The sequence below is a fragment of the Squalius cephalus genome (assembly GCF_949319135.1).
Source record: "Squalius cephalus genome assembly, chromosome: 7".
Lineage (NCBI taxonomy): Eukaryota > Metazoa > Chordata > Actinopteri > Cypriniformes > Leuciscidae > Squalius > Squalius cephalus.
Window position 1 is genome coordinate 42,170,085 of NC_137128.1, and position 60,948 is coordinate 42,231,032.

At 39.4% G+C, this 60,948-nt stretch overlaps 4 protein-coding genes across 5 annotated transcripts; 3 read left to right on the forward strand and 1 right to left on the reverse strand.

Moving 5' to 3' along the window:
• The first annotated feature begins 4,287 nt into the window (after positions 1 to 4,287).
• Positions 4,288 to 36,095, forward strand: LOC307162408 (interferon-induced very large GTPase 1-like). The gene is made up of 9 exons (XM_079877667.1): positions 4,288 to 4,369; positions 14,734 to 15,070; positions 15,679 to 15,724; positions 15,897 to 16,038; positions 16,504 to 16,840; positions 17,881 to 17,926; positions 18,093 to 18,704; positions 19,142 to 19,224; positions 31,243 to 36,095. Exons 2-9 carry the CDS (start codon positions 14,744 to 14,746, stop codon positions 36,046 to 36,048), a joined length of 6,399 nt encoding a protein of 2,132 aa, XP_079733793.1. The 5' UTR covers positions 4,288 to 4,369; positions 14,734 to 14,743; the 3' UTR covers positions 36,049 to 36,095.
• Positions 36,096 to 40,131: 4,036 nt separating this feature from the next.
• Positions 40,132 to 49,369, forward strand: wdr48b (WD repeat domain 48b). The gene is made up of 19 exons (XM_079877677.1): positions 40,132 to 40,238; positions 40,740 to 40,880; positions 41,060 to 41,138; positions 41,238 to 41,320; positions 42,931 to 43,060; positions 43,196 to 43,284; positions 43,413 to 43,514; positions 43,733 to 43,957; positions 44,042 to 44,116; positions 45,200 to 45,302; positions 45,547 to 45,644; positions 45,719 to 45,826; positions 45,933 to 46,029; positions 47,033 to 47,128; positions 47,536 to 47,641; positions 47,723 to 47,810; positions 47,901 to 47,977; positions 48,150 to 48,342; positions 49,210 to 49,369. The coding sequence occupies exons 1-19, from the start codon at positions 40,191 to 40,193 to the stop codon at positions 49,303 to 49,305; spliced, it is 2,034 nt and encodes a 677-aa protein (XP_079733803.1). The 5' UTR covers positions 40,132 to 40,190; the 3' UTR covers positions 49,306 to 49,369.
• A 1,440-nt stretch (positions 49,370 to 50,809) lies between these two features.
• On the reverse strand, positions 50,810 to 57,460 carry blvra (biliverdin reductase A). The gene is made up of 7 exons (XM_079877690.1): positions 57,333 to 57,460; positions 55,620 to 55,743; positions 54,492 to 54,611; positions 54,306 to 54,403; positions 53,464 to 53,571; positions 53,219 to 53,387; positions 50,810 to 52,352 (listed from the first exon to the last, which is right to left on the reverse strand). Exons 2-7 carry the CDS (start codon positions 55,736 to 55,738, stop codon positions 52,088 to 52,090), a joined length of 879 nt encoding a protein of 292 aa, XP_079733816.1. The 5' UTR covers positions 55,739 to 55,743; positions 57,333 to 57,460; the 3' UTR covers positions 50,810 to 52,087.
• Positions 57,461 to 57,489: 29 nt separating this feature from the next.
• On the forward strand, positions 57,490 to 60,696 carry coa1 (cytochrome C oxidase assembly factor 1). 2 transcript variants are annotated; one of them, XM_079877693.1, is made up of 6 exons: positions 57,490 to 57,724; positions 57,962 to 58,015; positions 59,067 to 59,184; positions 59,259 to 59,410; positions 60,153 to 60,229; positions 60,371 to 60,696. In XM_079877693.1, the coding sequence occupies exons 3-6, from the start codon at positions 59,091 to 59,093 to the stop codon at positions 60,450 to 60,452; spliced, it is 405 nt and encodes a 134-aa protein (XP_079733819.1). In that variant the 5' UTR covers positions 57,490 to 57,724; positions 57,962 to 58,015; positions 59,067 to 59,090; the 3' UTR covers positions 60,453 to 60,696. The 2 variants fall into 2 exon arrangements, with proteins under 2 accessions (XP_079733819.1, XP_079733818.1); XM_079877692.1 differs by having other exon boundaries at positions 57,490 to 57,720; positions 57,960 to 58,015.
• The last annotated feature ends 252 nt before the right edge of the window (positions 60,697 to 60,948 follow it).

Sequence of the window (60,948 nt, forward strand, 5' to 3'; positions counted from 1 at the left end):
CCCTTTCCGCGGATGAAAAACACTGATTGATCGATATCATGTATGAGGATGGAATATACATTTCGGTAAGTTGTAGGCTACTGTATCGTTCAGTGTTCGTGTTTATTTACTATTAGCTAGTAGAACGGGTCGGTTCACGTGCCGTTAGGGATCTGTCACGTCACATTTACAAGCGCCAAAACGGTATGTATTGTTTGAATTTCGTAATAGAATTGACAGAATTTGAGAGCTGAGTAATGAAGCAAGTAACAACCTGAGTAAGTAGGCTAACCTACTCTGTCTAGTCTGTCGGTCTCCGTGTCCTCTTTGCTTCGCGATTTTTCTGTGCGTGAGAAAATGGATGTGGTGTGAGAACGTGTGAAAAGTGTCAATCGCGTTTTATTAGTCTCACGGTGAATGCGTGACAGTTGGCAGCTCTGTTGAAGTTTTTAAACCCAAAGCTTACGATGAATGGCACAGCAGCGGCCGGTGCAGTCGACATGTTTGTTGTCCTCTCATGTGTGGCCGCGCAGCAGATACATACTTCACGTGTTACGTAGGCAGGTTAGGTAACGGAGGGAGGGGAATTACAGTGAGCTCATCAGACGTTTCCTAAAAATAAACATTGTTCACGAGTCCCGCAGCTCGAGTCCGAGTCGAGTCTGAAGTCTTTCGAGGACAAGTCTCAAGTCAAGTCTGAAGTCACAATGTGTGCGACTTAAGTCGCACGTAGTCCGAGTCTCAAACTCGAGTCCCCATCTCTGCTCCGCAGTGATGCACACTTACGCACCATTTAAAAAAAATATAGCAATACCAAAACACAAACAATGTAGAACTCCGTCACTGCGGAGTCGTGAACGCGGATTGACAACAGACCCTGAAGAGAATAGGCTACAATGTTGAATAAAGTCGTAGTTTTTGTTATTTTTGGACCAAAATGTATTTTCGATGCTTCAAAAAAACTCTAACTAACCCACTGATGTCACATGGACAACTTTGATGATGTAATACCTTTCTGGACATGGACAGTATACCGATACATTTTCATTGGAGGGACAGAAAGCTCTCGGAGTCGGACTGTCGGACTAAATCTAAAATATCTTAAACTGTGTTCCGAAGATGAACGGAGGTCTTACGGGCTTGGAACGACATGAGGGTGAGTCATGACATAACTTTCATTTTTGGGTGAACTAACCCTTTAACTATAATACATGGGCTGCTAAGACATAAAAATTCAATCAGATAAATTATAAAATTCAAAATATGTTTATTGGACATGGTACATGAAACGACTCATGCAGATAGGCCTACAGTTTGAAGTGGGGGAAGACATTTAATTATGTTACATACACTCATAGCATTTTGTAATTTATTAATATAACTGAACTTTTCATTGCATATTCATCATAAGCTTCAACACTATGTTTTTAACATAATATTCAGATATGATATTAATTGAAAATGAACATGGCAGAACAGTATGGTGATTATTGGTTCTTCCAAGTTGAAGTCTGTTTGCACTTTTTTGGTATTTGGCTCCATGTTAAACAGCAAATCCCCCCTTACTTCCTGAGTGTACATGTACTTTAAGGCTGATGAGACACATAAGTATATAAGTTAGTGTCCTGTTACTAAACTGGATGAACCCATACAAGACCAAAAAACAGCTCAATGTCTCCCTCTGCCATTTTCTTGGTGGGATTTTCCCTACACAAGTTCAAATCTACAGTCTATGGTTCAAATGTTGTTGTTATTTCTATCATGCACCAGTGTATCACCATAATAATGTTATTGTTTTCTGGCTTTGATACATTTATAACCATTTACATATTGTTGACAAAATGTACGCACAATTTCAAAATTATATGATACATACTTTATCATTGTCACAGCAAGTACCCTAATGATTTCAACCCTATAGTTTACTGGTGTAAGGTTGTAATTTGAACAAATGACTACGTTTAATTATTTAAATATGACAAATTTAAGTATTTAGGATTATGCACAAGGTCACTAATTAAATAAGCATATTTGTGACTGATCATGTGAAATCCTTTGTACAAAAAATTAAATCGTCTTGATTCCATCCTTTTTCAAATTATGCTGCAAAACACGATCATCAGGTCTTGAGCAAACTTCTTACTTCTGTCAGGCTCAAGTGTATCACAATAATGTATTTATTGATTTGATAGTAGTACCATTATTGCATATTTCAATAACTGCATAAAACTTCATTGGAAAAAAAGATCTTTTTACAAAAACACAAATTTCACTGTTTGTGGCCCTGATCCAAAAATGACCTGCTAACATCATTTCACTAATCATGGAAAAGTGTGAACAAGTAGTTAGGAGAAATCACTGCATTATTCTGATTGGATTATAAGAGCAGACTGATTGCTATAAAAGAGGAAAGAGGTGCTTCCAATCATTCATTGTGCTCCTGTGTTAGCTAGCAATGGTTACTTCAGAAAGACGTGCAGCCATGGCTTTGCATCAAAATGGCCAAGAATTATCATTATTTGATCGCTAGATTCGCTACATAGACATCAGTGTTTATATCCGAACTATAAACTTTTATCCCAGTACTTCTGTGATAATTTGAATGATTGCAAGACAGAAATAATGATACTTAATGTTTGTGAAGCTGTTTCATACCCTCTCTGGGTCAGCGGCGGCACCAGCACAGATCTGAATATTCCACTGTGATCATGCTAATCAAAGGTTTAATAGACAGAGCCACATCGCTGTCGTTTAGAAATACGATCAAACATTGTGAAACACAAAATTTATGTCCCTGCCAATACTTTTGGCCACGGCTATAATTTTTCTAAATTTAATATGCATATTTAATTACCATTGTTACACTAAGTGCGATCATCACTACAGTCATAGGCTATATCAAAGAATTGCTGCACAGGGTTTCAACTTAACCTGTTCTTGCATGGTTGGAGAGTATAAATCTTTTTCAAATTAGCTTTTTATTTGCTGTGTGATGAATCACCAGAAGATGGCAATCTTATCAAATTTTTGTCCTAATGCAGCTCCACTCAGCTAATAATCATGCAAAGCTTTTCGTGCAACACATTTTAATGCAGCGGATTTTAATATGCACTAGGGATACAAAATAATAAAATATATGATTAAAAAGATTTTAATCACTTACTTTGACTTTGGCAGCACCCACACAGCCGGAGAAAGTATTGGCTGTTGGAGATGCCGCAATTTCAGCTTTGTAGCCTACAGCTTATTTGATTTAATCTCAGAATTGTGCAGCACATCAGAAACTAATTTCTGTGTTAACTGAATAACCGTTTATATTCATATTTAGCCAAATAACATTTCAAATTAATATTTAATAAACAGCATTTTCTGAAACATGAAAGAGATATTGACACTTCTTGCTGGATACACATAGCCATAGGCTACTCAGAACAATTGCAGCTTTCTCTGATGTAATGGAGAATCAGAAACTCAAAACTCAAAACTTTATTAACAACTTATTGCTAACATATCGTTTATATTCATATTTAATAACATTTCAAATTAATATTTAATAAACAGCATTTTCTGAAACATGAAAGAGATATTGACACTTCTTGCTGGATACACATAGCCATAGGCTACTCAGAACAATTGCAGTTTTCTCTGATGTAATGGAGAATCAGAAACTCAAAACTCAAAACTTTATTAACAACTTATTGCTAACATATCGTTTATATTCATATTTAATAACATTTCAAATTAATATTTAATAAACAGCATTTTATGAAACATGAAAGTGATATTGACACTTCTTGCTGGATATTTATAGGCCTACACATAGCCATAGGCTAGCCTATTCAGAACAATTGCAGCTTTCTCTGATGTAATGGAGAATCAGAAACTCGCAACTTTATTAACAACTTATTAGTAGCATCTCTGTTGTGTTAACTGTTAAAATAAAATAAAAAATAGTGATTACGGGAGACGCCGCTGGCCACTGGAGATGCCGCTGCACTGATGGCCGCTGGAGATGCCGCCGCACTGGCATCTGCCAGAGAAAGTCCTGGCCGCTGGAGATGCCAGTGCCGCATTTTGCGCTAGCCCTGACTGGGCATTTATGTAAAAGGAGACGTTTCTCAGAAATCACGTGATTTATTTGGACAAGAACCCTGTTTCCTCAGGTAGCTCGCTCACACTTTCATTTTTATTGTGGACCGTTATGTTCTAAGAGTTAGTGAGATTAAGATCATCTTTGTAGTTGAGAGGTTGGAGCTTTCTGATTATATGAAACTGTCTAAGACTTTGATCACTCTCTGTCTTCATAGGCAGTGTGTAATTGAATTGTTTCAATTTTTTTTTTATCCGATTGACTTTCAAGTTTGGATGGATTGCAGTCGCTGACCAACAGGTAATTTTCATTTATTGTTATTAATATTATTATTATTATTATTTTAATTAATAGTTGTATTATTAAGGAGAATTACATTTAAAAAGATATTTTAAAATCAATTAAAATAATTGATTATTTTTATTTGCTGCTTGCAACTTTATTCTTATTATTGTTATTTTCTTCATGCTGTTTTGTTGAAAGCCCATAAGATGATGTTTTGTGCTATACAATTTGATTAGACCTTTATTTATAGACCCTGTTAGACCTTTATTTCATTTAATGACAATTGCACCGATAATGTCCTTACTTATTTTTATTTATTTTTTTATTTTTTTTGAAGATTTACATCATGTTTATCCACATAACATTTTTTGTTCTTTGCTAAAGACACATTAATAATATTTCATCTTTGTAACATTGTATTTTTCACAAAATAACCAATAAACAAAATGTATTATGCAAAGTTAGTCTTTAATGGTCTATTCCCGAATAGAGCTGTAATATTTATATATATATAGGTGACACACGCGAACGGTGTGTGATAGTTGGATGCGAGGCATGCACAGTCGGCTCTTGAGGGTGCTGGCTGTGTTCATTTAGAAATATCTCGAAGCGTACAGCAAAAGAAAAAGACGTGCGCTTTCGGGTGTTTCAGCCTCGCGCCTGTTGACTTAATTCTCGAGGGAAGAAAGCCGGTATGTATCATGAACGGTCGTATCTCGCGTTGCAGAGGCAACGTGTAGATTATGAGATTATGAGACCAGTTAAATAAATGAATAATATCTGGCTTGAGTAGTTAGATATTTTAATTCAGCCTATCATACTTTGTTTCACTTGTCTGTTATGGTTGCATATAATTCTGATTAATTAAATTTAATGAATTAAAATAATTGAATTCTGATTAATTAAATTTAATGAATTAAAATAATTGAATTCTGATTAATTAAAATGGTTGAATAATATCTGACTTTATATTTTAATTCAGCCTAACCATTCAGAACATATTTCACTTGTCTGGTTGTGGCTGCATTTAATTCTGAGGAATTAAAAAGGTGGAATAATCAGCTGACTCAGCTGGGAGCGGAGCATGCAAGTGCAGTTCTCAAGGGGCTGCCTGCGCATATAATGCCCTCCCCCCTTCGCTCTCTTCCATTGGTGAGAAGTGAAGCCGCCAGTGTCCCGATATGGCGCTGATCTTGGGACTTGAGTCTGCGCAGTAGTGAGCAGGAAGTAAAGCCACGAAATCAAGGCCCCGCCCTCACTCTCGCCGAATCAATCGCAAGCACACACTATGAAGGTAATATCAGAGCCCGTCTACGGAGAGCCTTGGCACTCCCTATTCAGCCCCATTGTATTGATTTTGGTTGCAGTTCCATTAGAATTCCACTGGGGGTGATCGCGAGCGAGTGCAGACTGAATGGGAGTCAATGGGGCTAGACGGCTAAATGTGTCTCTTTCACCCAAATGCCGTTGAGAAATCTCAGATTTTATTGTAGGTTTTGCAAGTTCAACATGGGTTATAGGTCGAAAGTTGAATGAACGAGTACTTATTTCTTTTCTATTTCTTACAGGTTGAGTTGTTGTTGCCCATAACACGCTAGCATTCTGCTAATGACGTCAGCATTCTGACGTCATTGACATTTTAAAAGACTTTTTAAACCAAATAAGTGACTCTAAAAAAATCTAACACCCAGCAATGTGTAATTTCTTTGCATCTTCTTTCGAATACAACATTCAAATTACTAGACAAAAAATTATATCCTGAGAAAAGTGGGTTTTGAGGGGTATTCGCGAGCGCCCCCGCATGGATAGAGACGTGTTACTGCAACCAATCCAGAACCCGGAAGTAAGCAGAGAGTGCCAATTCTCTTCCTATTAGACATTCTCTGGTAATATGATGCCATAAAGAATCGCATGTGCAGGGTAAGATTTGTGAAAGTGTACATAAGATTTAGCCTGACGTCGTCATACTCAGATTCTAGTCTTCCCGACCTAAACATTTTGTGGGCGGGGCTAAGTTCGGCTGGCATCCAGGCTACATAAGATTGCAAACGTAAATAAAATTTGCATGTGCAAGAGAAGATTTGTAAAGGTGTAAATTGCCTTTCAAGTGTAATAAAAAAATATTTGCTGCATTTTACTGTTATTCGTAAGTGTCATTCATGTATTGTGAAACTGCAGCTTCATGCTAACGCAAAATAAGGATCTGTATTCTTCTGACTTCCAATTTTCCGAGCTTACACTTTTGGCACGGTTTTTGCCCACAAATATACGACCAAAAGTATGATCGCAGGCATGTGAACAGCAATTTGCAACTGAAAGCAACAGAGTCAGGAACTGCAAAACAGATTAATTGCGTAAAATCAAACTTTGTGTAAAAAAAAAACACAAAAACTGTTGCAATTTTTAAAAAAATGCTGTTGCAAAATTTCTGTGTATTCAGTGCATGTATCCTGCTCATCAGGCCATATCAGTTTGTAATCGTGATGCTGCTGAATGTAGGCCTAGTATCTGCACTACTGCAGTCTGCATGCATAGCTGTCTACTGATCGGGAGGATTCCAGAATTATTATTATTGTACTAAAATGAACTGCAATAACATTTTTTCCCTTTAACGTGTATTTTAAGAGCATCTCTAAATTATGCACCATTTATCACCTGCAATGCCATCATGTAACCACTAGATTGCTGTATAGCCCTGTATAAGCATATCAAGATGCTGTGTATTCCCTGGTTGCTAGGTTTTTATTCAGACATAATTAGTTACTTTTTGTCAAAGTTGAGTTTATGTTGATTTAGTATCAGTTTTTCAGTTCCCTTTTGAGGGAACTCGCGATGCGTCAACGACGCTTTGGGAAGGCCTCTGCGTGATTACGTCTGAAGCACGTATGTCAACTAGTCCAATAGGAAGAATGAGCGTCACGGGCGGGTGACGTCATGACCAGGAAAGGATAAAAGCACATCCGGAGCAACCGGCACGAGCTTTTGTGCCTCAGCAAAGCGTTCTATGTCAAAACTGTCTGTATATTTATTGTTTGTTTGTCACGTATCTATTAGAAAGTCATGGCGAAACAGCTATTCAAAGCGTGTGTTCCTCCTTGCCCTCGTTTCCTTACGGGTGGGGATACACACGATCTTTGTGTAGTTTGTTTGGGAGTGGAGCATTCTATGTCAGCCTTCGAGGGGGCTGACTGTCAGCATTGTGAGCTTCTCCCACTCCGCATGCTCTGCTCCCGCCTGTCCATATTTGATGAGAGTGGTCAGGCTCGCGAACCTCAGGGTGCAGGACCCGCTGCTGCTGAGGCAGCAGGGAGAACACAGACCTGGGGTTTGCAAATGGATCTCTTGGCGGGGTTGGAGACGGGCTCTGCCGTATCTCCTCCCTTACCCGGGAGATCCAGTGCTCTCTTGCCGGTGTCGGAAGCCCGCACTGCGGCTTCTTCCGTCCGGGAAGAGAGCCCCATTCTTCAGTGCTCTAGCTCCGAGGAGGTAGATGTACTGAGCGTGGTTGGTAGTGACACAAACACAAGAGAAAAAGATTCACCATCTTCTTCTCCTGCACATGATGAGCTAGTGGAGGTGATAACTCGTGCTGTTGACAAATTAAAGATTGACTGGCCAGCAGAGAAAAAAGGCGCTTGTCCTAAAAGCAAGCTTGACGAGCGCTTTTTACAGTCTAATATATCATCTCCCTCACGAGCGCTTCCATTTTTTAGTGAGCTATGTAGATCGTGGAACAAGCCATATTCTTCACGTCTCTTCAGTCCCCAAGTGCACACATATACTGATATAAGGGGACTGAAGGAATATGGTTATGGGTCGATGCCCTCGGCGGAACCGACGCTCGCGAGCTATCTGTCTCCCGGGTCAGCATCGTCCTTAAAAGCGCCCGTGTTGCCCACTAAAGACTACATCTAGTTTGGTGGGCAAAGCTTATACAACAGCGGATCAAGCTGGAGCCTGCCTGCATACCATGGCAGTGCTTCAAGCCTATCAGGCAGACCTGTTGGGGGATATTGATAAGAGTGAGGGAGTCAGTCCCGATGATATTCAAGAGCTTCATTGGGCTACAGATCTTTCCCTCAGAGCTACAAAGGAGACCGCTCGCGCTATTGGGCGGTCTATGGCAGCCCTTGTAGCTACTGAGAGGCATTTATGGCTAAATCTAGCAGAGATAAAGGAGAAAGATCAAGCTTTTTTGTTAGATGCCCCTATTTCACCATCTGGTCTTTTTGGCGACTCAGTGAATACAGTCATTGAAAGGTTTCAAGAAAATAAGAAACAATCAGAGGCATTTAAAAAGTTTCTCCCTCGACGTGTCAAAGCCCCCGAGGATGCTGGGCGTGAGCATCCTCAGCAGAGCACTTCAAAATATCGTGCACAGCAAAAAGAGAGTGTCTCGCATCTCGGGCTCCCCCTAATAAACCATGGGGACCGAGTCGTCACTCTCAGACGAAGTCTTCTAAGTCAAAGCCGGATCTGAGAACCGTCCTTATGGTGAAGAAGGGTTGGGCTCAAAAGAGGTCCAGCATTGAGGACAGCCCCAGCTGGGGTGGAGCGGTGTTCAACTCTTTTCACGGTGCCCATTCCATTTCGGGGTCCTCAGGGGATCGTTCTGCCAACCCCGCCACCCTTGGTGCCTCGGGGCGCAGCGGTGTTCAGCGAGCTTTTGGCTAAACGTCAACTCGACGTTGCGTCAGACTCGCACCCTCTGAGGGGGGTTCAAAAACAGTCAATTCGGTTGTTTCCAGCCAGTATATTTCAGTATATTTCACGTTAGTTCATCCCGAGATGGCTCTGGTGATTTTTTATAATATTTGCAGCGTACAACATGCTAAGTCAGGAGATAGTCAGAAATCAGAAGGTCTTCCTAAGATGTGCTCCATGCTCCATTCATAGTGCCTTCTGTTGGATCTATCCTGGACAAAGATTTGCGGAAACACCAGACTACACATTAATCTACTAAAATGAATGATTTCTAAAACTTCAGAATAAATCAAGATGTAACATTTATTTGTCAGGTAAAAATGTATCATGCCAATTACAGAAGTAAATGATTAAAAACCAATTCAGAAAATATATGACATAATATATTTATGATATATCTCCATAATATAATAGGAGAAACAGGATTCTCCTAAGTTCTCAATCTTTCTCATTAAACCAGTGACTGCAATGAAATTAAGACCATTTTACCAATCGCACTGCGACACTTAAAATGATACCAAACATGAAAAGGAAAAAACAACATATTCACAAGATACACCATATGCGATATATAGACATTCTTAATGAACTTTCAGTGACTTTAGGAGGGAGAAGAGGAGGGAGAGGGGGGATGAGTTGAAGTCAAACAAGGGGACAAGGAGATACAAGGTTCTGTGCTCTGTCTTTGCTATCTGCTGTCCAGGGTGCATTTTATGGCTTTATTGCAGGGTGCGTTTTGTTTTAGCAGGAAAATCAGTTCTTACACTCAAATCAGATCCGAGGACTGGTTTGTCACGATAGAGACGCTTACTTCCATGTCTCCATCCTCCCTCAGCACAGGAAGTTCCTGAGGTTTTCTTTCAGGGGCAAAAAATACCAATATCGGGTGCTTCCATTCGGTCTAGCTCTATCACCCCGCACGTTCACGAAGTGCGTAGATGCATACGCATTCTGAACTACATCGACGACTGGCTGATTCTAGCGGAATCAGAGCAGTTAGCGGTTCGGCATCGAGAAGTCGTTCTCGCTCACATGATGAAGTTGGGGTTGAGACTCAATGCCAAGAAGAGTGTGCTTTCTCCACTACAGAGAACCATTTTCCTTGGTGTGGTATGGGATTCAGTCACGATGCGAGCCAATCTATCGCCCGTTCGTGTAGCTGCTATCCTCACAGCCACAAAAGAGTTGAAGCTAGGCCAGTCACGCACTGTGAAACAGTTCGAGAGACTGTTGGGCCTCATGGCAGCAGCGTCCAATGTGATACCCTTTGGCCTACTATACGGGAGACCCTTGCAGAGGTGGCTCAGAACCAGAGGGTTCGTACAATCAAGATCATGCGGCGGTGTCTCCGCGCCTTGGTTATATGGAGGAAACACTGGTTCCTATCCCAAGGTCCGGTGTTGGGAGCTCTTTGCCATCGAGTTGCGATCTTGACAGATGCTTCCCTCACCGGCTGGGGAGCGGTAATGGAAGGCCACACAGCTCAGGGTCTGTGGAGGAGTCATCATCTTTCTTCGCACATCAACTGCCTGGAGATGATGGCAGTCTTCAATGCGTTGAAGCATTTCCTCACAGACTTGAGGGGCCATCATGTGCTTGTCCGTACAGACAACACATCGGTGGTCTCTTACATAAATCGTCAGGGGGGTCTGCATTCGCGTCCACTCTTCAAACTGGCACACCAGATCCTCCTGTGGTCCCTAGGGAAGATACTCTCCCTGAGGGCAGTGTATATCCCAGGGTGCCAAAATATAGGAGCAGACACCCTGTCGAGGCAGGGGCTGAGGCCAGGGGATTGGAGGCTTCACTCTGAGATGGTGGAGCAGATATGGGAATTTTACGGCCAAGCGGAAGTGGATCTGTTCGCGTCTCAGTACTCGACACACTGTCCACTATGGTTCTCCCTCACTCATCTAGCCCCGCTGGGGCTAGACGCTATGGTACAGACGTGGCCGAGGCTACGCCTGTATGCTTTTCCCCCTGTTGCTCTGCTCCCAGGAGTTTTGGAGAGAGTCCGCCAGGACGGAGTAAGCATACTACTAGTAGCACCATGTTGGCCGAGTTGGATTTGGTTTGCGGACTTAATTCATCTCCTCGACGGCCCTCCCTTGGAGATCCCGATCAGGAGAGACCTTCTGTCTCAGGCAGGGGGCATAATATTTCACCCCCGACCAGAGATTTGGAAACTATGGGTTTGGCCTCTGAGGGGGCCCAACTTATAGAGAGTGGTCTCTTGACTGAGGTTGTTGAGACCATTCTTAGCTCCAGAGCTCTAGCTACGAGGAAATTGTATGCACTTAAGTAGAGAGTGTTCACTTTTTGGTGTCACCAGCGTCAGTGGGATCCAGTTAACTGCTCAGTTAGTACAGTACTTGAGTTTCTCCAAGATCGCTTTGCATCAGGTCTATGTCCTTCTACCTTAAAGGTTTACATGGCGGCCTTTGCGGCTTTCCACGCCCCGGTGGGTGGTACATCATTGGGTCGAGACCCCCTGGTCATTCGTTTTCTTCGTGGCACCTTGAGGCTGAGGCCTGCAATTCGCACTAGGGTACCAGCTTGGGACCTGGCTATAGTTCTAGAAGGCCTTTCAAGGGCTCCCTTCGAGCCCTTAGAGTCAGTTTCAGAAAAATGTCTGACATACAAGACCATATTTCTTCTAGCGATTTCATCCCTCAAAAGAGTCGGAGACCTTCAGGCCCTTTCGGTTTCTCCCACCTGCCTTGAATTTGCGCCTGGGATGGTCAAGGCATTCTTATACCCTAAACAAGATTACGTCCCTAAGGTGCCAACCAATACTCCGAGGCATATTGTGCTGCAGGCTTTCTGTCCTCCTCCTTTTACATCTTCGGACCAGGAAAAACTGAATCTCTTATGTCAAGTGTGAGCACTGGACACTTATGTCCACAGGGCTGCCCCGTGGAGAAAATCTGATCAGTTATTTGTCTGCTTTGGATCACCTAAGAAAGGTCTTCCAGCCTCTAAGCAAACAATCAGTAAGTGAATAGTTGAGGCTATCTCTCTTGCCTATGAGTCCTCTGGCCAGCCGTGCCCTTTGGTGGTCAGAGCTCATTCTACTAGGGGTATGGCGGCCTCTAAAGCCTTACTATCTGGGGTTTCCCTTCAGGAGGTTTGTGATGCGGCGGGTTGGTCCTCACCGCTTACATTCGTGAGGTTTTACAGCCTGGACCTGGTTGCTGCCCCAGGTTCTCAGGTGCTTAATACTTAGTTTGCCGACAGTTTTTACTACAGGCAATTGTAAGTCTGGCGTGTTGGGTATTCTCGTTCCCAAAGCGTCGTTGACACATCGCGAGTTCCCTTGAAAGGGAACGTCTCAGGTTACGACTGTAACCCTAGTTCCCTGAGAAGGGAACGAGACGATGCGTCACCCAGCCATACTTCCTGCATCCCTGTGATCGACTTTGCTTCGGCTTTAGAAGCTAGCGCCGGTTGCTCCGGATGTGCTTTTATCCTTTCCTGGTCATGACGTCACCCACCCGTGACGCTCATTCTTCCTATTGGACTAGTTGACATACGTGCATCAGACGTAATCACGCGGAGACGTTCCCAAAGTGTTATTGACGCATCGTCTCGTTCCCTTCTCAGGGAACTAGGGTTACAGTCGTAACCTGAGACGTTTTTCATTACAGTCAAATCTGGACACAGAGAAAGCATTTTGTTATTCATACTAGCTACATATAATAGCTTGATCAGTCACACAAAAGTTATCACTAATCAGATTCAATACTGACAGTGCGACCAAGACAATATTTCAAAATATATAATTGAGTGTTAAAAAACATGAAATCATGTTTCATGTCACATGATTTGAAAAACACTGCATCAGAATGGTATTACATAAAGAATGGGTATTAAATGTTTTGATTGTAAAGTTTAACATCAGCTAATGGTGTAACAGATTATATAATATATACAATTTCAATCCAATAACATTAACACCAGCTTGAAATACAGTATGAATGTCAGTCAGCCTTAATCAGCCTAATGGTGCTGTAATAAACAGCTTATTAAGCAATCATGATTTATGTTTATTTGTTTGTTTGTTTATTTATTTTACATGTATGTGTGCATTAAAAGTATCATTTCGGCAACGAGAGCATTTCTGAGCCAAATGAAGAATAAGATGTGTTCTGGTGACTGGCGTGTTTATTGAACCAATCAGATAAGAGTAAATTGAGAGTCATCGAGAAGCTCATTTGATTGGCTACATTTAGAAGGTGGACCCGAACTGGAAGCGCATGTAGGCCTAAAAGAAATACGCAACTGTACAAATCGGGTTATTTCGGGAACTTTTTTGCCCCATGCACACAAGTCATTTAGACTTTTGCAACAGTTTATTTTTTTACACAAAGTTTGATTTTACGCAATTAATCTGTTTTGCAGTTCCTGACTCTGTTGCTTTCAGTTGCAAATTGCTGTTCACATGCCTGCAATACTTTTGGTCGAATATTTGTGGGCAAAAACCATGCCAAAAGTGTAAGCGCGGAAAAATGGAAGTCAGAAGAATACAGATCCTTATTTTGCGTTAGCATGAAGCTGCAGTTTCACAATACATGAATTACACTTACGAATAACAGTAAAATGCTGCAAATATTTTTTTCTTACACTTGAAAGGCAATTTACACCTTTACAAATCTTCTCTAGCGCATACAAATTTAATTTACACTTGCAATCTTATGTACAGTTTCACAAATCTTACCCTGCGCATGCAATTCTTTATGACATGCTTTTACCTTCATAACACACTCCTGCACTTTTTAAAATTAATTATAAAAATTTAGATATTAAATTTAAAGGTCCAATCTCCTCAGTCCTCCGAAGATCCCGAAAAAAAGTCTGTTTGTGCCTCTGTGACTACTTTCCTCAGAGAACCTGTCAGTTTCCTCCATTAAGGCTATCTTGCATCCCAGGCCGGGCTATAAAGTGCCATCTAATGTGGCAAGGCCTACAGTTCTGCAGGCTTTTCATCCCCCACCTCACGTGATGCGGATGAAGAAAGACTTCATTTGCACTGCCCTCAGAGCTCTCAAGATTTATATCCAGAGGTCTTCTTCATGGCGGAAGCCATAAGATTTCAACAAAAGTGGAGAAGGGTGGAGTTCCCACAGCATTAGCTATGCAATGAGAGTTACCGCTCTCGAAAGGGAACCATGGTCATTCAACGTAACAGATATATTTATGTAAAAATTAAAAATTTTTTTGCATGATTAGATTATGTGGTATATAAATTATTGTTACACTGAATGAGATTTTAGTGGAGGCCTTCTGTAAATCATGGTAAAATATTATGATAGTCTCTTTTTTTGGCTAAGAAAAATATAAATTGAACACGACATTGAACACGGGGGGGCAAAATTTAAAGCTGTATAATGTATTATACTTTTATTTATTTTTTGATGATTGAAAATCCCCTTTCATCTTCAACCTGCCATGTAACTTACACGAACAGCATTTAAAAGTTATATATTTTTTTAAACCTGTTTTGAAGAGAGGCATCATTTGTTTGGATATCATTTGTTTGGATACGTTTATATATTTTTATATCCAATACAATGAAAGTCGAAATGTTCAAAAACTGTTTGTGGTGACTGTAACTTGTCTGTGGTTGATCTGATCCACCACTCCTGGTTAATGTTTATTTTTATTTTGTTTTACAGTTACATAATTATGGATCAAGAAACAGATGATGATGTCATGGACACCTCTCCAGATTCATCTAGAGATTCTGATTGTGTCAATCCTTCAGTCACACATCAATATACAGATGACATCATGGACAATCCTCGGGTAACAAATCAAGAACCAGATGATGTCTTGGAGAATCCTCCAATTAAATATGATGAAAAACACACAGAATCTCTAAACAAAGACAGTGATGACCCAGTTGTGACAGACTCAACCACTAAAGCAGAATTTCATATACAACCAACTTCAGTTCCTTTCACATCACCTGATCAAGATCCTGGAGAAAAGACCTCAAATGAAGACTACAAGGTAAAAGTGATACACTGTTAAAATATGTTCCAAAAATGGGGTTTCTCAGTAATGCCATAGAAGAACCATTTTTTGCTCCCCCTCCAAAAAAACTTTCAGTGAACAGTTCTTAAAACAGTTCTTTCTTTCTTTTTTCTTAGTGCGAAGTATATGTTAATAATAAAGCATTTTTAATAATGAATACATTTTGTGCAATGGAAAGATTCCATGGATGTTAAAGTTTCTTCATGGAACCAGATGCCAATAATGACACTTTATTTATTCTTTAAGAGTTTTATATATTTATAAAATATTTATATAATATTTTATTTTATTTTTTTAAGAGTGAAGAGTGTAATTTGAAAAGAAAAGAAATGTCTTTATTCTCAATGTTCTTGCTGTACTTTACATATAAGGCCCAATATATTTTTTTATGAATTTTTTTCTTCTGATTCACAAGTTTGCCTATTTCACCTCTACAGAAGTAGAATACACATACAAGTGTGACATTCAGATGTCATACTTTTGGCCACATGGCATTATGTATACAAATGTTTACTCATGCACAATTATACAACTTTTAAAAGCCATGGTAATAAGAAACAGATCATTTGTTGTTCTCTCTCCAGGATAATGTGAAGCCAGTAGAAGAAGGGAGTAACCTGGAACCTGATGGTAATACAAACACAAGTATAGTACATGTGTGCTCAGGCTTTAATGATTCATCTCACAGCAATAAGTGTAAGAAATATGCCTATTAGCAAAAAGCACCATTACATTATCTTATAGTGTGGTGTTATTCTTATATGATCTGTATCTGAGAACAGTTCTGTGTTGTTTGCTTTAGATCACAGTGATCCCGATTTGACGATTGCATTATCTAAAAGCTCTGAGGCCGTCCAGTTCGGATGTGACAACATTCTACTTGGAGAGAAACAACCCTGTCTTAAAAACAGGGATATTTATGAAGAGAAAGTTGAACAGAAACTGTGCGTCACTTTTCAAGTCATCATGAATGTTTGTCCAATAAATCGCAATAAGCTTTGCGCTTTGTTACTTTTGATATGAAACCAAGCCTCAGCTTTCAAATTCTGCCTATTTTATCACAAAAGTCAAACAATAATTAATGTTTTGGCACTCTTTCAAACAGGGTTTGTGTGATATGGGGGAAAAACTAAATTGAACGCTGTATTACACTTTTATTTATTTTTTGATGCTTGAAATTTTCATCTTCAACCCATGTACTGCCATGTACTTACACGAACAGCATTTTAAACGTATATTTTTATTTTAAACCTGTTTTGAAGAGAGGCATCATTTGTTTGGATATGTTTATATATTTTGCATCTAATACCATGAAAGTCAAAATGTTCAAATAGGGGCGACTGTAACTTGTCTGTGGTTGATCTGATCCACCACTCCTGGTTAATGTTTATGTTTATTTTGTTTTACAGTCATATAATTATGGATCAAGAAACAGATGATGATGTCATGGACACCTCTCTAGATCTATATAGAGATTCTGATTGTGTCAATCCTTCAGTCACACATCAATATACAGATGACATCATGGACAATACTCGGGTAACAAATCAAGAACCAGATGATGTCTTGGAGAATCCTCCAATTAAATATGATGAAAAACACACAGAATCTCTAAACAAAGACAATGATGACCCAGTTGTGACAGACTCAACCACTAAAGCAGAATTTCATAAACAACCAACTTCAGTTCCTTTCACATCACCTGATCAAGATCCTGGAGAAAAGACCTCAAATGAAGACTACAAGGTAAAAGTGATACACTGTTAAAATATGTTCCAAAAATGGGGTTTCTCAGTAATGCCATAGAAGAACCATTTTTTGCTCCCCCTCCAAAAAACCTTTCAGTGAACAGTTCTTAAAACAGTTCTTTCTTTCTTTTTCTTAGTGCGAAGTATATGTTAATAATAAAGCATTTTTAATAATGAATACATTTTGTGAAATGGAAAGGTTCCATGGATGTTAAAGTTTCTTCGTGGAACCAGATGCCAATAATGACACTTTATTTATTCTTTAAGAGTTTTATATATTTATATTTATATATATATATATATATATATATATATATATATATATATATATATATATATATATATATATGAGTGAAGAGTGTAATTTGAAAAGAAAAGAAATGTCTTTATTCTCAATGTTCTTGCTGTACTTTACATACAGTGCTATGCATAAGTTTAGACACCCATGCTAAAGTTGACTAAAAAGAGGAATACAAAATCATCTTTTGGAAACTGAACTTAATGCCTTAATTAAAAAAATTTGGAAAAATCCAACCTTTAAGGACACCAATTTGCTTTGTGAATGAATAATGTATCGTAAATTTATTTAAAATACAGGGTGCATAAGTTTGGACACCACTATGTTAAATTCCCATAGAGGCAGGCAGATTTTTATTTTTAAAGGCCAGTTACTTCATGGATCCAGGATACTATGCATCCTGATAAAGTTCCCTTGGCCTTTGGAATTAAAATAGCCCCACATCATCACATAGCCTTCACCATACCTAGAGATTGGCATGGGGTATACTTTCCATAAGATCATCGCTCAATGCAAATCAAACCAGCTATTAGGGTGAAATAAAACCATGCCAATCTCTAGGTATGGTGAAGGCTATGTGATGATATGGGGCTATTTTAATTTAAAAAGTGTGATGTTCAGATGTCCTCATACTTTTGGCCACATGGCATTATGTATACAAATGTTTACTCATGCACAATTATACAACTTTTTAAAAAAAATGGTTATAAGAAACAGATCATTTGTTGTTCTCTCTCCAGGATAATGTGAAGCCAGTAGAAGAAGGGAGTAACCTGGAACCTGATGGTAATTCAAACACAAGTATAGTACATGTGTGCTCAGGCTTTAATGATTCATCTCACAGCAATAAGTGTAAGAAATATGCCTATTAGCAAAAGGCACCATTACATTATCTTATATTGTGGTGTTATTCGATCTGTGTCTGAGAACAGTTCTGTGTTATTTGCTTTAGATCACGGTGATCCCGATTTGACTTTTGCATTATTTGGAAGCTCTGAGGCCGTCCAGTTCGGATGTGACAACATTCTTGTTGGAGAGAAACAACCCTGTCTTAAAAACACAGAATTCCCCGTGATCATTCCAATACAGAGGAAGATATCAGAACATCATGGCTCTGTGATCAACATGATTGGCTCACATGAGACTGTTGTTGAACCTCTCGATAAAGTTATTGGTCATCTAGTGAACGAAAGTGAAATCCATGCCTTCATCTTTGTTGTGCGACTTGGACAGTTGACAGATGAGGATAAGATGGGCATTGAATGGCTACAGAGAAGATTTGGTGACAGAGTTCTTTCATCTGTGATTATTCTCTTCACCTATGAGCAAGAGGAAGAGTGTGACACTATTATAGATGACTTAAAGAACAACTCTGTTCTGGAGCAGCTGCTGGAGAAATGTGGAGGAAGATATCACAGCTGCAGCAAGAACATGAACAACCAATCAGAGATCAGAGAATTGATTGACAGGATTAAACAGCTGTGCACTGACAATAATCAGCAGTTCTACACCAGAGAGATGTACAAACCTTCAGGAGACCTGCAAAACAGTGAATGTCAAAGTGGTAACACTGATGCTATGTTGATTTTTGTCTTACATTTACCACAACTCCATTTTAACATTTTCATTCAAGATTCAATATATATTTGACTATTATGATTCATGTGGAAGTTGTTGGTGGAAATATGCCTCTAATTGAAAAAAAAAATCAACTTGATTTTATTAAGTGGTTCTATAATACATTTCCATTTTAGTTCAGAACTAGTGCTAGATTCAACTTTTTCTTTGAAGCCTTGAGTTAAGCACTATAAAAATATATATAAACATTTAGAATTGCACAGTGAAAAAACACCATTTTAAAATTTCTGAAAAACTTACTTCCATTTTGCACAAATCCACTCTTAAGAGGCATTTGAATAGGAAGTAGGTCACACTCTCTGTGTCTGATTTGTATCAAAATAATCACCAATGAATCATTTGCTCTGTTTTCATGAAATGAAGGTGCAGAAGGAGAACCAAGCATTGGTAAAACTAACGCAGAGCCTTTGGGGAGCTTGATCCAAACTGATAAAGGCAAACAAAAGGTAAGAAGTTATATACATATTATTTTCAGAAAGTTATTCATAAATTAGTCTATTCCACCATGATCTCATGAGTATGCGTATGTATTTAAATTCTGTATATGTGTCTACCACACGTAGGCTGCATTTACTTACATTTGCACATTTAAATTGCAAATTGCATAAAATTGCATATAATCCAAAACATATCATTTGCATATGAAAAAATTTATACAAAAATTAATCCTTATTGAATCTATGAATATTGAATATCTATTAATTAAAGGAATTCATCAGTTGTTTCTATTATATAATCTGTGAGTATTGGTTTTCATCATATTTATTTAAAGGTAGGCTACACTAACTTTTTTTGTTCAAAATTAACAAAATTAAAATCTCAAATGAGTCAATAAAGGATGGCCCTGTCCTGAATAGACAGAATCCTAAGCCCTCGCAAACTTCTTCTGAGTAGCTACACACTTTCGTGAAATAATGTTGCTCTGACTGTTAGGTAGAAGTCTGCTGTTTAGCTCACAGGCTTGCAGGCTCCACAAAAGTGTGCATTGAGGGCTCATATCTGCCACAAATGGGGTGCTCAGCCTCTCAAATAGTCTTCTGAAAATTAAATGACAAATGGGACTCCCTACGGTCCACCGCAAGTGCACATGAAGTGCTCTGTCTCGTAAAGCTACAGTAAAGTCTTGAGCTAGTTAGCTTGAAATCCTTTCCATCTCTTAAGCCTATATTTAAAGTTTATGAGCAGTAGGATAATCTCTCTCTCTCTCCTCCAGTAGCAGTATTAACATTAAGTGACATGGCATCTGATGCACAGAAGCCAATGGCACGTCACTATGAGTATTGGCACATCCGGTGGCACATTCGGTCTTCATTGGCATGTGCCAGTGGATAGTGGCATGTGTCACTGACATTATCGCGACACCCTGACACTGACATGACACCTGACTGACACCGTATGTTGTGACACCTCTAGAATTGACTGACAGATTAACCGATCACCTATACTGACGTAATTGTGACACAAAATAAATAGCCTAATTTTGTGATATTTTTAAATATCAATTAAACGCATTAAAGTCAGTAATATTTTTTCAAGCGTGTTATTTGTGTCACGTCTGTATTTGGTTGGTATGTGCCACTGAATGTTTTGTAATACCAGTCCTGCTTTATGCTGTTTATCTCACAAAGTCACAAACTGCCCATTCTAGGAAAGACAGGAAATAAATCTATCATGGGTCACTAAACCTTTATTTTAGCGTGATGCTGCACGGACACACGGCAGTAGGTGTGAGTATAAGTGAGTGTAACACTGGCCAGCGCAAGATTCTCATCTGTGGCTTTAATATTTCAAGTCCTTCCAAAAAGTATAAAAAAATCAATTATTAACCCTTTCATGCATGAATTATGATAACCTCAGTCAGGATTTTTTCCTATGTGTTTTTATTGCTCTTAGGGCATGAAAAACAAGAATTGATTTTTATTTTTATTTTTTTACAAATTTTTCAAAGAGATCTTCAGATGTTCACTTGAGTGGACAGCATGCGGTTATGGTTTAAACTGAAGATATACTGTATTAAATATAAGACAATAATCAAACAGATAAAGTATGTGAATTTAACAAACTAATCAATACAATTGTATCAAATCATGTGAAAACTATAAAATATATACAAAAAATATGAATGCGAAATATTGCAAAGGCTTCATACAACTTCATACAAGTTGCACTTCGCGTATCTTTGATATCAGAACATGAGGACGTGATTCCATCAGAATTTTCTACAGCCTGTCAAGGTACAACTGTGGAAACCACTCAGATGTTCCCTCCAGTGCACCAGAGTATGGAGATTTACCCTTATTAGCTGATAATTCTGATTATGTTCAAGATGGACATGCACATTTCTATCATAGCCCTCCTCTGAGAAAACCTAGCGATATACGTTTTTTCAATCTCATCTGAAATGATCAGTGTTGGGGGTAACGCATTACAAGTAACATGCATAACGCATTCAGATGACTTTTTTGATGTTACGACGAGTAATGTATTGTAACATGCATTACCTAATCAGATTACTTTTTGATCTAACAAGTAATTAACTACAAGTAATGTGCATTACCAAATCAGATTACTTTTTGATGTAACAAGTAAAGAAACGCATTACAAGTAACATGCATTACGTAATAAGATTACTTTTTGATGTTGAGTAAAGAAACGCATTACAATAACGCGCATTACATAGTCAGATTACTTTTTGATGTTATGAGTAAAAAACGCATTACAAGTAACATGCATTACGAAATCAGATTACTTTTTGATCTAATAAGTAAAGTAATGCATTACAAGTGTCATACATTATGTAATCACATGACTTTTTTCGATGTCAATGAAAATTACATTCTAATAATACAAATACATTTATTTACAGTAAAAAAAGTCACTGCAGATTAAGTTTTTAAGTTTTAAGTTTCAAAAACAATATTCACATTATAATTATGAATTGTAGCTGAAATATAGCAATTGATGCATGACGTCCACTACAGTGGACATGTGATTAATCAGAGTTTTCTCTCAATCTAAAATCAAAACTTGGAAAATTTTACTGTGATATGACTCATTAGATATTATTGCTTGATGCTGCAATATTTTTTTTTACCTACAAGAGTCTCCTAGGATAGAAGGAATGGGTGGATATTCCGGAGCAACTTGGCATGTCTGACTGACCCTTGGCCATCTTGGTTTGGAGGGGGAAAAAAATCGAAACACAACGGCTTGCCACTTGGTTGCAATTTATAGGATGATGCACCAGGGTCCAATGAAGAGGTTGATGTGCAAATTTGCCATAAAAACCCGTGCAAATTCAAGAAAATGCTTTTTTAATAGCTGACCACTGTAGTGACCACTATGCGTGAAAGGGTTAAAAATCATTTGTTAGGCTATGTATCTGAAAACGATTCCATACCGAGCTACTAGCAACCAATTATTTAAAATACAAGTGCAAAAAAGTGCTCAGTGCATTTTAAAAGTTCAACAAACGTTTCGGTCACGCAGGACCTTCCTCAGTACTTTTAATATTTCAAAAATAATTTCTTGGAATTATTCAATAAATAAAATCCACTTTTGTTGTACAAATTAACTATGTGCATGTTACATAATCTACATTATACCCAGGCAGACAGCTGCAGGTGTCACTACTGGAGGTGCAAAGACTTTGAAGCTCAATGGGCCCTATCTTGCACCCAGCGCAATTGACTTTGTACACCGACGCATGTATCATTCCTATTTTGCACCCGTGCAAAGCGCGCTTTTCCCTCCACAGACACACGCCGGTAAACTAGGGAATGAACTTGCGCTCCCTGGGCGGTTCAGCGCAAAAAAGGAGGCGTGTTCCGGCGCAAACAATCCCTGGTGCTATTTTGCTGTTCCATAAAACAATTGCGCCACTGACCAGAAACAACGTCTCGGTTATGTAGGGTAACCCTCGTTCCCTGAGTCCAGGGAACAGAGACACCTCGTCGGGGGAGTTCCCCTGACGAATTGGGATCACGCTAGGGAGACCAATTGCCTACGAGTGAATTAAAACGAGCCAATGAAAATTGGCATGCAAGATTTGCATTCCGCAGCCCGCCTACCAGCGCAGGTATAAAGGCGGAAGCAACGCATTGCATAGTGCTTTTAGCTGAGGAGCCGAACGGTGTCCGGTCCTCCGCGAAGGTACAGCAACATGGCGAGGCAACGAGGCGTCGGAGTTCCCTGATGACGAAAGGGAACGTCTCGGTTACGTATGGTAACCCTCGTTCCCTGAGTCCAGGGAACGGAGACGCCTCGTCCCGTCGCCATGTTGCTGTACCTTCGCGGAGGACCGGACACCGTTCGTCGTCTACCTCCTCCAGGGGCAGCGCTTGCAGGTTCACCACCTGGTCCGTGAAGGGAGTGGTAGGAACCTTGGGCACATATCCGAGCCGGAGTCTCAATATAGCATGAGAAAGGCCAGGCCCGAACTCTAGGCACGATTCGTCGACCAAGGTACAGCAACATGGCGACGGGACGAGGCGTCTCCGTTCCCTGGACTCAGGGAACGAGGGTTACCATACGTAACCGAGACGTTCCCTTTCGTCATCAGGGAACTCCGACGCCTCGTTGGGGGAGTTCCCCTGACGAATTGGGATCCCTACCAAAACGCCATGGTGCTGGCCCCTTCCAGCGCCCAGCTAAGCTACAGCCCTGCAGCAGTTTCCAGAAATTTTGCGGGAGCTAGCTAGGGAATCACACTGCTGTTCCGCAAGACCCAATCAGTGGATATTGGATAACACTGGGAAAGCGTGCCCGACCCCAAGGAAAATAATAAGGGGGGGGGGGGCTGCGGAAGCTGAGGCAACCTAGAAGAAGGCCCTCAAATACACACATGTACTAACCACGTAGGGTAGTGAAACATATGGCAGTCCTTGAAGGTAGTCCCAGTCCGAAGGAGTGAGGAGCGTACTCAACAGGGACGACAGAATGAGTCTGTCAAGGGGAAGACACGGCTGAACTGCACGTGGCAATCATGGTTCGCCGCAGGGACCACTGGAAAAGGCACCCAGTCTACTAGCAACTCCTTACTGAAGGTAGCAGACCTGGTGCCAGGCGGTCCGCAACGCCTGGCACCGGAGGGGGTGATGGAGGAACTCACGAGGTTAGCCGTTTGTTGGGTAACCAACGGAGCAAAAGACGCACGTATCCGCTCATGGAATGGCGTCGCAAGCCAACACACCTATTCCCTCTAATTACTGGCCGTAGCAAGTACTCGGGAGGAAACAGGTTCCACACGCAGGCTATAAAACCTAGCGAACGTGTTCGGTGTCGCCCAGCCCGCAGCTCTACAAATGTCTGTTAGCGAGGCGCCTTGTGCCAGAGCCCAGGAAGCGGCAACACTCCTAGTGGAGTGAGCCCACAACCTGGGTGGGCAGGGCTCACCCTGGGACTCATAAGCCCTGGTGATAGCATCCACTAGCCAGTGGGCTAACCTCTGCTTGGAGACAGCCTTCCCCTTCTGCTGGCCTCCATAACAAACAAAGAGCTGATCTGAGGTCCTGAAGCTTTGCGTTCTGTCTATATAAACCTGGAGGGCCTGGACGGGACAGAGAAAAGCTAAGGCTGGGTCTACCTCCTCCAGGGGCAGCGCTTGCAGGTTCACCACCTGGTCCGCGAAGGGAGTGGTAGGAACCTTGGGCACATATCCGAGCCGGAGTCTCAATATAGCATGAGAAAGGCCAGGCCCGAACTCTAGGCACGATTCGTCGACCAGAATGCCTGCAGATCCGCTACCCTCTTGAAGGATGCCAATGCTAACAGGAGCGCGGTCTTAATGGACAGAAAATTAAGCTCAACTGTCGGCAAAGGCTCAAAGGGAGGACTTTGGAGTGCTTTAAGCACTAAAGTTAAGTCCCAAGAGGGTACAGGGTGCAAATTGCTAGCACCCTTGAGGAATCTGATGACCAGGTCATGCTTCCCCACGGACTTACCTTCAACTACATCGTGATGTGCGGCTATTGTGGCAACATACACTTTGAGGGTGGAGGGAGACAGCCTTCGCTCCAGCCCCTCTTGTAGGAAGGAGAGCACGACTCTGATCGGGCAAGTTCGTGGGTTCTCCCCGTGGGAAGAACACCAGTCGACGAACAGGTTCCACTTCAGCACGTAGAGGCGCCTCGTAGAGGGGGCTCTAGCTGAAGAGATGGTGACTACCACTGCCTGTGGCAGGCCATCTAGAACCTCCGCGTCCCGTCCAGGGACCAGACATGGAGTTTCCAGAGGTCTGGACGCGGGTGCCACAGAGTGCCCCGTCTCTGAGAAAGTAGGTCCTTCCTCAGAGGAATCGGCCAAGGAGGGGCTGTCGCAAGGAGCATGAGTTCTGGGAACCAAGTCCGGGTTGGCCAATACGGGGCCACCAAAAGGACCTGCTCCTCGTCCTCCCTGACCTTGCACAGGGTCTGTGCAAGAAGGCTCACTGGGGGAAACGCATATTTGCGTAAGTCCCGGGGCCAGCTGTGCGCCAGGGCATCCGTGCCGAGAGTTCCTTCGGTCAGGGAGTAATACCACTGGCAATGGGTCGTGTCTGGAGAGGCAAACAGGTCTACCTGCGCGGCTCCGAAGACTCGCCAAATCAGCTGGACCACCTGGGGATGGAGTCGCCATTCTCCTGGCAGGGGAGGCAGCCGTGAAAGCTCGTCGACCACACGATTGAACTCCCCTGGAACATGAACGGCATGAAGCGACCTCAGATGCTTCTGACTCCATAGGAGGAGGTGGGAGGCGAGTCGCGACATACGACGGGAGCGTAGACCACCTTGTCGGTTGATGTACGCAACGGTCGCAGTGCTGTCCGTACGGACCAGTACGTGCTTGTGTTTGAGAAGCCCCTTGAGGCGATTCAAGGCTAAGCGTACTGCTTGCAACTCTAGGCAGTTGATGTGCCAATGCAGCTGGGGCCCCGTCCACAGACCCGAGACTGCATGCCCTTTGTACGTGGCCCCCCAGCCCTTGGCAGAAGCATCTGTGAACACCACAGCATGCCTGGAAACCTGGACTAGGGGCACTCCGGCCCGTAGAAACGCAGGGTCCGACCAAGGGGTGAAGGTTTGGTGACAGTGCGGGGTGACTTTGACCCGGAACGTGCCGCTCTGCCACGCCCACCTCGGGACTTGATCGTGAAGCCAGTGCTGGAGCGGTCTCATATGCAACAGACCGAGCAGCGTTACTGCGGCTGTGGCTGCCATATGCCCCAGGAGCCTCTGAAATTGTTTCAGTGGGACCGCTGACTTGCCTCGAAAAGACTTGAGGCAGGTGAGCACTGACTTGGACGCGTTCCTCCGTGAGGCGCGCAGTCCGGGCGACCAAGTCCAGTTCCATACCGAGATAAGAGATCCTCTGCACGAGGCAGAGTTTGCTCTTGCCCCAGTTGACCTGAAGCCCAACTGGCTGAGGTGCCGAAGCACCATGTCCCTGTGATCGCACAACACACCTCGCGAGTGCGCCAGAATGAGCCAGTCGTCGAGATAGTTGAGAATGCGAACGCCTTGTTCTCTCATGGGTTCTCTCAAACTGAATTGCATAGCCGAGCCGGATGGTGCGGATGAGCCAGCGCAACGGCCTCAGGAGCGCTAACCAGGTTCCGAGAAACCGCCGCAACGAGCCCACCCGCACCATCGGCGTACCCGTGGAGGGCCAGCGAGGTGGAAGGCAGGGACACGGCCCCGGTGGCATTGTAGCAGCCGAGAGCGGGGTCTGGGTGTGTACTTGGACAACACCTACCTGCTTCCACCGGGGGACAGACGGCAGAGAAGACCCGAGAGTGTTCTGCTGCGGGCTGTCGCCTGGCGAGGGAAGGGGAGGAGACAAGGAACGAGGCTCAAGGGCGGCTGCTGGTCTCCGTGCCTTCCCGTCCAGCGGCAGACAGGAGTGACGTGACCGAGGTGGCGCCACTGCTATCTGAGAGCTGGGGAGAGGGAACTGAGAGTGGCGAGACCCGAGGGTGGCGCACACTGACGTCCCACTCTCGAGCGGGAGAGACTGCATGTTTGGCAGTCCCAACCGTGAATGACCCAGAGGAGGAAGAAACTGCTCTTTTAATGAGGTTTTGGGTACCTCGGCTGGTCGGCGGCGGAACAGAAACAAGAAAATTCAACAAAGGATTCTCCACCCGGCCCTCCTCCGGGGGAAGGAGTGGTGATGACACACACTCCCGAAGAGCAGACGTCACATACTCTGGGTCGCTCCTCTCAGGGTCGTTTCCCTTCCTTTTGTTGGGGGAAAATGAACTCCGAGCGGGCTGGTTTTTTAAGGCGCTTCTGGACCACCAGTGTGGACATCGTCCGACCGAAGGCCAGCGCTGTAACTAATCACGGTCAGTCATAAAGCGCAGCTCTACTCCGAGTCAGAACTACCCACGTGCACTGAATGTGCAGGGGTAGTGAGAGAGGAAAAACTTCTGCAGATTTAGGCATGTTTGGCTTGCCATATTGGCACCAAAATGCTTCCATACTGCCAAAAATTTTCACACCCATCCAGGCACTTTAGAACAGCCCAGGAAAGTGTGGCTGTCAAGTCTGAATCTTCAGCATGAGAACACACCATTATAGTAGGAACTCTGCATCATTTTCAGAGTATAACAGCCCTCCCTCCAATGTAGCGATCGACATCTGCCCTCCCCTGGGGCCCCGAATGAAATGCTTGGTCCCTCATAAGAAAGACCAGAATCCCATCCGAAAGCCTCGACGGCACACGGCACGCTGAGCGGCTCAAACCTTTACGAGAAAGGGGAGACGAACAATGTACCGACGTGGTCATGCACTCATGAGAGAACATGAACCACCCACGAACGCCGTCTCAACACACTGATTAGGCATGTGAGACAGTGATCGTGGCCGTCAACCAGGCATGCAAGACAGTGAACGTGGCCATCGTCTCGATGACACACGGCACGCTGGACGCTCAAGCCTTCAGGCAAGGCGAACAACGCGCCGACGTGGTCATGCTCTCATAAGAAAGCATAAACCACCCACGAACACAGTCTCAGCATGTTTGCGATGCGCTAGAGGAGTGGGAAGCTCGTGAGGGTCTTTCACCTGGCGAGACGTTCCGCACTGTAACCCCCAGATCACCAATGCTATTAGCCACAGTAGTCCTCTTTTTTGAAAAGGAACTAGATGGGGAATAAGCAAAGGGACTCAACTTATTAGAGGTACACGAGTCTCGATCGCGCATCTAGAGCGCCGAATGACGCGCGCTGGGTTGCCGTGTAACCCGCGCTGTCAGCTGGCGCTCGACGGCACACGGCACGCTGAGCGGCTCGAGCCTTTTAAAAAAGGGGGAGACGAACAACGTGCCGACGTGGTCATGCACTCCTGAGAGAACATGCACCACCCACGAACGTAGTCTCACACACTGATTAGGCATGTGAAACAATGAACGTGGCCGTCAAATGAGGACAGGAAACGATCACATCCAGAAACACATCCTGTCATCACGTCATCCTGAAAAGGACGCGATCTTCACTCGTGTTGCTCTTTCAGGAAGAAAGTACTCTCTTTATTGTGCTGAAGCACACAGGGACCCAACGCGGCGACACAGCGGGGAAACTGCAAGCCCGCTGTGCGCACTCAACCGTTTACCAGCTGTAAAAACAGCTTTTGAATTAACAGAGTGTAGACGCAGCCGGCAGACAGGAAAACGCGCGGTCGCTGAAACGCCGTCTCACCAACACAGAGAGATCCCTTCCCGAAACAGCAGACTCGTAGAGCGTAAGATAAATACAATCTTAAAGCTCATTCACTCAGAGAGGACACAATCGGTCGGCTCCTCAGCTAAAAGCACTATGCAATGCGTTGCTTCCGCCTTTATACCCGCGCTGGTAGGCGGGCTGCGGAATGCAAATCTTGCATGCCAATTTTCATTGGCTCGTTTTAATTCACTCGTAGGCAATTGGTCTCCCTAGTGTGATCCCAATTCGTCAGGGGAACTCCCCCGACGAGGCGTCGGAGTTCCCTGATGACGAAAGGGAACCTAGTCTAAAGTCAGTGGCGCGTTGCGCGTTGTTCATAATGCTATTTTAAGGGCGCATGCTTGGCCATAATCAATGTAGCGTGTGCACAACGCGCATATTGATTCTCTCATCTACACAGAAGCAGCAGTTTTCATTTTTGCAAATCATACATTATTACGATAGATAGATAGATAGATAGATAGATAGATAGATAGATAGTTTATTATAAAAGCATACATCTAGCTTACACATTAACCCAAATTATCATACACCTGTTTAACCAAAGTTAATTTGGGTGTGTTTCTCCATCCCCAATGTCACTTCTCTGTGTTTTACGGCCCTGACGAGAACGTCGGTCTCCTCAGCTGTGAACCGCTCCTGGCGTGCGTCTGGCAAATCCGCCGTTATAATAGCAATCCGCCATAGAACAAGCGCGTCTGCTCTTAAAGGGAATGTGAGATGACGCTCTGATTGGTTTATTTCACGTTACGGCCAAACCACACCTATGAATAATGAAGCTACTTCAGAACAACCCATTTTAGATTTGCGTCGGGCGCAAGAGTCATTTATCCCGCTGGTATAATAGCAACAGCGCCCAAGACCCGCCCACAAAGTTACTTGCGCTTTGCGCTTGACACTTGCGTTTCAGATCGTTAAAATAGGGCCCAATATCTCAAAACCACTCAGAATGCAGATAGAAGCTTATAATTCCAATATGACAATATGTACAAAAAAAAGTTCAACATAAAGCCTATAAATAACAATAAATGTAACATTCTTGTTCTGTTTGGCTTTTGTTTTTTATTCTGTTCCCAGTTCTGCTTTGCCTAAATTCTGTTTGCTAGTTAGTTTTCTGATGGGATTATATTCACCTGTTGTGCAATTAGTTACCTTGTTATCTCTGGGTATTTAAACCCTTAGTTTCCTCTGTTCATGGTTCCGTGTCGACAATGTTAAATTGTGGTTGTGTGATATTTCCTGAGATTCTCCTACGCGTTCTTTTAGATTTATTCATTAAAGTCTGTTTAACCGTTGTGCGATTACTGCAACCCATAATATTATGGTTACATACAAATATATAGTTTTACTGTTATAAAAACATGCTGAGCTGAATGTATCAGAATAAACACGAAACACACATGATCATTGTGATCTGTGAATCTGGCCAATCCTGGAACAGCTGTGTCGTCATCAGAGCTTGTGCAGCCACTCTGGTCGGTCAAAATTTGTAACCAGCGTACCCTGCTTCAAGTCAGATGCTGACCGGTCTGCGCAGTCGAACACACCTAATGCTACAATAGCAACTGACCCCTAACCCAGAGCCTCTCTCAATGGCTCTGCCCTAACCTTACCTCACACCCTAATAGACAGCTATGGTGACCAATTGTAAGACCTTTCGGCACACCCATTACATCGACAGGCAGATACCCACACTTAGGTTGCTTCGCTGCCCTATCATCAGACAATGGCAACTGATTTCAGACAGACTTATGATGAGGCAATGGTTTTATGATCTACAATAAAATAAAAAGCACATTGGTGATACCTAAGCGAATACTCAATTAATACAATAATAATTTCTCACTAGAAATTGCATCAAAAGTGGGAAAAAGCTGGTTAAAAACCAACATTTACATAGAAACTGACCACCAAACGCAACTTTCAGATGCAGTTTAAAAAAGAAAAATTGTTAGCCCAAATGTCATGGTTGAGATATCATAGCCAGCAAAGGACACATAACGCTGCCTTCAAAAATCGATCAGTTGAAGGTATCTGAGAATACAAGATGCGACACGATCATTGGATTTGTATGTGCCTTCCTACCTCCATATACTTTCATTTTTCAGCTTTCATACGCAGCCAAATGTCTATTCTCAGTAAATAAAAAGAGAAGAAGGTTACGTTTGGCTCTTGTCTTGTAACCGATCGCGCAACTACACAGAGTCAGGATACTCAGTGATTAACAATTTATTCCTTTCTGTACCTCACCCAAAACAATTTAATACCACCAATTTAATAATATTATTAAGAAATGGTTAAGGTTAAGTTTACAGATAGGAATGGGATAAGCAGCTCTAAAATATAATAATGTATTGTAACTAAAATAATTGGCACTGTACATTTATCTGACTGTTACTTTTTTATTGTTTAAAAGTGGTTAGATTTGGAGTGGGGTTAAGGGATCTACAATATATGTAAAAATAGGTAAAAATGGAGCTACACTTACAGTATATTTATGATATAATAGATTTTATGTTTCTAAATATGTAATAATGTTTAACTTTTAGATTCTGAAAAATACAATATTATATTGCAGCATCTATTAAAATGTACAAATATGCATGTTTTTGTACCTGCAAATGTTACACACAAATACACAATGAGATCAGGCTGCATATTCATGTCATATGTTTTAAATATATTAAATTACCAAAAAAAAAGTGTACAAATTAACATTCTTTTCCATGGCTTATTAACCAGTTATACTATGTATTTTTATCAGCTAGGTGCTGTGCAACTCCTTGACAGGCTTCAACTTCAAGACAAACAACAAAAACTGAGAACTGCAGATTTCCTCAAGCCAATTGGACAATCACAGTCCCAGTCTTGTGCAGAGGAGGAGCTGGCTTCAGTTTTTCTACAAAAATTGATGATGATGGACTACAGAGCAAGATGCCTCCAGATTAAAGAGAATAATGAACAACATAACACGCAACAATGGAACAATGACTCATCTGAAGATGATAGTGATGACTTTGATGATATTATTGGAGTAACTGTTAAACCCTCTGATGAAAAAAACAAATTAGATGGTGTCCACTTATTGGATGTTCAGATGGCCGTGTTTCATTGTGCTGATAGTTTCCTAAAGCAGCTCATGGTGACTAAACTTTCACAGTGTCAGTATGCTCTGCCTCTGCTTGTACCAAATCCATTCAAACAACAGATTGAGTTCCCACTCTGGACATTTCGACAAATCAACAAGAGCTGGAAGACAACTGATGATAAGGGTAAAATCTCTAGCAAATTCCAGCCAGTCTACAAGGCTGAAACTCCAATGGTGGCTTTCTTCAGGTTTGGCCCTGTGTCCTCATCCAAGTCTGACCTAATGAACAGCCTGATCAATGAAAAACACAACACGTTCTTCCACAGAAACTGCCCGGGCAGCAGCAGAACCAGAGTACTGATGGATGGACTGGTGGAGATCGCCTGGTACTGCCCCTCTGGAAAGGAAACCGATAGATTTACTCATTGTGTTGCATTCTGTAACCTCCATGGTGATGCAGGAGCCAATGAGAAGCAGCTGGATATCCTGACTGAAATGGCCTCTGTAAATGTTGCTATTTTACCACAACTCGGCAAGAATGACAAAAGCATGACCAAGATCAAAAACTTATACAAGGACTCGAAGCCACTCTTCTGCCTCCATACTGATAATGATTCCCCTCTCACAAAAATACGGAAAGGGAAATTCAAAATTGGTTTGAAAGACAAAAATAAGTCAGTTGTGTTTGAAGAAATTAGAAGAGCTATAAATAATGTGCTCTTATCTTCTGAATCATTTCCTGTTTTCAAGCTTGAAGACGTGGCCAAGTACTCCGGTATCAGAGTAGATGAGGACAATGATAAAGACCTCAGGAGAGGAAAAGAGGCAGCACAGCAGATGATGAGTTTACTGCAGGATAAAGATCTGACTGAAATCAAAGAATCATTTTTGCCATTGCAGGGAAAACTGTGGCATCAGTGGTGTGAGAAGAATAAAGAACTTCATCGACCTACATTAGGAGAATTACATAAGGGGAGCAACATTGAAAAGAACAAAAGTTCTAAGCAATCAGAAATGCTGAAAATTCGTGAACAGCAACAAACATCTGTCTTAAGTCAATTTATCCAAATCTTTATCCAAAATCTGAATTCACAAGCAGGAAATGAGGTGTCATATTTTCTGAAATGGCTGGGAATCCTGCTGGATGACTACACCGCTGATAGTCTTTCTGCCCTTCTTCATCAGTATGATGAAAAATGGTCAACAGTCCTAAATCTTAAAAAGAAACAGGATAAATCACAGCAACTGGCAGCTGCACAAGTAGAACTTGAGACAGTATCTGAGAAATTACAGGCTGCAACCTTTGGCTTGGAGCACATACTCAGAGAAATCGGTCAGATATTTGAATCATGTTCATCTGTGAAGAGGAAGAAGAAAGACATGACCTTTGACTTCTCTTCACTCCCGAGTCTTGCAGCAGAGATGATGATGTCTGGATTTCCACTGGAGCTGATGGATGGTGATGCTGCCCATGTTCCTCTGATCTGGGTTACTGCTGTTCTTGATGCACTCATCCAGAAACTGGGAGACAGGAGAGTCTATGTGTTGTCAGTTTTAGGGATTCAGAGCTCTGGGAAATCCACCATGCTGAACGCCATGTTTGGACTGCAGTTTGCCGTCAGTGCTGGCAGGTGCACCAGAGGAGCTTTCATGCAGTTGGTCAGAGTATCAGAGGAGATGAAAGCACAGTTGGAGTTTGACTATATTCTGGTTGTTGATACTGAGGGACTTCGTGCCCTAGAACTGGCTGGAAGATCAACAAGAAATCGTGACAATGAAATGGCCACGTTTGTTATTGGTCTCGGAAATATGACACTGATCAACATCTTTGGAGAAAACACAGCTGAGATGCAGGACATTCTTCAGATTGTTGTTCAGGCCTTGATGAGGATGAAGAAGATCGGACTGAAACCAAGCTGCATGTTTGTACATCAGAATGTTTCAGATATCACAGCCGGAGAGAAAAACATGGAGGGACGGAGACGTCTGCAGGAGAAACTGGATGAGATGACGAAACTGGCTGCTAAAGAAGAAGACTGTGATACAGAGTTTTTCAGTGATGTCATAACATTTGACGTACAGAACGATGTAAAATATTTTGCTCAGCTGTGGGAAGGCAGCCCACCAATGGCACCACCAAACCCAGACTACAGCAGAAATATTCAGGAGTTGAAGGACACCATTCTCTCAAAAACTTCTGCATCTAGCGGCGTTACACTGTCTCAATTCAAAAAGCGTATTAGTGATCTGTGGAATGCACTGCTAAATGAAAACTTTGTGTTCAGCTTCAAAAACACACTTGAGATTGCGGTATACAGAGAACTAGAAACTAAGTATAGCGACTGGACATGGAGCCTCAGAAGCGCCATGTTGAGCATTGAAGACAAGTTCTTAAATAGAATTGATAATGGAAACATAAAGGTTCAGGAAAATGACTTACTGACTGACATGAGAAAGACAAAAGAGCAGGTAGAAAAATCAATGCTGTCTTACTTTGAGGAGGACAAAGACAAAGAAATTCTGTGTCAGTGGCGAGGAAGATTTGAAACCAAAATCAAAGATCTTCATGATGACCTTATAAAGGGAACAAAAAGAAAGTTAGATGAAGCAATTGAACAGAAAAAAGCCAGGGAGAAGCTAGATCAAAGAAGGACAGATTATGAAAACACGCTTTTCAGTCAGAGCAAGGAATTAGCTTTGAGACTGAAAAAAGCAGTAAAAGATGAACATACGCCCAAGGAGGAGTTTGACACAATGTGGAGCAAATGGGTCACTGAAATGACCAAAGATACTCCTCCAATGGAAGACCTGAACTTATGGAACGATGTGACTCGGATCTTATCTGAAGATCAGGAATTGACTCTTGTAAATGACCGGTTAAATCAGAAAGACTATGAACTGATCGACTGCCAGAGTGATTATTATGTCTACATGAGACTGAAGAAGCATCTAGAGCATTCTGATGAAACTCAATCTTCAGAGAAAGCTGACAAGAGCTCTAAGAAAAGTGGAATACTGAAGCGAGTTGGCCGAAAAATCTGGTCTGGTTTTGGATATATTACAGGGACTCAAAAGCCAGAGAACATGGACCTAAATGCTGAATGTCATTCCTCGATAAGGCGTCTGATTCAAAAAGTTATTCAGGACACTGAGATGATAATGAAGAAGTCACCAGTCGGAACACGAGGCTACAATGTCAGTTACATCCAGGAAATAACAGACTGTGTTAAAAAATCAGTAAAGCAACATGAATCCATGAACCAAAAATACAAACTGAAAAGAGAGTTTAGCATAGATCTCAGTCTTCATGTTTGTGACATTGCAAGACAGATGTTTACTGAACTTCACAAAGAATTCAGAGATGCAAATGACCCAAGAATTTATCTTGAGAAGCAGAAATCTCAATATTGGAACATCTTCAAGAACTACTACAAAGGAGCAACAACAACAACCATACTGAGTGAATTCATCTGCAGCAAACTTGAGCCATCCATCCTACAAGCAGTTTACAACACAACTGCTATTGATTTGGCAGCAAAGATGAGGTCTGACATACCAGCATTACGTGAAAACAGACCAAATCTGGAGAAACACATTCTGAAATCCCTTGCAGAAAAGGAGGATTTTGACCAGTACATAAAATACATTCATAATCCCAGAAAACACTTCAAACAATTCATAAAAAATGAGGTGGACAGATACTTCAAACAAAACAAAATGATTCTATCAATTTTCAAAGGAAATCTGACACAAAAAGAGCTGATTGTAAGTAACGCGATTAAAGCAGCTACAGTGGAGGTCAAGAGTCGGAGTGGAGACGGCAACATGTGGTTCAGATGCTTCACCACAACCCTGACAGATGAGCTGAAACTCACAGAGAACTCATGTGGTGATCTCAGCGAAATTAAAGACTTGGATTTTCTTAAGAATGTTTTAAGTGACAGTCTAAAGGAAAGGATGACTAGTCTTCAGAACAGTTTGAAAAGCATTAATGACATAAAAATGGAAAATTGCAGAAAAAGACCAGATGAGATTTTGATTGATCACTTCTGTCAGTGCTGTTGGGTTCAGTGTCCTTTCTGTAAAGCCATCTGCACAAACACGATGGTAGACCATCCTGGAGATCACTGCGTTCCTTTCCACCGCAGTATTGGAATGAATGGGTGCTTTTACAGAGGAACAACAAACTTGGCTGTTTATTTCTGTACAACAGCAGTAGCGAGCGATCTATCTTTTTATCCAAATTCCTCAGAAGAAAAAGTCCCCTTTAAAGAATACAGAAAAGGAGGTCCTGATTATGCTAACTGGAGCATCACCCCAGATCAATCTGAGCTGCCGTACTGGAAGTGGTTTGTGTGCAGATTTCAGGAAGATCTGGAAAAGTACTACAGTAAAACATTCCAGGGACATGGCCAGATTCCAGATGAATGGAAAAAGTACACAAAAAAGGATGCTCTGGAAAGTGTGGATAAATACATGTAATGGAAAAGTAAACAAATGGCTTTCAGATCCCTGTTTACAGATGATATTTTGACTGATCCTGTTTTACTCAATTTTGTTTCTAAACTGGTAGATGCAGTAGGCTACATTGTGCTTTTGTAGGAGGGATTTTTTTTTTCTGACAAAGTTTATATACTGTTATGTTTGTTGAAGTAACACTGATGTGCTTTTTATTTAGAGACATGGATCAGTACTATCAAAGTGGAGAGACAAACATGTGACTGTTAAAGAGATAGTTCACCCAAAAACGAAAATTAGCCCATGATTTACTCACCCTGAAGCCATCCTAGGTGTATATGACTTTCTTCTTTTAGATGAATACAATCGGAGTTATATTAAAACATGCCCTGGCTCTTCCAAGCTTGATAATGGGAGTGAATGGCTGTATGACTTTGGAAGTCCATTAAAGTGCATCTATTCATGATTAAAGTGCTCGACACGGATCTGTGGGGTTAATAAAGGTCGTCAGAAGTGAAGCAAAGTGTTCGTGTAAGAAAAACATTAAAACTTTATCGACTAAAATATCTAGCTTCCGGCATCGATTTACGGCAAAAGAGTAACCCTTGAACTTGATGTACAACATAATGATGAACGCAGTTGCCCAGCCCTGTGGGTGCTTCTCAATTCTTATTGGTGCATCCTTGTTTCCTTTCCTCACTTCCTTTCTTCGGGTCTCAGCTCCATCCCCTGAAGGATGCGAGGGAAGGCTGCAAGGAAAGAAAATGAGGACTGAGGAATCGAATGAAAGCTTTTTTATACACTGGAATACTTGATCACTCAAGCGTCACCCCACAGCGTCATCAGCTGCGCTCAAACTGATCTGCCCTTATGTTGTTGAAGTTTGGTTATTTAAGAAATTCATAAGAAATAATAATAAAGCAAGATACCCTGTTGAAATATGTGAGATGTGTGGCTTATATAAACTGCAAAGGTAAAGTATAAATTAAATTGATTGTGACCGATGTGAAGGGGGAGGACAATTTATACGTGCGTCACGTTTAGTCGATAAAACACTTCCGCATAGGACACACCTGTGCATCCTTGCTCATAACTCCTCAGGAAGCCTCCTCACTCCTCGATCGTGGTGCAATTAGAGAATTGAGATGTCCTTCAAGATGGCTGAGCTCGATCGGTTTTCGGGTCATAGGATGGAGGACTGAGAAGCGAGGACACGAGGAGGGATATTGAGAAGCACCCATTGAGAAACACCCCCTGTTTGTTTGAACCGCGAGAGGCATCAATTGCCGTAATTAGGTTGTGCGTCAAGTTCAAGGGTTACTCTTTTGGCGTAAATCAGTGATCTCAAACTCAATTCCTGGAGGGCCACAGCTCTGCACAGTTTAGCTCCAACCAGCTCCAACTCACACCTGCAAGGAAGTTTCTAGTAATCCTGAAGACCTTGATTAGCTGGATCAGGTGTGTTTGATTAGGGTTGGAGCAAAACTGTGCAGAGCTGTGGCCCTCCAGGAATGAGTTTGAGATCACTGGCATAAATCAATGCATACCCGATTGTATTTGTCTGAAAGAATGTCATACACCTATATAGCTTCAGGGTGAGTAAATCAAGGGCTAATTTTAATTTTTGAGTGAACTGTCCCTTTAAAACCAGTGGGAAATGTTTAATGATTTATTCTAGGGCTGGGAATCTATTAAAAAACAAAACAATTAATTGCACAATTTGCTGTAATTAATTGCATTTCCCCCAAGCTTGTAATCATCAATATTTAAACTTAGAATAACTTAATTAATAGCCCTGTATTAAAATAATATTAAACATCAGTAGCCTATATCAATATATTATTCTTTTTCAATAATCAATCAACATAATCAATTTAACTTTTTTTTTTTTTTTTTTTTTTTTTTTTTTACTAATTATCAAAATAAAATATAGTCCTACAAAGCTATTATTACCAGAGCATGTGATAAGAGCAGGTCATTTTACCATTGTTGCCTAGCATGACTATACCAGCTCAGCAAACAGAAGTCTACTACAGAGAAATTTCAGGTTATTTGAGCGGACTTTGCTTTTCCAGTGCGTGATCGGTACATGATTGCGTTTGGGCCGTGAACGACAGAGCAGAACGCGCAGCGCAAACATGGAGCGGCGCAGCAGCGCGCCGACACACACACACGGAACGGAGAGCGCGGCGCGGAAAAGACGCGCTCATGAAAGCTGCGCGAGAATGAAAACTGATCGCCGAACACGGAGGGGTGGGCATTTTGGCCTTTTCAATAGCAGCCGCAACAGGAAATCATTAAAACGAGGCAAAAAAAAAGAAAAAAAAAAAAAGTGCTGCGTTAATTGCGTTATTATTTTTTTAACGCGTTAAGCATCTCAAATTAATCGCAAAGATTAACGCGTTAATTCCCCCAGCCCTAATTTATTCTGTCAAAAATTATCCTCAGCTTATAAAATACATTTTTTAAAAAGTTGTTTTATTTTTGTGTCTCTATATAGCTCCATGAAGGGAATTGGTGTATGTAATAATGCAACGTAATGCTGGAATTCAATAGATACATTTGTTGTGATTGATAATTTACTGTGTATTTACTGTGGTTGTTGATGATGATTTCATATTGGACATCATTTTGCAAAGTGATGTTGCTTGGATCTTAAAACTTCAACCACATTTCACTTATCAGAGATGAAAAAGCACCATGATTTCCTTATTGTTAATCACTTTAATCTTTAGAAATCTCTTACCTGCAGAGCAAAACTCTGACTGTGAGCTGAAAAACACCATACAATGTTATCCAAGAAAGTATAGGGTTAAGTTTATTTATTGCACTGTGTATTTACCCTTCCTCAATGCTCCACTGTGGTAGAGATGCATTTGTAGCTGTACTCATGTTACCACATACATGTAGTTCTGCATGTTTTATTAAATTATGTGATGATGTAATTTCTGAATAAAGCTGAGTGAATGAATTGAAGTTTGATATCCTATATTTTTTGTTTAGTGCCCATAACCTGTATATGCAGTACAAAATGGGTATATGTGAAGAAAGTAAAAACACTCTGATGTGAATGCATTTATGAGCATGCTAGCTTTAGTAGAGACCGAATACAAGTAAACAGAACAAGATAAACATGTTTATTGGAAAATAGGCTACACATTATAATAAAGTTGACATTGCAAAGACATTTAATAAAATGCATAACAACATTTAGCCTAAGTTTAAAACATACAACAAATGTCTGCATGTTCTGCATATGATGAACTCACATGTCAGCTGCTCTTAAAAGCAGTCACACATTCATTCACAGGAATCACATTGTTTTCTAATATTAATATCAAACCAGAAAAAAAAAAAAACACCATAAAATGTTATCCAAGAAAGTATAGGGTTAAGTTTATTTATTGCACTGTGCATTTAGTTACCTGTGTTGTGTTAATTAACCCCTTACATCCCGAAGGCATTTTTAAAGGTTTTACACACAACTTATCAAACTTAGAAAATAAGGGCGTATTTAAAAGAAAAAGCAAGGTAGGACCAATTTCATGGTCTCATTTGACAGAAAGCCTTTCAAAATGTGTTATTATTCATGCTTAACATCAAGTTAGGTCTTGTTCACAATGAGTTGAATCAAGTTTGTTTGATTGTGAGACTTCCAAAATGTGCGGCCCAGATTTTTTTATACTATAGTACAGGGTTCACCAATCTCGGTCCTGGAGGGCCGATGTCCTGCAGAGTTTAGCTCCAACCCCAATTAAACACACCTGAACCAGCTAATCAAGGTCTCACTAGGCATACTAGAAACTTTCAAACAGGTGTGTTGGAGCTGGTTGGAGCTGAACTCTGCAGGACAGCGGCCCTCCAGGACCGAGATTGGTGAACCCTACTATAGTAGTATTTAAATATACATTTGAACTTGTGTTATGTTTTGTGCAATTCAATTCCATTAACTATTTTACATTTAGAATCTAAAGGTCTCAAATCTATGATGTCAAATAAATTCCTGCAAATCACCAACTACCAGTGAACAATTAATTTAGGTAAATATACCCGCATATGTGCTCAACTGCGGACTCTAGTGACAGATTTCTACAGACCCAACAAACACCAGAACGTCTTCCTCTGTCCCCCGGAAGTGACGCATTCTCTGATTGTCAACATGCAAGATGGCGTCTCATCACAGACAGAACGCTGCTGGACGGAGGAAAGTCCAGGTGATCATTTACACATAATATTTCGGAACTTTAAAACTATTTATTACTGAATTCTTAATACGTTTACGTGTTTCAGGAAAGTATCGCCCGATGTAGTGTCCACAATATTTACAAACCGAAACATTTCCGCCCTTTCAAATATTACAGTGGTGTTACCATAGTACAGTGATGATATCTAACGCACTGGCATACAGTCATTTTTTGGTGTGTCCAAATACCTTTTCGGGCCACTGCACACTACAAATATGTGATATTGTAATTGGATGTATTTGTATACAGCTGTCTGCTCAATAGTTAAATTCTTTAGATAAAGAGATTTTGTATAGCCTTAAAATCTAATGTTATCTCTTAATGACTGATTTACAAGACACAGATGGTTCCTAAGGCTCTCTTTTAATAATTTTTTCTATAACTTTAGTTGATAGGCAGTTTAGTAGACTGTTGGTAATCTCTAATTTTCTAATAAACATTTTTTTTTTGTTAATAATGATGAGTTTACAGGTTTCCTATGTGATTAGAGATGAGGTGGAGAAGTACAATCGTAACGGTGTGAACGCTCTTCAGCTGGATCCTGCTCTCAACAGACTCTTCACGGCCGGCCGAGATTCTATCGTCAGGATATGGAGTGTCAATCAACACAAAGTACAACCAGCATGCTCATGATTTATGAATATTGATGCACTTGGTCCCTTGTTTTGCTACTCTGTGACCATATCTTCCATTTTCACCATCAAAATCATAATTTTTTTCCCATTCTGTTAAATGTTTATGATATTTCCAGCTTTATGTGCTACTGTACTGACAGCTGTTTCCTATTACAGCAGGATCCTTACATTGCTTCGATGGAGCATCACACTGACTGGGTCAATGACATCATTCTCTGTTGTAATGGAAAAACATGTACGTTTAAGCACTTCAGAAGATTTTTACAGGATGCTCAGATCTCATCAAATATAGTCTAATTATTAGACAGTTTCAGTGGATTGTTCTGTGTTGTAGTGATATCAGCTTCCTCGGACACAACTGTGAAAGTCTGGAATGCACACAAGGGATTCTGCATGTCCACGTTACGGACGCATAAGGTATGTTTCATATTTTGTAGACCTATATTGTTGTTTTAGTTTTTTTAAGCGGACCTATTATGCTTTGTTACATTTTCAACTTTGTGTATTGTTGCTGTAATGAGCATGAAAAAGTTCTGCAAAGTTACAAAGCACAAAGGTACCCCATAGGGAGTTATTCTCTATATCAGTGTCACTGTTTCTGAACTCCCTGAAACGCATCCATTGTAGTCTTGAGTTTTCTTCCGGGAACGAACACGTCACAATATTCCTCATTTAAATAATTCCCACCAAGGCATACGCGAAAAAGGGGCGAGGTCTGGTTGAGCTGCATTAGTAGTGTGTTGAAGATCACAGTTGTGGTAAGAGGCTCGATATTTCCACAAACACACTCGGAGAGGTTGACCAATCACAGCACACTTGTCCAGCCGACCAATCAGAGCTCATTGCGCTTTTCAGAAGGAGGGGCTTCATAGAGACAGGAACTAAACAGGGTGTTACTAACAGACTGGGAAGACAGGTCCTGCAACAATGTCAAATATGTGAAAAAGTAATGTGTTTTTGGACATTCAAGCATTAAAACCTATTCCAGTAGACCCTAAAAACAAAATCAAGACTTTGTAATAGGGAATAATATAGAAACATTGCTAAGATACGTAATATGCTATCATTTGCTGATGCAGAAAAGTTAGTTCATGCATTCATGACCTTGAGACTAGATTACGGTTGTCCTGCATCCTCAATAAACAAGCTACAGTTAGTCCAAAATGCCGCCGCCAGAGTTCTTACTAGATCAAGAAAATATGATCATATAACACCAATTTTATCATCACTACATTGGTTACCTATAAAGTTCTGTATTAATTACAAGGTATTGCTACTGACTTATAAAGCCCTAAACGGCTTAGCTCCAGTCTATTTAACGGATCTTCTATCGCCCTATAATCCATCGCGCTCTTTAAGATCACTAAATTCGAGGCTTTTGGTCATACCTAGGATATCTAGGTCCACCAAAGGAGGGAGAGCATTCTCGCATTTAGCTCCAAAACTCTGGAATAGTCTTCCTGATACTGTTCGTTGCTCAGACTCGCTCTCCCAGTTTAAAACTAGATTAAAGACGCATCTCAAGTTCTCTAGTTCATAAACGCCAGAGGAGAACTGGCCCCCGACTGAGCCTGGGTTCTCCCAAGGTTTTTTTTTTCTCCATTAGGTCACCTGGAGGAGTTTTAGGTCACCATTAAGTCACTTGATGGAGTTTTTCGGTTCCTTGCCACTGTTGCCTTTGGCTTGTTCAGTTGGGGATATTTAATTTAATTTAATCAATCAATAATACTATTGATCAGCCTTTCCAAACGTGGACGTTTTTTCCACTAGAAACAAACCTTGTTGTGTTATTTTGATTTAATACTGTGAAGCTGCTTTGATACAATCTGTATTGTGAAAAGCACTATACAAATATACTTGACTTGACTTGACTTGAATAATATGGCCTCTCATAAACTCTGGTCTACTTTGGAGCTTTGACTAGAAAACAGACTGAAGCTAATTTGTACTATTTTTGTGTGCAAAATTACTATATTTGAGACTTATGACTGTGTTGATGGTGACAGTGGTTGTGATTCACACTTCAGGACTACGTCAAAGCTTTAGCATATGCGAAAGACAAGGAGCTGGTGGCATCAGCCGGGCTGGACAGGCAGATCTTCCTGTGGGACGTGAACACGCTGACGGCTCTGACTGCCTCTAATAATACAGTCACCAGTGAGAAAACTCTCTTTATCATAACTCTTGACACAGGCTTCCTTCTTATTCACTGAGTATGAGTTAGACAGAAGAATGAGGAAACCCTTTCGCTCTGAGGAGAGTGCACAAATGTGTTCATGTTTTCTGTGACAGCTTCCTCACTGAGTGGAAACAAGGACTCCATCTACAGTCTGGCCATGAATCAGGCAGGAACTGTGATCATCTCAGGATCTACAGAAAAGGTTAGTCTTATGATGTTTTACTTTCACATTTGAAGGAAGGAAAATTGTCATTCATGTGGCTGTAGGCAGGTTCAAATAAAAAGGTTTTACTTGCAGAATGTGTTTTGTACATTTTTTTATTATGGCAGGTTTTGAGGCTCTGGGATCCAAGAACATGTGCAAAGCTAATGAAGCTGAAAGGCCACAGTGACAACGTCAAATCATTATTACTAAACAGAGACGGCACCCAGGTAAGACTTTGACACAATTCCAGACCATATTGCACACTTTATATGACGTCAAATGTGCATTTCATGCCAAATGAGAAAAAAAGAAATACTCAGATTCAGATACATTTATTAAATTAACATAAACATAAATTGTTTTGCTATTCAGATTGCCAAAAAACTGAACAAAACCATTTACTGACTCTGCTAATGTTTTCCGCATGCTGTGTTTCTCTGTCTAGTGTCTCTCTGGTAGCTCAGACGGCACGATACGCTTGTGGTCCCTCGGCCAGCAGAGATGTATCGCCACATACCGGGTCCACGATGAGGGTGTGTGGGCCCTGCAGGCGAACGAGGCCTTCACACACATCTACTCCGGAGGACGTGACCGAAAGATCTACTGCACAGACCTGCGAAACCCTGACATACGTGTGCTCATATGTGAAGAGAAAGCTCCCGTCCTGAAGGTGAGAGCGAGCTTAAGATGCATAGTGCTTGAAAATAAAGAAATTATAATGCTACTCTTATAATTTATCTGATGCTCTGTTCAGATGGAATTGGACAAATCAGCCGACCCTCCTCAAGCCATTTGGGTGTCCACAACTAAATCATTTGTGAACAAATGGGTGAGTTACATAACCACAATTCAGATGGTTCTTTTCTTAAAGCAGAAGTTTATGAAATTCTGTCATTATTCAGCCTCAATATGAATTGATATGTATTAATTTTTCTCAGTGAACACCTATCCTAACCCTAACTAGACAGCCGAATTACTGACAATATTCAAGAATCAACTGAAATCTCATTTCTTCCTTGAGCACTTGTTTGCATGAAAGTTCTTGCATATGTGAGCAATGATGACAGAATTTTCATTTCAGGTTGAACTGACACTTTAAATATACATGATATAATCAGAGTTTATGCGGGTTTTAAAAAGGTCTTTAAAAATCTTAATTCACATTTTACACAAATGAAGGCCTTATAAAGGTCTTAAATCAGAGCTGAAAGTCTTCAAATCATGCAAAAATATCTTTCTCAGTATTTTTGTTTTCAAATACAAATATCTTAGCATCTTTAAATCAAGATACATGTACTTGAGATGGAAATGTAAAAATTAAGTCTTGAAAAATGTATAACTTTTTTATAAATTGATTGAGTTTGTGCTTAAAACAAGAACAAATGTCTGCCAATGGTGAATGGAAATTTCCCTTTGAATTTCTGACCCCACTGACAGATCGTCTCGTTTTAATCATGAACTCACTTAATTTATCAATTCCACAGAAAACAAGACTTAATATTGTATGTAATTTTGCTTCTCAAGTAAATGCATCTTTATGTATTTAATGTATTTTGACATTTGCACTGGAAAACAAGACAAAAATACTGAGAAAAAACTTTAAGCTACCCTAACCCCTTTTTTTTTAAAGTGAATGTATTTTCAAACTTGCTAATCTCTTTCTTCCCTAGATATTTACATTTAGTTAGCATATTGACACATTGCGTTCCCTTTAATTTATTCATTAAATTTTCTTTACTTGGTCTTAAAAAGGTATTTAAAAAGTCTTAAATTTACCTTCAGAAAACCTTCAGAATCCCTGTATAATTAGACATTAGCTAATGTCAACTTATTCATTGCAATCCAATTTAAATGTGTTGAATTGCATCATTCAATCTGCTCATGTGTATTTGTCTTTCTTTGTCATGATCAGTCTCTAAAGGGCATGCATAACTTCAGAACGTCTGGAGACTACGACAACGACTGTAGTGCTCCACTGACTCCACTGTGTACACAGCCAGAGCATGTCATCAAAGGTAAAAGACCATCAGTGTTAGCTAGAACAACATCTGACCTTAAAGCGGGAGGTCAGAGTGGTGTTGTCCAATGGTTGAAGGTTAAACCAGCAAGTTTGCTGTTTGTGAAAGACACCAAACCCCAGTTTCTCCAGGGAAATTGTATAAGCAAGTGTACTGTCTGTTGCTTTGGATAAAACATCTACTGTTTTTTAATCTATAATTGATTGAAACTTGTAGTGAACTGAGTTTAATTTAATTTCAGGTGGCACCAGCATCGTTCAGTGTCATATTCTCAACGACAAGAGGCACATACTCACTAAAGACAGCAATAACAGTGTGGCATCCTGGGATGTCCTTAAGGTAAGTGCAGATCATGAGAAGCTTTTGTGGCATCTTTTGGCCAACCGTTATGTAATCCTGCTCTGTGTGTTTAGGCATGTAAGGGGGAAGACCTGGGTAAAGTGGACTTTGATGAGGAAATCAAAAAGAGGTTCAAGATGGTCTATGTGCCGAACTGGTTTTCTGTAGATCTCAAAACAGGGGTGAGTATTAAAGGCAATGCCTTTTGCATTAGCACCATGTTTTTCAATTAAAAATGGGCGAAGATGTATGTTAATGAGTGTTGGATATGTTTTTGCTGTTTTACAGATGCTGACTATCACGCTGGATGAAAGCGATTCGTTTGCGGCGTGGGTGGCAGCTAAAGACGCTGGTTTTACAAGCCCAGACGGCTCTGACCCGAAGTGTAAAGTTGTCTTAGTCCATAGTGTTGAAAATGCATATGCTGCAGAAATCCCCCTCTTGATAGGGGCTAAACTATGGAGTAGTTATGGAGTAAAAAAAATTAAAAAGGTTTTCCTCACAACTCTGACTTTTTTCCTCGCAAATGTGAGTTTATATATAGTCATTTTGACCTTTTCTCAAAATTGCGAGTTTATATCTAAATTTTCTCAGAGTTGTGAGATAAAAAGTTGCAATTACCTTTTTTATTTTTGAATCCATGGTAAAAACAAGCTTCCATACTAGACTCTTTGTTTGCTGACGATGCATTTTTGAGTAACTGAATTATTTTTTTATTACTATTAAGCACCTAAGGTGGGCAGGCACCTATTGTAATCGCTAGTGTTGTTCTTCCGCTCTTGAGTCTATGGCCGCTCATAGAACCACTTACGGGAAAGTTATAAAATTTGGTACACGGATAAAGCAAAGTCTGAGCTGTTACCATAGCAAATTTGGAGTCTCTAACTCAAACCCTCTAGTGCCACCAACTTTCCAAATTTGCACTCATGTTTATGCTAATAAATTTTGACCCGCTATTGTTGCTTATAACTTATGAACGGTTTGGCCAAAAATCACAAAACGAGTCTCTTTAGATTCAGTACAGCATGCGAAGTCGATCAGTACCCAATTTTCCCATATCGGCCATTTTGGGTGTCGGCCATTTAGGCATTGCTGTATAATTGCGTAATTCTGTAATTGTCATTGGCACCATGTTAAGGTACTCAAAAGGTTTTGAGAGTGCCACCCTGTGGTCAAAAATATATATTTTAAATCTAGATAAAAATGCTTTTAATTTAGCAACTCTTTAAAATCCTTTTAGATTATAGTTTTGAAAAACAAGACAATTATACAGATAAACAACAGGATTTTAGAAGTCTATGTTTGTTTGTTTCTCAACCTTACAACATTAACTCGACAGTGGGAATTATATAACATAACTATTCTTTGTGTTTATTCATATGCTCCAGTGAATCTTGGTGGGCTGCTCCTGCAGGCCCTGTTGGAATTCTGGCCCAGAACTCACATAAACCCAATGGAAGAGGAGGAAAATGAGCTCAACCATGGTAGGTGCTTTTGTAGAAAAAAAATAAAAAATTTTATCTTTTAATTAAAATTTAAATAAGATTTTTATTATATAGGAGGGATTATTTTCTAGTAATACTTTTTAGTACTGAATAAAATTGACCTTGACTCTTATCTGCCATCTTGGATGAAAATTCGCTTAATTTAGTCCTAATTTGTAAGTCGCTTTGAACAAAAGCGTCTGCTAAATGACTAAATGTAAATTATTTTGCAATGCATAGATAGCCTTATCCGCAAAGGATGCATGCAATTATTTTTGCGTTTATGCAAAACTTAGTTGTGAACTAATTTCTGGAATTCAGATTGCATAGTTATAAAACATCCGATATTCTGCAGCATGTAAATATGCACTTGGTTTCTGACTTCATTATTTTCTGTTTGTCTGCAGTAAACGGTGATCAGGAGAGCCGAATTCAAAAGGGCAACGGCTACTTCCAGGTTCCCCCACACACTCCTGTCATCTTTGGTGAAGCGGGCGGAAGAACGTTGTTTAGGTCAGAATGATGAAGACATTAAACTCAACGTCCGCACTGGATCTTGTCTTCATTATAAGCCATATTTCCTTCCAATTCCAGGTTATTATGCCGTGATTCTGGGGGAGAGACTGAATCTATGTTACTGAATGAAACTGTACCTCAATGGGTTATTGATATCACTGTAGATGTGAGTGTTTAAAATCCCACAATCATCCCATTATGTGTCCATCATATGGATAATGTTACATAATATTAACTGCTTTTTTTCCTGCTTCAGAAAAACATGCCAAAATTCAACAAGATCCCGTTCTACCTCCAACCTCATTCATCATCCGGGGCCAAAACACTCAAAAAGTATGTAGTCTATAAGTGAGAAAATGGAAGAAAAAAAATGAATAATCATTATGCTTAGTCTAATTTCTAATTGAATATTTTAGACATCTTGTAAGATAAATGCATTTGAATTGTAAAAGTGATATATATAGTAATATTTTGGAGATTATTCATCACGGCCTGTTGTTTTCAGGGACCGTCTGTCTGCTAGTGACATGCTGCAGGTGCGGAAAGTGATGGAGCACGTCTATGAGAAGATCATCAACATTGACACGGAGTCACAGACCACCAGCTCCTCAGCCAATGACAAGCCGGCAGAGCTGGAGAAAGAGGAAGACGTGGCAGTGATGGCCGAGGAGAAGATTGAGCTCATGTGTTTAGATCAGGTTAGACCTGCTATCACCTTCTTTACTGCCTCCAGACAACAAAACACACTCATTGCTCCAATGTACTCATTATTTGCTCTTCAACATTTCATTTTTCCCAGATGCTGAAACAAATTTAAATGAGGTGACCGTTATTTAGTTTTGATTGGTTGTTTTTTGCTAAAACACTGGCCTTTACATTGACACCGTGAAGCTTTGTCAGTGCAGTCCAGTAGCACTGCTTTTGTGACATCAATAACCCTTAATAACAATATTACAAGTGTGAAACATTGATTAACCCAGGTGTAAAAGTGGCCATAACCCCAGTTAAACAAGTGTGAAAAGCCAGGAACAGATATTAAAATTTAAGTAAATCATTCACTATCCCAGTTTTGGTTACTTTCCCCTGCTTTAACATTATTTTCATCCTTGTATTGCATTAATGCTCGACTGCACTGAATTTAATTGAAATTTCAGGCAATATTGTATCGTTCGCATTGTGTTTCTAAAGGCCCATTCACACAAAGGATGAAAACCACAATGATAAAGATATAGTTTTAAAAATCATTCTAAATTTAAAAGAATAGCTAAGGTCACACCACGACTATAATGATAACGACACATAGAAACTATATCATCGTAATCACTTTCAAAGCGATTTTTTTTTTCTCTAGCTGATAAAAAATAAAAACATTGACAGCCAATCAGAATCCACCCTGCTTTAAAGAAGCAGGAGACAACAAATCTGCAGTGCATGCTTATAATAAACGGAGCATTGGTGTGAATGCTAATATAGTTATCGTTCGTTGTGTGAACGGCCTTAAATGGTAAAAAATGTCAAATGCTTTTTGTAGACTGTTGTTAAAAAATGCTCGCTGTCTTTCGTAGGTTTTGGATCCAAACATGGACCTCAGGACTGTTAAGCATTTTATCTGGAAGAGCGGTGGAGACCTGACCATTCATTATAAACAGAAGTCCACGTGAGTCCCTCCGAACACCCTCAGCCCGCATCGCTCTGACTTCCAGAAGAAGCTTCCCAGAATGCCCTGCTCTTCTCAGGTCTGATAGACAACCAGGAGGAATGTTTTTTCTTCTTCTCATTCTCTTTACACTGGCTGAAGTGACAGAGCCAGCAGAAAGATCTGACCGACAGCTGAAGGTTAAAGACTAAAGATCCACTGCGACGTGCTGTAATCAAGGACTTTGTCATTTTTCTGCCTTTATTTCATTTTTTTTTTGTATATTTATTACTGTTGTGTTTAGCGGCGTGTCTCGTCCAGCATGAGGATGATGATGATGATGATGATGATGATGATGCACACGAGTACTTCCATCCTCAAACATTCCAGACACTTTTCAACTAGACCAGAACTGAAAGCAGCTGCTCTTTGAAGCTCAATTGTTCCCATTTTGCTTTTTTCCAACTTCTATTTTCTAGGTTTAATATGTTTTTGTCATTTATTTGAAGCTTTTTTTTTTGTATCAAGCACATTTTGCAATCAGAAATTGAAAGTCCAATGAGGAAGTCTAATGAGGATCTCGAAACTGTTTTAGCAATGCAGCCAATCAAATAAACAAACAAACAAAACACAGTTCCTGTTTTTAATTCATAGAGTAGATGAAATTTACCGCAAAAGAATGTCTCATCTGAATGTGTTTGTTCATTTGTGAGGATAGGAGCACATGACAGTGTTTGAGGATAGGAGCACATGATCATCTTACCACAGCTTCTGGGAAATATGGCCCTGCCCTTGTCAGCTGTTACATTAAGACTGACTTTTCTTTTGAATAAAAGTTGAAACTGTTTTTTCACTCCTGGTGTCTGAACATGATTAATAAATGTATGTAAATGTTTAATTCACTTTTGAGGAAGGAATCCAGGATTTCCTGAGTGTCATGTCTGGATCATATTTCATATCTCAAATGCAAAAGAACAAATGCTAACACTACAATGAGGTTCCACTTGTTATTAATGCATTAGATATGAATTTTTATATTAGCTGATGTTAATGTATTCAACATTATTGTTCACCATTAGTTCATGATACCTAATACTTGAATTAGTTATAAATCAACAAGTCAATGAATCAACCTTTATAGTAAAGCGTTAACAGAAAAAATATTTTGCATTAAAAAAACGAAGACTTGTTTTTGCTCCAGACAATTAAGTATATGCACCCATTATAAGTGTGTAAAACAATGTTAAAGAATAAAAAAGTCACAAATACAAAACAAACATACCATTTTACTGAATGTTTGAAACAATATAAATTGTGAAAAGCACTTTACAAATAAATGTGAATTGACTTGAATTTAAGACGTGTGTCAGGATGATTGTATTTTATTTATTTTATTAGTGACAAAATTGGGATGGACATGCTTAAAAACTCATAATGAAAGAAAGGTTTAAAAAAGTAAGCTTCATTTTCAAAATAAGTGATTTCAAGTTATGTCATGTGTGGATTCAGCTGCAGAAACAAATCCCATAAAGCAAGCACCATTTTTTTATTTAACTGAATAACACAAATAAGTACACATTAAGACAAAAGTAAACAACGCATTTAGGTTAGAAACAACATTGAACATTCCTCTTGGTGGCAGACAATGATATGTGCATCACATTTATGTTTCCTTAATAGAGTCCATGATATGCTCCATTCAGTGCTTTCTCATCACATGTATGATCTCCTCATTAAAGAACACAGAAAGGAAAGGATGATCAGATTTGAAAAAAAAAAAATGTTTTTCCAAAACTTTCAAAGAAAATTTTGATTTTGCTCCAAAGCATGTATGAATGCCTACAAAGCTCATTTAGATGTCACAGAACAAACTACAAAATGTCAACAGAGTAACTTAAATATGCACAATGACACAGAAGCGTCGAACCAAACAACAATACATACATGTTTTGCTCCAGCCTGTATGAACAATGGTTGAAATCACTGGTTCATTTGTCTGAAATTAGTGTTTGAATTTTGTGCAGATGCATGTTACAATGAGGGAATGTGCTGTTACTGCATATTCTGATGCGGCCCACTAGTTAAACACAAAACTATTAGTTGAATGTCCAAATCAAAGACTTTTTAAATCACTGCAATTTCCCAATACTGATAAATAATTACCTAAAATTAGCTGTCAAGGTCCAAAAAGGACAAAAAAAAAAAAAACCTATAATAAACTTAGTTGTTTTTTTGTGAATAATAGGACAAACTAAGTCACTACTTTTATGGAGTTTTTTTGGGTTCTTTTAAGAGCTTAACAGCAAATGATTAATAAACTAATTTATTGTTAGAAAAAACACATGAAAAAAACGCTTTACTTGAAGCCATTATGTATAATGCATTATAAAGCTATTCATAATGTGCATTATAAGGCATTTCATAAATAATTGCATTATAATATTTGTAGATTCATTGGTACATCAGAAACTGGTGGTTTGTCTTGTTTTAACGCATTCTACTTTCTAAAGGAGTGTTTAATGAATAGACAGTACTTTATAATGCATATCTGTCTTTACAATTATTCATGAGATCATATAATGCATTATAAGGTGCATTACAAGGCATAATTAATGCATTAAAATATTTTTTATAATGCATTATATATAAAGGCGTCAAGTAACGTGTTGCCAAAAAAAAAAGATACATTAATTTTTTTTATATTATTCTAAACTCCAGTTGTCTGTCTCTATACCACAGTCTATATCCCACAATTCCATATGGGACATTTGGGAGAAGACAGAGCGCATATCCCACAGTGGACAGGTTCAGGCCTGAGCGCCTCCACTGAGCTGCTGCATGCGGTCCGCCAGCTCCAGACAGTGTAAGATCCGGCTCCTCTCCGCCTGGAGCTCGGCAGCGGAGACGTCACCCTGCAGCTTCCGGCCGAACAGCACCTGATCCTGCATGAACAGCCCCACTGGCTCCCGCTGACCAGCTGGCAGCTCGCTGATGGTGCCGTCCTGGAAGTGGAGGTCGATGCGCTTGACTCTGCCCAGTCCTGGGCCTCGCTCTTCAATCCAAGTGAGAGGTCTGCGCCAGAAAACACTTGTGTCAGATTATAAAACAGGTGAAAAAAATTCATACAGTTTTGAGCTATTTGATCTAAGGTTTGGTCAACCATTTAGTCACACCCATGTAACCACTTAGAAATGCAAGCACCACCCATAAAACTGTACAAATCTACATAGAAAAGTAAATGTACTCAATCTCAATCTAAGTGAACAGCAAAAAACTAAAAGGAGATAAAGTATTGAAAAATGAAGAAATGATGACCAGTTTCACATTCTAAAAATAGACACTGCTGTTAAAAAGTTTGGGAGCAACACATTTCTTTAAAGAAATGAACTTATACTCAGCAAGGATGCATCAAAAGTGACGATAAAGACATTTACAATGCTGTAACAAACATTTCAAATAAATGCTGTCCGTTTCAACTTTCTATTCATCAAAGAATCCTGAAAAATAAAAGAAATCACACTTTCATAACTTTCACTACTTGAGTATGAGTATTGAGTATTGAGTAATGATGCTGAAAATTCAGCTTCGCATCACAGGAATAAATTACATTTTTAAATATATTCAAATAGAAAATAGCTATTTTAAATTGTAATAATATTTCACAATATTACTGTTTTTACCTTATTTTTCATTAAATAAATGAAGCCTTGTGATCATAATATACTTATTTCAACAACAATAAAAAAAAACCTTACCGACCCCAAACCTTTGAATGAATTTACAGCACATTCATTTAAACTTCAACCTAAATTTTTTGTTGTTTATGGTCACGTTATTTGGCAGCTATGCATTAAAAAATATAATAAATGTAATAATACAAAAATCATTAAATAATTGGGAAGCAAAAAAGGCCCTCTCTGTGGTGACAGTGTGCTCACTTGTGTTGTTGGGTCAGTAAGTGTGCCGTCATCTTCATGTATTTGTTCTCCTTCTCCTCCACCAGAGACGTGGCAGTAACCGTGAGCTCCCCGAAAAGATCAACCAACCAGGTCAGTCTGGAAATGCCACTGAATGACGGGAACCCAAAATTTGGCTTCAGGGGTCCGCCTGAGGAGAAACATGACTGTCACTCAAAACCCTAGAGGAAGCCTTTAAAAAGAAGATGAACTGTGAGCTGTTCTACCTGTGAAGTGCAGTGTTCCCTTCTCCAGCGTTCTCCCACAGATGTCTTTTTTCAGTTGTTTATAGTCAGGAGTAAGCAGTTCAATATGTTCTTCATGAAGCACCAGGCCTGAAGATACCATATAGAAGTTAAAACAAGTAGAAAAATATTATTTACCTGCTTTCTAATGACAAAAGTTCTACTAGAGCTGCACGTTTCTGGATAAAATGAAGATCACGATTCTCCCACGAGTCTGAACAGACAACTAAACAAAATAAGAGGTTCTGACAAAATGTAATTTGCCGCCATCTTAAAATGTTAAATTAATTTGAATGAATTTTGATTCAATGACTCATTCATAAATACTTTGATCGAATCTCTTGAATAATGATTCAACGATAAATACATTTTTTAACAGTCACTTGTCGCCACCTACTGGTGTAACGATGTAATTAATACAATCCGTTATTTGAAGCGGTGGGTTACATTCAAAAGGTGATTTACTCTATATTGCTCACTACCGTAGACATCAGTGTTTATATCCAAACTATAAACTTTCATCCCTGTACTTCTGTGATCATTTGAATTATTGTAACACAGAAATAATGACAGTGTTGTTGAAAAGACTGTTTCATGACAACTGCTCTTTCTGGATCAGAACCCAGATCTGAATGTTCGCTGTGATCATACTCGTCAAAGGTTTAATAGACGTAGCCGAATCATCGTCATTAAGGAATAAGATCTTGTGGGTGTTTGAATCGAGATTGCGATCTTTTCACGATTAATCGTGCAGCTCTACGTTCTACTATATCAAATATTTACTGAAGAATACAGAAGATATGCATCCTCAGACAGCAGCTCACCCTTCTGTTGAGCCAGGTTCCACAGATCCACTGCAGACGTGTAGCTGAGGGTCATGGGATACTCAACACACACGTGCTTCCCCGCCTCCAGGAACTGCCTGAGATCGAGCAGATCACAGGAGAGACCATCATGAATGAGCCTTTCTGCCATGTGCGAGGGGTTAGAAGAGATTATCTGTGTGATACCTGATGCTCTCTTCATGGTTGGTGTTTTCCGTGCATATAAACGCCACGTGGATGTCAGCTCTGCTCAACGCCTCCGCCATAGTGATCTGCTCCACGCTCTGCTGATCTTCAAGAGTCCTCCTGCACAAACAACAAAACTAGTTAGCGGATATATATCCCTCATTTCTATGTTAAGTAAAAATAAATTAATGTATAAATAAATAAATAAATACATGCGGGAAATATAAATAAATACATGACTTTTTTTTATAAATAAAGCTAAAAATAATATAAAAAAATACATTGAAAAATAATAAACGAAGTTTAAAATCAAATAAGGATAAATAAATTCAGGAATAAATTTAATTAAAAAGGAATTATATTTATTTATTTATATTATTTATTTATTTATTTGTGTAATTATTTATAGATATATTTATATATTTAACATTTCTGCAGGTTTGATCCTGCAGATTCACTCTACCATTCAAAAATGTGGGGTAAGATAAAAAAAATAAAATAAAAGAGAGACAGAAATAAGAAATTAATACTTTTATTCAGCAAGGGCACATCAAATTCATCAAATGTGAAAATAAAGAATTGTATAATGTTACAAAAGATTTCTATTTCAAAATAGAAATGTTTTATTTCTATTTCTTTTATAAAAAGAATTAATTTATTTGAAATTGTAATAATACTTAATATTATTGTTTTTACTATATTTGTTATTAAATAAATACTACCATGGTGAGCACTAGAGACTTTTTAAATGACCAGTTTTAAAGATTCTCAACTTTTGGTCTATATTATATGTATATATATATCTTATTGAAAGAGCCACACTGAATCTCAATATATATATATATATATATATATATATATATTAAGATTCAGTGTGTCTCTTTCAATAAGAGGACTCAAAAGCATGTTTAAAGTGCAGACATCATCACCATGGTCTATTTATGAAGGCGTATGGATTTCTAAACTGCACACGAAGCAAAGCACAGTAAATATTTGCTATATGATGTGAAATGTCCACTGAGAACTTATCTTGTGCTCTATAGGGTCAAAAACAAAACCTGCAACGTAAGTGCTTTAAAGTGTGTAACAAATAAAGTGTCAATGTGAATGTGTGGAGGAGGCACTGACCTGGACACAAAGCCTCTGAGGCTGAGCTTCTCTGCAGCGCTGGACGGTAGAGGAGCGGCTAAATCTCTCATCCTCACACATCCTGCGATGCCCAGACCTACAACCACTGATCCCAACATGATTCCTGAAGCAGAAAATCAGCATTAACTATGAGTGTGCTTATCGTGAAGAAATACAACTGAGTTTGTTCTGAACCTCGTTTAAATTCTGTATGATGAAGAATCACATCAAATGCAGCATATATGGAAAAAGTTTCAAACAAGTGTGAAAGGAAATTTAATTAATCATAACTAACGTTCATTTTCCTTCAGAATTAACATTTATATGCTTTTGTACATTTATATGTACATTGATATACTGTACATTTTTACCTCATGACTTTGAGCAATAAGCTGAAGCATCAAGGAATCCAAATGTGCGTTTACCCCGTAACAGAATTATATATACGAAGATTCGAAGAACCAATCATATTAGAGAAAAATTATGTTATTATTCCCAAATGATAGTGTTCATTAGGGGAGAGACGTCACCTGACTCGACTGGAGAAGCGCTAGAGGTTAACTTAAGTCAGAGGTTAACTTGAGTCAGAGGTTAACTCAAGTCAGAGGTTAACTTAAGTCAGAAGTTAACTTGAGTCAGGTGTGTAGGGGAAATCTACCACACAATCATGGTGTGGATCGATCCACATCTACACTGACCTTGTCATCCTATGAAAACAAGCTTGTAAAGACATGGCAGAGCGTAACATTTTTGAGAAACTGGTTTGAGAAGAATGTTCGCTGAAATGAAGTTTTTGGTGTGTCTGCATGTGTGTTTGACTGATAACGGCTTGTTTAGTCACACTTCCTTTACAAAAACAACATGTTTCTAGAGAATCGACTTTAATAACTACAGTGCTTTTCTGAATATTGCGTAAGGAAAAACAGGTCTTGGTTCTATTAGTCACTCATTTATGGGGAAAATGGGAGACATTTCCTATTACCTGGAACTTAAATAATTTTTGCCTAAAGTTGTTTAGTGTGTTTTATTTTTGTGTGGTCACCCTCCTTCCTACTCAGTAAATAATGAATAAATTATTAATTAAAGTGCATGCTATTAAAATAAAATTATCTTTTTATTTCATGATAAATATCACAAGCTTTACTTTATGTTTGAGGGAATTTCGGCACTTTTATGTGATTATTAATAGAATTAACATTTAAAGTGTTTGGAATGGTGATAATGACAGCAGCATTGAAGACATTAATTTATTTAAAAATGACAAACGATACACGTAGATACTAAATGAAGTGAACATTTTTATTTTTTATGTTAAATATTTTCATTTTCAAATGACATAATGAATAGAAAAATCCTATATATATATATATATTTTTTTTTTTTTTTTTTTTTAATGTCATGTGACATGGTGTATAATAATACATAACCCGCAAGCAGCAGCTACTGACAACTACTGACAACAATAATTTGGCTATTATGCTGCGGCTGCCAATGCATATATAGAAAATGTATATTGATATACAGGAAAGAAATCGGTTTATTGAAATGCTTCAAAACGCGTGTTAATTAAATCCCCAAAAGCGCCACATTACCGAAACACATCATCTGCATCTGCAATGCGCTCGAGAACGCGCAAATGAGAGATTACACAATCATTTTAATTCTACTGTAACAATATGCATAAGTACAAGAGCAAGATATAAATGTCCTCACCTCTGAATGTCTTCGATGAGCCTTTGGTGTGAATCTCTAATGCATCCGCAGTGAAATGAGAGAAATGAATGCTCTTCTAGTGTGACTCAGGAAAGAACTTTCATAACTCTTTTTCATAACCGCGCGTGCGTCTGACGTCACGCGCTCCAGCCGCTCGTGTTCCGGTTGTCGACAAATACATAATACATAAACAGAGTATCGTAAAAAATCAAGAGTTAATAACTTTACGGACACGTTTACGTTTTCATTTATATGATAATAAATAGCTTTACTGTGCGTTTGATCAGAATATCTACATCAATGTTTGAATAAAGTTTTTCAAAATAAAACGAACATGGCCGCGTCCATAGCGCGCTGCTGTTAGTGTCTTAAAAAATAATCGGTGACGGTGAGTTATTATTATTATGAACAACCCTTGAAGTCGATGCATGAATGGACGAAATTAGGTCTCAGTTTTGTGAAATTCAGTGACATTTTTAGACCATTTTTAAAAAAACAAACAAACAAACCATATCTTACTAAAGTATCAATCTTTAAGACGAAGGCAGATTTGTAAAAAAAAAATTCACTTTACTATTGTAGAATACTAAATCATACTGTTTACCGTGTTTTGGACTTTCTTTTTAGAGAATGTCCCATGCTAGGACTGTCTTTCAAGGACATTGAATACTAAATCATACCAGGTAAATACCAAATATATATTCCACAATTTAGAATAGTAAAACCATGGAACTATGAAATAACAAAGGGCAGTATGAGAATAAGTAGTGTCCAAAATATGTTTAACATATTTTGGACACTACTTATTCTCATACTGCCCATTGTTATTTCATATTATGTATGTGTGTGTGTATATATTATATATATAATTAATTTTATTATATATATATATATATATATATATATATATATATATATATATATATATATATATATAATATTATTTCTGTGATCAAAGCTGAATTTTCAGCATCATTACTCGAGTCTTCAGAGTCACATGATCCTTCAGAAATAATTCTAAAATGCTGATTTGATGATAGTCAGTTATTATCAATGTTGGAAACAGTTGAGCTGCTTAATATGTTTTTGGAACCTGTGATACTTTTTTCAGGATTCATTGATGGATAAAAATGTAAAAAGAACAGCATTTATTTAAAATAAAAATCTTAAAAATAAATTAACTTCTTAAAAAAAAAAAAAAAGAAGAATTACTGACCCCAAACTTTTAAACGGTATTGTATATGGTTACAAAAGATTTCTATTTCTAATAAATGTTGTTCTTATTTTACATTTTATTCTTCAAAGAATCCTGAAATAAGTATCACAGGTTATAAAAAATATTAAGGAGCAAAACTGATTCCAACATTGATAATAACTGAAGACTGGAGTAATGGCTAATGAAAATCCAGCTTGGCATCACAGAAATAAATTCTGTTTTAAAGCATATTAAAATAGAAAACCATTATTTTAAATTGTAATAATATTTCACAATATTACTGTTTTGTCTGTATTTTTGATCAAATCAATGCAGTCTTGTAGAGCATAAGAGACTTCTTTCAGAAACATTAAAAATAGTAATGTTTTCAAACTTTGGACTGGTACTGTTTCAACCTAATTTCAAGCGCTGAAGCAGAAGCCTGATAAGGTTTTTAAGATCATGAAGGAAATAAATTCATTGACATTGTTATATTTCTGTGATCACGCTAAATGTTTGTCATTACTGCTGTTGTATAGAGTTTTCCTCCAGCTGAAGTGAGGATGAGTCGATCAACTGGCCTCCTGCAGCAGATGACCATCTTCATCACTGTAGTGACCGGTGGCGGCTGCGCTATGATGTATTACCTCATGCAGAGTAAGTCTGAAGTTAATTACATCTTATGTTATCTGTTAACAATCTTGTAAACAATTGTGTCCTGTTTCTTTCAGAAAACTTTGCAAAAGCAGAGTACTACCGTCAGGCCCTTGAACAACTGAACAATAATTCCACAGCCATGGCCAGTCTGGGCGCTCCTCCTCTAAAGATCCACAACATCCATTTATCTGACCGACACAACCGCATGGACCACAGCAGCGCTCAGGTCAGCAGCACCATCAACCTGAGAAATATATTCATTATTATATCTTTTAATTATATATATACACTGAACAAAATTATAAACGCAACACTTTTGTTTTTGCCCCCATTTTTCATGAGCCGAACTCAAAGATCTAAGACTTTTTCTATGTACACAAAAGGCCTATTTCTCTCAAATATTGTTCACAAATCTGTCTAAATCTGTGTTAGTGAGCACTTCTACTTTTCCGATATAATCCATCCACCTCCCAGGTGTGGCATATCAAGATGCTGATTAGACAGTGTGATTATTGCACAGGTGTGCCTTAGGCTGGCCACAATAAAAGGCCACTCTAAAATGTGCAGTTTTATTGTGAACAATATTTGAGAGAAATAGGCCTTTTGTGTACATAGAAAAAGTCTTAGATCTTTGAGTTCAGCTCATGAAAAATGTGGGCAAAAACAAAAGTGTTGCGTTTATAATTTTGTTCAGTGTATATGAAGAGTTCAGATGCAAAAGCCATCTGAAATTTTCTTCTAGAATGATAATTTTGATCAAACTTGTATATTTAAGTTCAGTAATTTCACTTAAATGGCAATGACAATTACCTATTAATTGTCATTTAAGTGAAATTACTGAACTTAAATATACGAGCTTGATAAAAATGATCATTTTAGAAGAAAATTTCAGATGGCACTTAGAGGCTTTTGCATCTGAACTCTTCATATACACTCTATATATTAATCGCTGTATAAATCATTTTCAGCTGAAGATCCCAGTTACCGGGTCAAAGACTGGAGGTTATCTCTACACAACGTCCACCAGAGACACTCTCATGAACAGGTACCATGTTTTCAAAAATCCCAGAATAGAAACATTCCTCGTCTCTATGAAACCTTCAAAGCCTAACTGTGTCTTCATGGGGTTGTGTAAGCTAATAGATATGTTACATTATATAATAATCTTAACCTGTTTTGTCACTAGATGGCTCCTCCAGCAAGTGTTCCTAAAACTGAGGGAAGGAGAAACCATTGAGATCTTCAACAAGACTGAATCTGAAGAGTAACTTCATACAGAAGCATTGCATCAATGTTAAACACAGACAACAAATGCCAATGGATGGTCAGAGAGTTCCTGGACAACAGATGATTGACAGCATGATTTTTTAAGCACATGTGATTATGGCATTTTCATATATTTGCCTACTTGAAATGTTAATATATATTTATCCGGGATGAAGCTTGGAGAAATTGTGATTTAGTGTTGTTGTTTTTTTTGCTGTTTATGTGCTTCATTAAAGATGGATGATGTCATACACTGTAATTTTATGTATTTTATCATATATATATATATATATATATATATATATATATATATGTGTGTGTGTGTGTACGTGTATATATATTGAAATACTTTCTTATGTTTATTTATTTATTGTTTATTTCTTATGTTTAACATGTTTATTTCCAGAATATATCTGATCATATTGAAAAAGCAGGGTTGCATAAAATAAATAGGTCACAGGAATAATAACCTATTTGACCTGTTTGACTTTCTAAAAA

Excerpts from the sequence above, each read along its gene's own strand:
- LOC307162408 (XM_079877667.1), top strand. The coding sequence starts at position 14,744 with ATGGATCAAGAAACAGATGATGATGTCATGGACACCTCTCCAGATTCA. Across the intron at positions 16,039-16,503 it reads GAGAAAGTTGAACAGAAACT|TCATATAATTATGGATCAAG; the intron begins GTGCGTCACTTT and ends TTTGTTTTACAG. Across the intron at positions 19,225-31,242 it reads CTGATAAAGGCAAACAAAAG|CTAGGTGCTGTGCAACTCCT; the intron begins GTAAGAAGTTAT and ends TATTTTTATCAG.
- wdr48b (XM_079877677.1), top strand. The coding sequence starts at position 40,191 with ATGGCGTCTCATCACAGACAGAACGCTGCTGGACGGAGGAAAGTCCAG. Across the intron at positions 47,642-47,722 it reads GGCGGAAGAACGTTGTTTAG|GTTATTATGCCGTGATTCTG; the intron begins GTCAGAATGATG and ends TTCCAATTCCAG. Across the intron at positions 47,978-48,149 it reads GGGGCCAAAACACTCAAAAA|GGACCGTCTGTCTGCTAGTG; the intron begins GTATGTAGTCTA and ends TGTTGTTTTCAG.
- blvra (XM_079877690.1), bottom strand. The coding sequence starts at position 55,738 with ATGTTGGGATCAGTGGTTGTAGGTCTGGGCATCGCAGGATGTGTGAGG. Across the intron at positions 54,612-55,619 it reads CTCAGAGGCTTTGTGTCCAG|GAGGACTCTTGAAGATCAGC; the intron begins GTCAGTGCCTCC and ends TTGTTTGTGCAG. Across the intron at positions 53,388-53,463 it reads GGGAACACTGCACTTCACAG|GCGGACCCCTGAAGCCAAAT; the intron begins GTAGAACAGCTC and ends GTTTCTCCTCAG.
- coa1 (XM_079877693.1), top strand. The coding sequence starts at position 59,091 with ATGAGTCGATCAACTGGCCTCCTGCAGCAGATGACCATCTTCATCACT. Across the intron at positions 59,411-60,152 it reads TGGACCACAGCAGCGCTCAG|CTGAAGATCCCAGTTACCGG; the intron begins GTCAGCAGCACC and ends AATCATTTTCAG. Across the intron at positions 60,230-60,370 it reads AGAGACACTCTCATGAACAG|ATGGCTCCTCCAGCAAGTGT; the intron begins GTACCATGTTTT and ends TTTTGTCACTAG.